Source organism: Peromyscus californicus, unplaced genomic scaffold (genome assembly GCF_007827085.1).
Source record: "Peromyscus californicus insignis strain IS unplaced genomic scaffold, ASM782708v3 Scaffold_8__1_contigs__length_139910024, whole genome shotgun sequence".
In the NCBI taxonomy this organism is placed as follows: Eukaryota; Metazoa; Chordata; class Mammalia; order Rodentia; family Cricetidae; genus Peromyscus; species Peromyscus californicus.
The window spans coordinates 116,242,423-116,310,770 of NW_026294606.1; the positions used below are offsets into that span (position 1 = coordinate 116,242,423).

Sequence of the window (68,348 nt, forward strand, 5' to 3'; positions counted from 1 at the left end):
TAAAGCAATGGTTCCTTTCATGAGGACCGATGCTCCATGGGACCTGACCCTCAGCCTTTAAGGGGGTTCACAGAGAAGAGCAGACCTTTTAAAAAGTGATGTGGTAGCCAGGTATGGTAGCACCAACGAAATCCCAGCATTCAGGAAGCTGAGGCAGGACTATTGCTGGTTCTAGGCAGCCTGGCTATGTAGCATGACCCTGTAGAAAAAACAACCGAAGCACAAAAGGATTACATGGAAAACAACGTTAAAGTGAACCTGGAGAAAATGGCGGCTGATCTGTTGCCTATCAACTGCAACTTGCGTTTCGATACCGCTCGTCCTGTGCAAGGATGGCCTAAGGTGCTTCTCGCTCACATTTCTATTCCACAACACCTCATTGGGTCGGTATAATAGCCTTATGCTCAGAAGAAACTGAGCCAGGGAGGAAGAGGAGCCCTAAGCTGGGCTTCGCATCTACATGCTCCTGGCCCCTGAGCCCACTTTTCACCACTGTCTCCGTCTCCTCTGACTGTGGATTGATACCTGCTCACAGCCCATTGCCAGGAAGGAAATCTAGAACAACAGTCTAAGTAAAGGGTAGTGGGATTTGGCGGCTTTTCCAAGCTCTGTCAGCCTCTGTAATAATTATACATTTTTAAAAAAAATTAGTCTTTTGCACATGCCTGCAAATCCCAAGCATTTGGAGCTGGTGGCACAAGGATTTCTTGAACCCAGGGTTTTGAGACTAGCCTGGGCAAGGGGGCAACATAGCAAGTTGCTATCTTAAGATAAAAACTTTATTTACATTTTTTCCTTTGTTGTGTGTGTGTGTGTGTGTGTGTGTGTGTGTGTGTGTGTGTGTGTGTGTTGCCTGCATGTATGCCTGTGTGTCACATGCATGTAGTGCCCACAGCAGCCAGAAGAGGGCGTCAGATGCCCTAGAATTGGAGTTACGGAGGATTATGAACCACATGTGGGTGCTGGGAACTGAACTCTGGTCTTCTACAAGAGCAACAAGTACTTAGCTGTCACCCATTTCTCTAGCCCCCTCCCATTCAAAAACTCATTTATTTCTTGTGTGTGGGGGAGCATCTGTATGCTATGGCACACTGGGGAGGTCGAGGACAGTTTATGGGAGTCAGTTCTTTCCTTCCATTATGGGTGCTAGGGTTTGAATTTAGGGTTGGTGGCAAGTGCCTTTATCTAATAAGCCTCTTGAAGTCCCTCTAAGTAAAAGCTTTCAAAACAGTAGGACCTGCTCAGGGGTAACGGACCATTCTCAAAAAAAACCCAAAAGCCCAACCAAACACCAAAACTTCAAACAGCAAGAAGTGAAAATGGGATCACTGAGGCACAGATGGAGAAGATGAAGGATGGAGGCACAGGAAACAGGAAGTGAAGCCAAAGAGTCTGGGGAGGAGCTAGGCTAGGCTTTGTGCTTGGCTGAGAAGACAGTCTGGGAGGTGTTGTGGGGGTGGGCAGGGCTTGTCCACTGTGCCTGTCCCAGGGCCACTCCTCTTTGCTTTTATTTAATTATTTGTTTGTTTGTTTGTTTGTTTTTGATGCAGGGTCTCTCTGTAGCTCTGGCTGGCTTGGAACTCAGTTATCCACCTGCCTCTGCCTCCAGAGTGCTGGGATTAAAGGTGAACACACACACACACACACACACACACCACACACACACACACACACACACACACACACACACACACACACACACACACACATACACACCCCTTCTCTGGGTCATTCTTGCTAAATCTTTTTATTACCTGGCATTTATGGGATTAAAGGTGAACACACACACACACACACACACACACACACACACACACACACACACCTCTGGGTCATTCTTGCTAAATCTTTTTATTACCTGGCACTTAAGTACATCATCACCCCAGTGTTTGCATTCCTCTCATTTTTTAGACTACAAGAGATGATAAGGATGAGGAAGCCTCTATTTGAATGCCAAATTCCTCAGCAGGGCAGAGGTAGATTTTTAGCTGCCTTCCTGGGAGTTGGGGAGTGCCAATTTAATGAGGCCTCTGGGCAAAGGGTGAAAGGCCATGAGGTCTGAGAATTTCGAAGTTAGGTTTGGAAGGGGCAAGGGCTGTGAGAATTGTTTCATCCTGTTAATGTGGCTTTTAGAACGTGGGGACACAAAAGGATCAGGTAGGGGGTGCAGGAGACTGGTGGGAGGTACTTATTCTTTCAGGAATCCCCGGTGACTGTGGGCACGGAGTCCACAGCCAACAAGGGCTGGAGGAATGTATAGCCTGGCCAAGAGTGGTCCAAGCCCCTTGTCCCTTTGTGCTTCTAATGTGCTCAGGCTGAACACACTGTGGGACTGGGTGCAGACTGCTGTCACCTTCCCATGGTCCCCTCCAGCTCCTTCCATGTTCATGATGGACAGCTTCAGGAGTATTGGAAGATGTGAGTTTCATTCAACAGGACCACTTCATTTGAGAGTCAACTCTAGAATGTTCTCGTCCTTCAAGGCTCTGTTACCTGGGTACAGAGGCACGTGCTTGTAGTTACAGCTCCTTGGAAAGCTGAGGCAGGAGGATTACTTCTGCCTAGGAGTTTGAGGATAGTCTGGGCAACATAGCAATCCCTCCCTGCCCCCCTATGTCAAAGTAAAACCCAAATAAACTACAGTTTCTCCAGCATGAAGATAGTAACCTTCCCCAGATGCAGGGACTTCTTTCTGACCATATTGAAATAGCTGTCTAAGGATCCTTCTGTCTGCTAGGAATGACCCTTCATCTGCATGAGAGGAAGTCTATTTGGGTGTGTTTCCTGCATCCTGCTCTCAGAATCCTACTATACACTAACTGTATACTCAGTCATGTATGTGATGCCAGGCACCAGGCTGAAGTTTTTGAGGTTGTGAAGTCTGGAAAGGTCCCTGTCCTCCAGGAGGGAGTAGCAGTGACAGGACAGGCCACAGTGGTGGCCCTGGTGGTGGTCTGGAGTGTGTGTGCACTGCAAGGGATGGGGATCTTCTGCTGCCTGCCGGGACCTGTGAGTGAAAGGGAAGGTAGCCTGCTGGACTTGCAGAACTCGAAGGTTATCTAGAACTGATGAGATAAAGGTGTGTGTGTGTGTGTGTTGTGGGGGGGGTTGTAAAGGAATGAGGCCTCCCTGGGGCATTTGCGAAAGCTGGAGGTGACTGGCCAATGGACTTTCAGAGGCTGAAAAATCTTGTCTGCTTATCAGTGATGGACTTTGGACACTAGGAGAAAGAGAAAAAAAATCACAGAAGGGTTTTCTCAATTCTCCTTTCTGCCTCCCTCTGGGGAAGAGTTCTTGGGCCCTTGGCTACTTCAGATAGAAGTGAGGGTTACGGCTCTCATGCCCTTTGAGCACCTAGAAGCCCCTGCGGACCCCCTGCCCTCAGATGTGGGTGTAGCTTTTCAGTGTTCTCGCCACTGCCTTTTATCTGGCCCTAGACAGCGTCATCTCTAAAGCGGGCAGGAAGCATCAAGGCCAAGGCTGTGACAGCCTGACCTGGTTAGCGTGGCCAGGAGTCTGGGAGATCTTTCACGTTTCCCATGGTTAGGAGAGAGCTGGCAGCCTCTGTTGAAACCTCCCGGGAAAGGGAGTTGGTATGCAATTCCTGGTAACCAGCAGACTTTGAACTTAAATCCTCTCATTAGCCTCCCCAGTGACTAGGATGACAGGCCTGTGCCACCAAGACCAGCAGAGTGTGAATTCTTAAATTCTTCATAATCAGTCGAACAATTCATTTTTACATTTTTAAGCTAGAGCCTTGCTGGAATTTTAAGAATGCTTCCTCCTAATCAGAAACCGAAAACACCAAATCAAGGGGTGAGGGCTCCTGAGATCCCACCAGCCCTTGAGTACCTGTAGGCAGTTAATGGTCCCTGGGGCAAGAGCATTTTCTTCAGGGCTGTAACTGCTAGTTAGTTAGTTAATAATCCCTCACCCAGGATCTTATAAGAAACCCTAAAAGCTGGACAGTGGTGGCGCACGCCTTTAATCCCAGCACTCTGGAGGCAGAGGCAAGTGGATCTCTGTGAGTTCGAGGCCAGCCTGGTCTACAAAGCGAGTTCCAGGACAGCCAAAGCTGTTACACAGAGAAACCCTGTCTCGAAAAAACAAAAACAAAAAAAAAAAAAAAAAAAAGAAACCCTAAAATCCTTAATGAGAAATGAATAAGATAAGAGTATATATATGAGTGAAAATGTTACAACGTAGCCCATTATTATGTGTAATTAACAGGTGTGAATAAAAATCAAATAAAAACAGGAAAAAAAAGGATGTTTCCTCCTAATCCTCAGTCTTTGTTTTCCCCTGGCTGGTGCTTCCTGTGTTCACACGGAGGCCCTCCATGTACGGACATATGCACACATCTCTACTGGACTCGGAGCCTCTGCTCCGACACGTTCTGAGTTTGCCAGAGAACCTTTCCTCCCGTGAACAAGTGGACACAGGATGTGCCCGCCTCCTGGGCTGCGCAGGATCCAACAGGGGCTTGTGGCTAAAGAGCCCAGCACAGTGCCTGGCACTAAGTTCACTCTGAATAAATGGTGTCTGTTATGTGCACAGGGAAAGGCTGTGCTAAGTGAAGTGTTGGCAGCACTTATTCCCAGTGGGCGGGATCATGCTTACAATGAACATCCATTACTTTTGTAATCGGAGAAAAGGGAACAATAAATGTTTTTATTAATTTAAAAAAAACAACTGACTTTGGCTTTGCTAGGAGGAAGTTGAGGTTAATGTCAGTGTCCCAACCCTTAGGCAAGACAAGGCTTTTGCTTTTATACTCAAACTTTAATGATAGGCAACCCCCTGCCCCACGAATGGAGCCTCCAATAAAGGAGATGGTGCATGCTTCCAGCTGTGGGCTTATTGTCCTGTTCTGGTACCAGGCACTCTGTGGGGCCGACGCCGGTGTCCCGGTCTTGGTCCAGATTCTGTCTCAGCAGCAGCAGCAGCAGCAGCAGCAGCAGCAGCAGCAGCAGCAGCAGCAGGAATCAGGCCCATCTGAGGCTGCAGGCCCTCTGGAGTTCCCTCCTAGGCCATCCTCGCCAAGCCTGCAGGGGCAGACCCCCCGCCCTTCTCAGGTTATCTGGGGACCATCAGCCTCTGCTGGATGGTCTCCTGCGCCACTTCTCCTTCCGCACCCTCGAGTGGGCATACTGCGGCTGAAATAAATGCTTCTCTGTGTGGGAGACAAAGAACAAGAGTGGCCCCTCTGGGTCAGCTGTCTCTCTTGGCTGGCTAGGCCTGCTCTCTCCCAGGCCTCTTCTGAGGCTCCCAGGCGCCCCAGGAGGAGCTTTGAAAGACAGATTGGGGGCTGTTATACTCTGAGCTGTTTGGCTGGAGCTTATGAGAATGTGTTACCTTAACAAACCCCAACCAAGCTGCTCAAGATGCTCATTGGCTGGGGAGCAGGGGCGCAGCTGGAGAGGCAGTATGGCAGGCAGGTCGAAGAGTGTGTGTGTGTGTGTGTGTGTGTGTGTGTGTGTGTGTGTGTGTGTGTGTGTGTGCATGCCTGCCTGGCAGAGCAGGTGAACGTGTGTGTATATGCTTGATCTCGTGTGCAAGAGCATGTGTGAGTGTACTAGAATGGGAAAATGTATTCTTAAGATGTGAGTCTGTGTGCCGGGATGTGTGTGACTCTTAGCTGGAGTGCGTGAAACTTGTGCCCCTGGGTTAGGGGCGGAGTGCAAACCGTTTGAGGGTGAGTGTAACCGTTTCTCAATGTTAACACCTGGGTGTGAGTGAGAGGCCGGCCGGCCGGCGTTCCTGCGGGCCAGGCAAAGGGCGAGTGTGCAGGCACGCAGTGTGTGCAGTGGAGGGTGTGCGCCTGCTCCGAAGGCGCAGGCAGGTGTGCCAGGGCGCGTGCACCAGAGGGTGTCCACATAAATTGTACCAGCCCGTGCTGGGGGTGGGAGGAGAGGGGGCATGCGCCCGGGGCAGGCGCGTGCGCGAGAGCGCGCGTGCCCCCCTCCCGAGCCCGTTGCCATGGGAACGCGCCGCGGCCTGAGTTAATCATTTCCTGTGGAAAGTGCGGGAGGGGCGGGCGCGGGGCGGGCCGAGGAGGCGGCGGCGGCGACGGCGGCGGCGTGGAGCTGCCTCGCGCGGGCGGGCCGGAGCGGGCCGAGCCCTGGGCTCTGCGGCGACGCTGGGATCCTGTCTCCGCTAGGCCGGTGAGTCGGGGTCCGGGCAGGCTCGGACGGGCTGGGACTGGTTCCTCCAGGCGCGCCCGGTGGGCGCCGCGCCCACCCTGCCCGGGGACCCCTCCGTCCCGATCCACCGCAGACGCGGCGACCGGGCCCCAGAGAGCCGGCTGTGCTTGGGGGTCCCACGGCGTCGTCCAGTCGGAGATCCTCGCTGGGACCTGGGCTTGAGGGTGGCACGGCCTCTGGGGTCGCGCCGCCTAGACCCGCTTCGGATTTCATTGGTGGGGAATGTGCAGAGCCTACCTGGGAGCTGCCTGTCAACCAGCGCGCCCCCTTCCCCAGCACGGGTCCCTCCCAGGAAGGCTGCAGTTGGGGCCCACCCTCTGTGTCCCCGGGTAGTTGCTTTCTCTGGCCAGGCCCGAGGTGGGGTGCGCCAGCCCCTAGGTTAGGAGGAAGGGCCTCAGAGATAACCCTCACAAGCCCAGACGAATCAAGTCATTGACAGCTGCAGCTGAGGAATCCCTGCGGGGAGGGGGAGCCCAGAAGCTGTCTGTCCTTTCTACTCCAAGGAACAGCGGAACTCTGGCTGATACAGTGAAAGGCCCGGTCCAGAGACAGTTTAAAGAGGAAGCTGGGTTCAAATTCTTAAGTACATTTGTCACCTCCCACCCTTGAATGCATGTCTCAAGCTTGGGCATTGGGACTACCCCAAGCTTCACCTTCCTTTAGTGTCCTTCTGCCCCAGACTGGGTGAGTGCCCTTCCCAGCCTGGTAGGATTTTTCCCTGTGCCCTTGGCCAGAGAGAGTCATTTGCTAGGAATGCAGCCCCGGAACGGTTCTGTGTGTTTGTGTGGCTGGACTTCAGGGCCCGAGGGAGTGAGTTCTGCTCGCTGTATGGGCACCAGGGAGCAGAGAATTTGACATCTGGATTCCCCCAGAACATGTTCTGTGTGCCAGGGAAAACCTAGCCCAGTCTAGCCACCCCCAAAATGCTCACCCAGGAGAACCAAGCCGTCTTCCAGCAGTGGTGTATAGGTGACTATGAAGTCTACTCCCCGGTCTTTGCACCGTCTCTGGTCTAGACAGGAGGAGAGCAGCTCTACCAGGCTGGCTTAAACCCAGAGAGGCAAGTGCCCCTCCCCCACCCGGCCTCGGCATTCACCCACCCCTGGGACAGTACACCAAAAGATAGCATCTCGGGCTCTTTGTACATGCCAACGCTTCATACGTGCACTGTCTGCTGCTTATGCCAGTCCTGTGAAGGGCATCTCTCACCACTTTACACATGGAGATAAGACCAAGATTGGGTGATTCATTCTCCTAGGTGGCGGGGCTAAGGCCTGAGCCACGCTCATAACTCTACCCCATGAGTTCCAGATGAGTAGAGGTCCCAGGACCCTAAAATCAAACACTTTCTGTATGAGAGTATGTGCTTCTCTCACAGTCTAGAACCCTGGGCTTGTTTGAGATTCCTTGAGATTCCTTGAGATTCCTGACCTCACGTCAGGGTTTCCAGCTGCTAAATTCAGCTGCCTTTTCCTCTTGGGAATCTAGCACACACCCTTCCTCTTTCTTCAGGCCGCCTTTCCAACTTCCCTTCCTGATAGCACAGAAATAATGGTCTCCTACCTCTTGCCCCCCCACCCCCAGACTGAGCTGATGTCCCCTGGAACTCTCTGTCCTACATGGTCTCACCTGCAGAGGACGGTCCTCCCATCTTTCCCCGTTGGCCTGCAGGGTTGGCTTTATGCCCAGCTCTGTGCCAGGCTGCCTGGGGAGGGCGTTTGTATCTGCTCCTCCTGCTTCTTCACCTTCCACGCATCTCAGAGCATCAGCGGTGTGGGGCGACTTATAAGGATCAGCATCTTCCTGACCCTTTGTTCCACATCCCTGCCCCCTTCCCGGTGGGTACCCCACACTGTTGTCAGTCAAGGAAGGAAGAGACCAGGACCCTACTGTCTTCAGTATGTGGCCCTGTGAGCATCAGATCTCAAGTCTTCGGTCTCCGACCCCAGATCCTTGCTTACTTTTCTGCCTCTAGATGCATTGTTCCTGCCCCTCTGTCTGACCTCACATGCCACCTCTCCCCTGTCTCAGCTCATCTCCTTCCCATCCTAGCTAAACTTCCCCCAAAGAAGGAAACAGCTGCCTCCTCGGCCCTCTCCAATTCCTTGAGCCTCTTTGAACTTGCTTTGCAGTTTAGACTGGTCTGGAACTTGCAACCTCTGAGTGCTGGGATGGTAGGTGTGAGCCCCTGCCCCGCTCTCTCTAGGGCTTTCTCTTACTTCGCCATGGCCACCTGACTGTCCTACTTGCTGCTCTCCAGCCACTTCTGAGGACCTCCCTCCTTCAGTCATGGGTTTCCACCCCCACCCCCAGCCCAGCCCTGTCCTTACTTAATACTGCCTTGGTCGGTCTTGCCGATTTCATCCTCACCTTTAGCAGTGGTGGCCTTTAGTACTGAGTCTTGGTGGCTAGCCGCTCCTCCTTCCCAGGCTTTGGTTCGTGTGTGCGTGTGCATGCTCGCGCACTTCAGGATACTCATGTAGTAAGGTATCGTGGAGCATGTGGGCACAGCTCTGTGAGCCCCTCACCCTCAGGGAGGTGGGGGGGGGGGAGACAGACCCTGTTCCACACGTGTTCTCGCTGCCTGGCAGGGGGTGGGGGTGAGGGGTGTGGAAATGGAAAGTGGTCCACAGTCCAGGGAGCTCTGTAGCAAGTCCCTTGGGTGCCCAGTCTGCATCCCAAACTCCGTGGTGCCTCTTTAGGTTTTTTGGGGTTTCTTTTTTTGTTTTTTTTTTTGTTTTTGGTTTTTCGAGACAGGGTTTCTCTGTGTAGTTTTGGAGCCTGTCCTGGACTAGCTCTGTAGACCAGGCTGACCCCGAACTCACAGAGATCCGCCTGGCTCTGCCTCCCTAGTGCTGGGATCAAAGGCGAGCGCCACCACCGCCCAGCCGTGGTGCCTCTTTAAACTGGCTTTGCTTCCGCAACTGGCCTCGACGAAAGTCTGGTCAGCTTAAGTGTTCCCGAGGCTGCTCTGCACACAGGAGGTACTCAAGACAGACTTTTGAGTGAGGAGCGTGGTGGGTCAAGGACAGCCTGGGCTACATGCTGAGACGCTGTCTCAAATAACCAAACTCAAAACAAAAACTCCAAATCCAGAAATCTGTGCTTGAACTCTCTCCGTTTGTCCACTTCCTATCCTGGACCCGTGCTCCTAGCGAACCTCCCTAACCTCCCCTAACCTGTTTGTACTGTGTATGTTTGTTTGTGCTTGAGAGAGGGTTTCACTATGTAGCCCTGGCCGGCCTTGAACTTGCTGTGTACACCAGACTGGCCTTGAACTCTGCCTGCCTCTGGAGTGCTGGGATTAAAGGCATGCACCACCACTTCAATAAACCTTTACCTAACGCTGTGAAGGTTTATTGAAGGTTTGTTCTCTTCTGACTGGATGTTTGAGGATCCATTCTTTCCTAATCAGATGACTTCTGCTAGTGCCCAGCACATAGTAGGCACTCAATAAATGATTATGAAAGAACTGAATGAATGCCTGGCAGGGTGCCTGCCACACCCTCAATACTGAGTTACTTGAATGTGTGAATGAACTGGCTCTGAGAATTTGCTGAATGTAAACCCAGCTTGCCCCTGGCCCTGAGCCAGCCTCTTCTGAGCCCCTCCTCAGTGAGATGCTAATACTCAGGAGTATTCGCTGCTGGGCCACTGGTTTGGGACACAGCCCGAAGGCTGAGACTTAAGCAAGCAGCTGGGTGCAATTAGAAAATGAGATGTCATGGAGGAAAAGGATTAAACTTACCACTGCTTGGAAGCATAGGTTTGGAGCTTCCTCCACACGGGGCAGCTACCCAGTGTGCCCCCTCGAAGATCTTCACAGTGGGTGGCAGACATTGACTCGCTCCTGGCCCATTTGGAAATGCCGTAGTCGGTACCGAGCCCCCTCCTGTGAGTCCAGGGTCCTTAGGGGTTGCTACTCTTTTTTTTTTTTTTTTTTTTTTTTTTTTTTTTTTGGGTTGCTACTCTTGGGGCTGCTATCCTAGGTAGCAGGGGGCCCTTGTTTACAGACCCTTCCAGACGGCACAGCTTATGGGCTACCCACGCCTCTTCAACGCCTTTCCCCTTGTTCTCGCCACAGGCTGCCCGGCACCCAGAAGAGGTTGCTGAGCCCCGGGCCATGGTCCCCTCTCGCAGGACGTGGAACTTGGGAGCCACGCCTTCACTGCGGGGCCTGTGGAGAGTGGGCCGGGTCCAGGAGCCCAAGCCTGGGATGGCTCGCCCCGCCCCAGCCAGCCCAGCCGCCCGCCCTTTCCCACACACCGGCCAGGGGAGATTGAGAACTGGTGAGTCCGCATTTTTAGAATGCCTCTTCTTTTCCCTTCCTTCCTCCAGATCCCAGAGATGAGACTGAGGTTTCTCGCGGTTCCTAAACTCAGTCAGAGCTGTCAGGTAATTACAGGGTAGCCAGCAGCTCAGAGCCGGCTGGGCGTGGAGCGCAGCGCAGTTCAGCGTCACCGGGTGCTCCTTCCCCGCGTCCAGCCGGGGAGGAGGAGAAGGCTGGGGCCGGTTAAACTTTAACAGTCCGTAGCACCGCGGCATCAGCTTCATTCCTGCCAGCCGAACCAGGTCAGGGACTCTGAGATCTCATTTGGGTGCTCTCTGATATCAGCTGGAGGTCGGTAAACAAGGTAGGTGAAGCGGCTGACCTCCTGGGTGCCCTGCTCAGCGCCGACACCTGATTCTGCCAGGCTGCCCTGGACAGGAGTGAGGAGTGAAGGCAGGCTGCTCGGTGTTGCCCAGCCGACTTTGGGTGCCAGGCCCTGGGTTTTCGGTGTCAGCCAGCCAACGCTGCTTTCAAAGCGATCCTACCAGCAGGTCTATATAGGGAGAGGGTCCTGGAGCCTGGGCCACGTCTGTACCCTAGGGAGCTGTCAGCGGTCAGCTTTCTGGGTCATGTCCCAGGTGCTGAGACTGTCAAGGAGCCAGCGGCTCCTCTGTTCTGGGTAGGGGCTGGGTGTGGGGTTGAGGAGCTGCCTTGACCCTTTCCCCAGCTCTGTGTGGGCAGGTAGGCAGGGTGCCCTGGTTGTGTGGGAAGGCAGGGTTGTCCAGGAGAACTGACTTCAGGGGCTTGCTACCTTTTGCTCATGACCTACCTGGAGGAGTGTTCAGATTACCAGCCTGGCCCCCTGGGCCATGAGACCGTGGGGCCTAAGCCCCTCAGTACACAGAAGAGGGGGTACACGAAGGCTCAGAGAAGGCCGGTAACAGATTCCTGCCGTCTCCCTTTCTAACTGTAACCTGTTCACTCTGCCAATGGTAGCCAGGCAGTGCTTTGAGGCTCTGCAAGCTGCTTCTGTGATTGCCCGGTACCGGCCACCCCCTTATACCCTGGGAGCCTTCAGGCTAAGCAGGGGCTCTGTGGGTCAGTCAGAGCTGGTGGTTTGAAAAGAGCCAGGGATGGTCTCTACAAGCTTGTCCCCAGGGTCCCAATGTAATAGAGTTGAGTATGACTTTTCCGGTAAAACAAAACATTTCACCTTGGAAAACTAAGTTTTTCATCTACTTTGTGTGTGTGTGTGTGTGTGTGTGTGTGTGTGTGTGTGTGTGTGTGTATGAATGAAATGAATACAGTGACTTTAGAGACTTCTAGCCAATTTATAAACTTAAGATACAGGTCCAGTGAAACCCGAGTGTGACAGACAGGCACAGGCTTGGCACCTGTGAGTCTCAGTCACCAAGGGCACCTCAGCCCCCCCCATATGTCCCCCCTAGTCTTACTGTCATCGTGAGAGGGATAGACAAGCAGGGCTGGTTGGCACATGGGGTTTGAATATAAGCCCCGGGTGACACTGGCATAGTGTTAACTATTCAGGGTCTCTGGTTTTCTGCCTGCCCAACAAGGGGAGTGTCCTCCACCTCCCTGGGTGGGTGTGATGCAGTTGCTATCCTAATGCTAATATCTGTGGGTCCTTGCTGTGCCTAAATTCTCTTTGATCCTCCCCTTGGGGTTATGCCCCCAGGATATTAGCTTACCCCAGGGTCATGGCTGTGCTTTTTTTTTAACGGGGTCTTACTATGGCTGCCTGGAACTTGCTTTGTAGACCAGGCTAGCTTTGAACTTACAGAAATCTGCCTGCCTCTGCCTTCTCAGTACTAGGATTAAAAGCATGTGCCTGGTGAAAAAAAAAAAAAAAAGCTTCCATTTATTGATTTTTTAAAAAAGATATTATTTTATTTTTAATTTTGTTATGTGTTTTTGTCTGTGTGTCGTTAAATGCACGTGAGAGCAGGTACCTACAGAGTTCAGAAGTATCCGATCCCTTGGAGCTGGACTCATAGGCAGTTGTAAACTACCCAGTGTGGGTGCTGGAACAAAACAGCCTTTTGCAAGAGCTCTGTGTGCTCTGTGACTGAGCCATCTCTCCAGTTGTCTCCACCTTGGCCAGGCTGGAGGGGAGGGGAGGGTGTCCTGCCCCAGTAGAGAGGCCCCAGAAGATGTGCTTTAGCTGTCTCTGGGTACACTTCTGGAAACAGCAGGGACCAGGCCACCCAGTGTGGGTTTGGTCTTAATGAAGGCCAGGGAGAAATTGCCACCTAGAGGCAGCCTGGGTAATAAAGCTGTGTTCCTGTGTACAGTTCACTCAGTGTCTCAGCTGCTTCTTGCTGCTCTCTGCAGAGGAGCTGATGAGCAAGTGTGGACCCCACAAGCCACTGTGGCAACTAGAGAGCCCCAGTAGGGTCTTGGGTACCCTTCAGAGAAGAATCTCAGGGTCCCTTTTGGTAAGAAAATCAGGTAGCCCCAACCTGTCCCTACCCGTGTTTCTGTGTGGAGAGAGCCTGTGAGGCCACATGAAGCCCTGCTGGTCACACCTGGGCAGGTTGGAGGGGGCAAAAACTGAGCTCAGGTCCCTTTGGCCAGTGGTCTTTGGCCAGCAGCCAAGTATGTCCTCTCGCCTGTCTGTCTGTCCTGGAACAGGGCGTGGAAAGGACACCCTAGCTGGTAGTGAGGAAGACTCCAGCACCCGAACTGCAGCTCGCCCGTCCCTGGCACAGTGTCGGGCCCTCAGTGTGGACTGGCCTGGCCCGAGGAGTCCGCATAGACTCTACCTGACAGTTCAGGTAAGCGTGGGCCGTCAGATGCAGGGCGAGGGTGCGTGTGGCCAGTGTGCTGGGTCCTCTGAGCTCAGGCAGTTGGGTCTGGCAGGGAGAAGCACTGGGGACCTGCCAGGCACCTGCTGGCTAGCTAGGCCCTTTGCAATCCACAGCTGAGAGCCTGCATGAATGCAAGAGGTTTCATTTCAGCTTATCTCAGGGAAGATCTCTTAGGAGGTGACAGGAGCTTTTCAGCCACACCCTGGCTGAGGTGGGAAGTGAGGCCTTTGCTAAGATGTGCGGGAACTGGAGGAGATATTGGGAAAACAGGCCGGTTTGGGGGAGCTGTTTATTTCTACATGGACAATGCCTGTGTTCCCTTGTTTGAAGAATCAAAGCAAAGGCCAGGCTGGGCATGGTGCATGCCTTTAATCCTTTAAGGAGGCAGAGGCAGGCAGATATCTTCTGGGAGCTTGAGCCCAGCCTGGTCTACAAAGCAAGTTTAAGGTTAGCCAGGGATACAGAGAGACTGTTTCACAAAAGTGGGGGGTGGGGGGGGGAAGGACTCCAAAGGAAGATGGTGGGGAGATGGGGAGGTTCTTTTCCTCTGCAGATGTCATTGACTTTCAAAAGGCATACTTACTGTATATGGGGGAGGCTTTGATTGTAGAAATAGCACAAAGAGATAGCAGTTTTTATTCACTGCTGTTTTGGAACACAAGCATTAGATCTCACGTCTCAACAGAAAGAAACTGTTTCATATGGATTTTATAGACGAGGCCATGGAGGCTCAGAGCTCAGAGAGGTTGACTCACTTGCTGCTGGTCACACAGTAGGCTGAGATCTGAACTATTGAACACAATTAGCTTGATTTCAATGGTGTAAAGAGGTGTTAATGATGGTGTTGTTGGTGGTGGTGCACGCCTTTGATCCCAGCACTCAGGAGGCAGAGGCAGGTGGAGCTCTGTGAGTTCAAGGACAGCCTGGTCTACAGAGCCAGTTCCAGGACAGCCAGGGCTACAACCCCCCACTCCCACCCCCCAAAACCATCCAGATGGTGTAAAGAACTCACAGTATAATCCCTAGAAGCTGTGTGCCCCTCATGGCCCTTCGACAAGTCCACCATGAAAGGTTCATCTTCACTCACTTTCTTACTTGTGCTCCCACCAGTTACATGGTTTTTATATTCACTCTTGCACATTATTCTGCGACATGCTGTTTCCCTCAGTCATCCTGGAGATTTCTTCCTACATGTCAGTCACAGAGCACCACCTCCATTCCCTTAACCCTGCATAACACCCCACTTGAGAATTTACCATAGACTACCATTGGGCTGTGTGTATGGTTTAGCATTGGAGCCCTTGCCTGACATGCACGAAGCCTTAGGTTCCCATCAACACCAAATATCGATGGTGGTCGATGGTAAAATCCTGCATCTGCCCTGGGTGTTATCTGATTACAGGGAGCTCCTTTGACGTTCAAGCAGTTGTGACGTTACTATTTTACATTCATTGTGTATATGTGTGTGTGTGGGGGGGTGCTTGGGGTGGGGTGGGTGCAGCACAGTGGGCCTGTGGAGGTTAGAGAACAGCTTGTAGGAGTAGGCTCCCCTTCCGCTGTATAGGTTCTGGGGACGGGAACTCAGGGCATCTGGTGCCTTCATCCAGTGAGCCGTCTGGCGGGCCCACGTTAGTTTGTTGTTTGCTTTGTTCTGAGACAGGCTCTCACTATTTAGCCCTGTCTGGCTTTAAACTCACAGAGATCTGCCAACTCAATCTCCTAAGTGCTGGGAATAAAGGCATGTGCCACCATACCCAGCTGTACTAGCTTGGTATGGCATTTGTTGGTTTTTAGATTTATTTCCATGTGTTTGAATGTTTGCCTATGTATATGTACCATGTGCATACCTGCTGCCTGAGGATGCCAGAGGGAATCAGATGTCTGTAACTACCATGTGGATGGTGGGAACCAAATCTAGGTTCTCTACAGCTCTTCAGTAGATCTGCTGATACTCCATGTCTAGAACTAATTAACGTGAATTCCCACATGGGTGCTAGGAACAGAACCTAGGCTCTCTACAAAAGCAGCAAGTGCTCTTAATTGCTGAGCCATCTCTCTGGTGCCACTGGCTTAGTTCGGGTTTCTATTATGCAACAAAACACCATGACCAAAAGCAAGTTGGAGAGGAAAGGGTTTATTTGGCTTACAGCATTGCTGTTCATTTCTGAAGGGAGTCAGGACAGGAACTCAAACAGGGCAGGGTCCCGAAGGCAGGAGCTCATGCAGAGGCCATGGAGGGGAGCTTTTTACTGGATTGCTTCCCATGGCTTGCTCAACCCATCTTCTTATAGAACCCAGGACCAGCAGTCCAGGATGGCACCACCCACCGTGGGCTGGGCCCTCCTCCATTGATCACTAAATGAGAAAATGCCTTACAGCTGGATCTCAAGGAGGCATTTCCTCAGCTGAGGCTCTTTCCTCTGATGACTCTAACTTGTGTCAAGTTGACACACAAAACCAGTACAGCCTACATTAGTATATGGTTTTCAAGATTTTTATTTTTATGTATATGTGTTTGGTCACATATATGTCTGCTGCCTGTGGAGGCCAGAAGAGGGTATTGGATCTTCTCAGACTGGAGTTACTAATGGTCATGAGTCACCATGTGGGTATTGGGAATTGAACCTGGGTCCTCTGGAAGAGCAGCCAGTGCTCTTACCTGCTGAGTGTCTCCAGCCCTCCTGCATTAATATTTTAGTATGTGCATTTGCTGAACAGATATTTATGGACTGGCTGCCTTCCGCCAGTGCATCTTAGCACAGGTGCTGGGATGCTGAGGAGGGAAATAAGGAAGATAGCCCAGTAGAGGCTCCAGAGAGTCACTAATGACCTCAGATGCATGAATACAAATGGGAACCCAGGAACACAACTTCAGAGGATGAAGTGCCAGAGTTGTCTGGGGGTGCTGCCCAGATTCCCCTCCTGGTCTTCTTTCTTTCTGTTTGTTAGACAAGGACCCCCTCTGTAGCCTGGGCTGGTGTGGAACCCAATGGCAGATACTCCTGCCTCGTGGTGACAGGCATAAGCCACCATGCCTGGCTTTTCCTCACATCTTCTATGGCCTCATGCACACATCCTGCCCTTCTCGTAGCCACCGTGCAGAGCTGGGATGAAGCAAGTGGAGATGATAGTCCGCCTGGGTGCTGGGGAAACACACACCTTTGAGCCACCCTCGCTCCGGCAGCTGCAGCCCTGGGCTGCTGCTCTGGACGGGACCCCAGGGATGATGGTGCTTCAGACACCGCTGCTTCACTATGTTTCTCGGTTCTTGTGAGATTCTCCCGGGGGCTGAACCGCCCGTACTTCTTTCCTTTGTGAGGTCTGCGAGGAGAGCGGCTCTGGTGAGACAATAAATAGTTAAGAGTACCAGAGGGAAGTTAAATCGGGAGGCTGTGGTCAGGAGCTGCAGCTCAGCTGGGTGGTGGCCCTGTTCTTGAACTTTGATTATGGGGTGCTAGGCTGTGGCTGCTGTGGAGGCCTGGGCTCAGCGGTTCTGCTGACGCTCCATTCAGAAGCCTATAGTGACTGGCTCCCACGTTCATGTCCTTCCGGCCCCTGCCGAGCCCTGCCATGTTTATGGATGTGGATGTGTGCTGGAGTGTGTCCCAAGCACGGTGACTCGACCTGCAGGTCACAGATTCAGTCACTCCAGCCTTGCTCCAGAAACTACAGCATGAGCTGTACCCACAGAGGCAGTGCAGAAATTCCCAGCCCCTGGGGACGTCTGTCCTTCCTGTGCTTCGGCCAGCAGCCCAGAAATAGTGTAACCTTTGCTCCTGTCTGAAGGCAAGTGGAAACTTCCAGCTGCTGCCGTCCCCGCCACCCCACCTCCCCCAACCTGCTCGAGATGGTGTGGCAGTTGGTTGGAGGGTGGGGACAAAATGAAGCGGAGGAGAGTTTTCCTAAATACGAAGATGAGGGAGCAAGAGGCCAAGGGCGTGGCTGACCAGGCACCTGCCCCGGCTGCTTTTCACTCTTGCAGTTCTTTTGTTTGGCGTTTGATGCTCAAAGTGAAAGAGTGGAGACTAGAGAAATAACCGATCACAGCTATCTACGTGGTGCTTATTGTATGCCAGGCACTTCAAGTGTGCTTCACTTGCGGCTGCCACTGATTTGCCCACTGGCACTAGAGGGCAGAGGTTAGGGGTTCTCATTGATACGATGGTGAGGAACAGCCACTGGGAGGATGCAGAATCTGTCCACAGCCACACGGCACGCAGGTGACATACTGTCTCACTGGGCTTTGCCCTCCCTGTACTGAGCGTTAAAAAAATATATGTAGCAGCTGGCCTGGGATGTTGGCATGCACCTTAAATTCCAGTAGTGAGGAGGCAGAGGTGGACGGATCTGTAAGTTCCAGGCCACCCAGGGCTACAGAGTGAGACCCCGTAAATAGATAGAATAACACTTGACTTGAGAGGGCATGAAGACATAAAAGCCTCTTCCCAGATCCCTCCATGGACAGAAACAAACCAAACCAAACTATGTTGATAAGGTGAAAAATTCAAACCCCAGACGTCTCCAGAATGACCGGGAAGTCCCTGTCTGCTCCTTGTCTTGCCTTTTCTCCTGTTATGAAATTTATTTCCGTGCCCCAGGTTTAAATTGCTTTTGTTTCTATCTCAGTGGGTCTCTGTGTGCACGCCCCACACCAAGCACACACAGCTGCTTGTGGGCTCCCCAGTTCATTTTCATCTATACCTTGTGTATGACCCTCACATGGGATCACACTTCCCACACTGTTCTGCCCCTTGCTTGGTGTCTTTCTCTATGAGCTGTAGGGGTTGTCTCTGAATGAAGCACCCCTTTCTGGCCTCTCCACTCGTCTGCTCCAACCCGGCTACCTTTGCCTCAGTCCCTTGACCAGGACATGGGGTCACATTGCCCCTGGATAGCCCCATGGGACAGAGCATGAAGGAGGCAGGTTGGTCATTGTCCTGGTCAGATGAACTCATGTGTAGCCTCCCAGTCCTGGGAGTGCCATCGTTAGGTGAGAGGCCGTCTGCCAAGGTGTTGGTGCAGGTAACACTACAGGGGAGTTGCCCCAAGTCTGCTGTGTGGATAGCGGGACTGGATAGTCGCCTGGGATGGTGTGAACCAGCTGCTCACATGCTGGTTGGTGACTCCTGCCCCACAGAGCCTGCAGGGATAGCGCCAGCGTCATCCAGGGACCCTAGGTTCTTCGAACCTTTTTTACTGGTGCGGAGGCTGGCTACTGTGGGTCCCGAGAGTAAATCACCTCCATCTTCCTGTGGGATGTTAGTCTGGCTTCCCGGGATCCCAGGCAGGCCTCTTTGTCCACATCTCCCTGGTGGAGACAACCTGCTGGGCCCGGGGACCAGATGCTCACCATCCCAGGGCGAGGGTCCCTCCTCAGCACAGTCCCCTTCACGAGAGGATTCTGGTTGTGTCTTGGCAGCAGGCCCTGCAGGACAAGGGGTACGAGAGCAAGAGTCAGGGGACGAAAGAAGACCAGCTCCTGAAGAGGCAGGCACCGGCCCCCAGGCGGGACCGGGAGGCCCCCGAAGCTGGTGGCGCCATGAATGTAGAAAACACAGGTAAAGGAGGTCAGCCCTACCATCGGCACACCTGGCTGAGCTGGTGCAGGATGGAGGCTCCTGGGGGTCCCAGCTGTCCCGCACTCCGCCCCACAGCTGGAGGTGGCTCAGCCAGTCTGGCCACCTGACGTGAACTTGAGACCCTGGACAGCCTCCTCCAGATTCAGGGACAGCCATGTGTCTGTCCTCTTTCTCGTCCCGTCCCTTGTCCCAGGGCCACCAGGGCTCCACCCAGATAAGAGACCTTGGCCACTGGAGGCTGGGGTTGGATTTCCTTTCTTTTTGTCTTTTCCAAGCACCCATCTAAAGCAGGGCCCAGGAGCAGCCTCCCAGACGCCACTGGTGCCCGCCGCAGGGGCCTGGCTGTGTTCTGGTCAGAGGATCTAGAGGGCAGGATTTGTTCCCCTCCCTTCAGGCTGAGAAAACAGCCTGTGGTTCCATTATCCTCAGTCCACTGTGGCACCTAGAGCTGACTGGTTTTAGAAGGTTCTCCGGGCTCATTTGCAGTCCTCTGGGTTTTCTGTAGTAAGTACAGGCCAGTGATCACAGAGAAAGAGCCTCCCAAGCAGCCTCAGGGCAAGGCCAGGAGTGTGGGGGAAAGGTGTCGATATCCCAGAGTCTGTGTGTCTGAACTTGCTGTGGTTCTTGGAGGAGGTCACTCCCTCCTCCAAGTCTGGGCCAGTGCCTATTCTGGGTGAGCCCTGGTCCACCTAGATTCAGGGCTGGTATAGGGTCTGGCTGAGCAATGGGCAGCCAGGGTTTCAAAATGGCCAGCATTTAGCCAGCTAGGTAGGATAGGCCCAGAGGAGGAAGGCTAGGTCCTCCTAGCAATGAAGACTGGCACAGTAGCTGAGCCCTGGGCCCTGTGGTGGGTGTGCTTCTAGAAACTGACCTGTCAGGTGGTAGCTTCCTCAGCACAGGGCTTGTTCTGTTCAAGCGCCCTTGGGCCTCACCTCCCCTGACTTCTTCCCATTTCAGACCTCCTTTAGGTTCTTCAAGAGTGTTTCTTCCACTACCCATGATTCTGCAGCTTCCGCTTAACTCCTGGCCCCCGACACAGGGTGCCATGCTGAGGTCTGGGCCTCAGGGCCTCCCAGGACAAGAGCCTTGTCATGGATGACAGGCCTGCCGAGGCCTGTGATAGTCACCCACACCTGTGTTACCTATGGGATCCCAGCTTCTTTCCCAGGGCTGCTTTTGGGCTTGGCACATCGTAACTGTTTCGCATAGGAAGAGCCTGCAGGGTCCCTCCCATGTGACTCAAGAGGCAAGACCAGCTCTCAGCAGCCGAGCCCAGCACATTCTGTCCTGCACCAATGCCGTCTGTGGCCATGCTGATCACATGCCACCCGTGGCAACCCCGTGTGCTGGCCTAGAAGCATCGGGCTGCCCTTACTGCCTCTAGAATAGATCACAGAGGCCGGGCCAGCTCTGTGTGACTTTGGTGCTGTGTCACATGCAGAGCCACACAGCCGAGGCCACTGGCCCAGCATGGATTATTCAGCCCCAGCTCCCTGGGAGGAGGGGACACCAGCCCCAGCTCCCTGGGAGGAGCAGAACCCCCATTAGCTACTGCTTCCCATTCCCCTGTGCTGCCCTGGGGCTTTGCAGAACTGTAGTCAAGGGTGCTATTGGTAGGCGTCAGACCCAGGGAGGCCCCTCGCCTCATCGAAGTGGGAGGCTCACCAGCTGGCACCAGCCTTCGGCACTCCCAGACACATTGCAGGGCTCCGCTTGGGCTGCTGAGGGGAGAGGGCAAATCCTTCTCTTGTTCCCCCGCGCCCCCCGGACTGCTGCTGACTCCTCAGTGCACAGGCCATGCTCATCTGTGGAGCGAGCACTGGCCCTCGATGCTTGTCCTGTGTCTCCCATTCCGATGACAGAACGGCAGGTATGGGACAGGAAGGACTTAGGCTGAGGCCCTGCCTGACTTGGTATTTGTCCCTTTCTCGCGCATGTGTGGCCCCACATGCAGGCACCAACCTGTGAGTGCGCCTGGTTGCCCCTGTCGCATGCGCTGGTCTGTCAGTGCCCTGATGGGTTGCGCTTGCACATCTCCCCTTGCCCCTCCTCCATGCACAGGCGACCACTGCCCACAGAGCAGCTGGGAAAGCCCCGTCCCCGTCCCCTCAGCTGTGCTCTTGAGAGGGCGTGACTTAGCACGAAGAGCCCAGAGAGGCCCTAGCCCTTTAGACTGGAAAACACCGCTTTGGAGGGAGTCAGTAAAAACTGCTTTCCTAAGTCTTGGTTTAGGCAGTTTTGTCCCCAGAAGCTGCTGCTGAAGTGACCTCTTCAAGGCAGACCTGGAGGTCCCCTTCAACCCCATTTTGCCGTAGCCTTCAGGCCTCGTCCTAGCCCACCTGCTTGCATCTCTTCCCACTGATGGTGTGCTCTGTTGTGATGGCCGTATCCCTCCTCCAGGCAGCCCTCCACTGCCGTGCTCATCAGCCACTACTTTGCTTGTAGGTGGGCGGCTCTTTGGCATCGGGAGGTGCTCAAGCCTGTCGGGGTCACCAGGCCCAGACCCCGTGGTACATAGGACGGTGGAGGCCATGTCCCAGCTTCAGGAGGAGCTGGTGGTCCTTCGGGAAAGGCTGGCCCTCCACGACAGTGACCGGCAAGCCACAACTACCCAACTGCAGAACCAGGTACCTGGGGAGGCAGGGACAAGCAGAGGCCACTGCCCACTGTGGAGCAGGTCAGAGGACATTGTTAGGGTGCCTGGACCCCACCGAAAGTCAGGTGGTGACATTCTTCTGGTTTGGGAAGATGCTACAGGGTGAGGAGGTTCAAACTCAGGTTGTTGTACTTGGCAACAAGTGTCTTTAACACCTGAGCATCTTCCCAGACAAAACATTTCCCCTTTAATTGATGAAATCTACTTGCTTATTAAGAGGGGAAGTTGAAAGTGAAGTACCCAGCCTTTCTGGTGTCCCTAGCCCCGCTCTGGTGTCCCTAAATCCCCACTTTGGGATCCTCAACCCAACCTCAGGTCTCAGATAACTTGGGAGTTCAAAATGGTACCTAGCCTTTGCTCAGGTTTTCTGTGAACTTTTTGATTGCATGTTTATAACAGTGTTCTCCAGAGATGGTTCCTGAAGCTCCGTACCTATGAGCTGCTCTCTGTAGGGTCCAGTCCCGTGGAGACATGGTCAAACTCCTGGGCCTGGAGTCGGGAGCAAACCCTGACTCTGGCAGTACTCCTTAGCCCCGTGGCCCTGGGCTAGGTAACTGCCAGTCTGCACCTCGTTTCCTTAACCTGATTACAGAACCTAGATGTGCTGTTCCCTGTCACTCTGTGCTGTACCACGTCATAGGGGCAGGTTGGAACCACAGAAGTAGATCTGTCTGAGGCTATCTTGGCTGTAGGAGCATTGTCTGTCCTCTGAACTCCATCTTCTGATTTCTAGCCAGCTGATGAGTGTGGCTTTGTTGTTATCAGATGGGTCGGTCATAAGTGTGGACAAGAAGTTGATTATGAACTATAAAGTGTAGGGTTCCTGTGGCCTCTTGTCTCCCTGAGCCTCACAGTGGGTTTTATTGTTGTTTTGTGTTGTTGGCTGTTGGTTTTGGTTTTGGTTTTTCTGAGAGAGGCTCCCGATCTAGCCCAGGGTGCCGTGGAACTCCCTAGCGGGTAGCGCCCACCTTCTGGCCACTGTGAATAAGACTGCTACAGTAACTACGTACAGCTGTGCCTTCAAGTGCCCGCTTTCGGGTCTTTGGAGTGTATGCCCGAATCGGAGTTGCCGAGTCATGCAGGGTTTCATTGCTTACTTTTGTTTATTTATTGTTCAGACAGGGCTTTCTTTTCCTCTTTTTCAGACAGGATCTCACTATGTAGCTCTGGTTGGCCTGGAACTCCCTGTGTAGACTAGGTCGGCCCCAAACTCTGAAACTCGTAGAGATCCGCTATTCTCTCTCTCTCTCTCTCTCTCTCTCTCTCTCTCTCTCTCTCTCTCTCTCTCTCTCTCTCTCTCTCTCTCTCTCTGCCTTGCAAGTGCTGGGATTAAAGTTGTGTGCGGCTGTGCCCCACTGCGACAGGATCTTGATATTGACTGCTGTTGACCTTGAGATGACCTCCTGCTTCCTGCCCCCTGTACACTGGTATTGCAGGTGTAAACCACGCACCTGATTCCATTTGTTATAATTATTATACTTTTTTTTTCTTGCTGTGTAGCCCTGGCTGGCCTGGAACTCACTACTTAGACCATTGTGACCTTGAACTCACAGGCAATAATCCTGTCTCTGTCTCCTGAGGGCTGGGGCTACAGGTGTTCACCCCCCAGGCCTAACTCAGTTTTTGGTTTTTGAGTTTTCCCACGGTGGCTTCACTGTGTCCCGTGTCCACCAACGGTGCCCGGGGGTCTGGTGTCTCTGTGTCCTCACTGGCACTTACTGAGCAGCCATTCCAGCGGGCGTGCAGTGGTGTCTCATTGTGGGTTTTAAGTTCTTCGTTTTTCAGTCCAGGTGATTTGATTTCTGTTATATCCTTTACTTCATCTGGATAGTAATCCTTCCTCAGGCGATTGGTTTGCACATTTCCCTCCCACTCAGTGGTTACCTTTCACTCTGCTTGGTGTCTTTTGTTTCAGGGATGAAAATCTGAAGCTTTATACCTGTGATTTTTTTAATGTTTTATTTTTACTTTTTTTATGTGTATGTGTGATTTGCCTGCACACGTGTCTGTGTACCACATGCATGCAGTACCTGCAGGAGCCAGAAGAGGGCATCAGATTCCCTGGGACTGGCGTTGTACACAGCTGCTTTGCAGTCTCTGGGAGTCAAACCTGGGTCTCTGGAAGGAAGAGTAGCCAGTGCTTTAATTCTGCATCATCTCTCCAGCCCTTATACTAGTGGTTTTGGTTGACTTGTAGAAGTATGAAAGCTAATTTTTGTAAAGGCCACATAACTATTTTTTTTTCCTTTTACTCTTCATGTTTTGGGGACTGTATCAAAAAATCACTGCCACATTGAGTGTTACAGAGTTTTTCTTCTGTATTTTCTCCTGAGAGTTTTATCGTGTAATTTCTTTGACCCATTTTGTATATTACCCTATGGTGTGTGGGTAAGGGCCCAGCTTTGTTATTTGACACTCGGAGAACCAGTTTGCCACCCCCAGCTGTCAAAAAGATTGTTCTTCGCCGTTGCATGGCCTTGGCACACTTGTCAAAAATCACTAGAACGTGTATGTGAGGTTTGTTCTGGACTCCTTCGTCCTTCCTGTTGTCTTCATGTCTGTCTGTCTGTCTGCCAGAGCCACACTGCTTTGACTGCTACAGTACGGAAGTCAAGACAGACTTCCACCTCCATTTTTCTTGTACAAGACTTGTCTGTTGACATAGGAATTTTTGGATGGATTTTTTTTTTTTAATGCCTTTAGAAAAGGCTGTTAGGGTTTTGGCAGGAATTGTCTTGGCTCTCTAAATTTCTCTGCACATTGTTAAAACCCTTATATTTTTATTATGTATACAGCATATATGACAGCAGGCCAGAAGAGGGCACCAGATCTCATTACAGATGGTTGTGAGCCACCATGTGGTTGCTGGGAATTGAACTCAGGACCTCTGGAAGAGCAGTCAGTGCTCTTAACCTCTGAGCCATCTCTCCAGCCCTATTGATTGAGTCTTTAACCCATGACTATAAGACACTTTCCCTTTATGCCGTCTTTAATGTTCTTAGCAACCTTTGTAGCCTCCATTCCATGTTCTTACCTTTCTGGTGTGTGTGCACACGCATGTACACACCAGTTGCATGCATGGGTAGAGGCTGACATGGAGTGTTTTCCTCTATTACCCTCCACCTTATGTTTTGAGATACGGTCTCTCACTGAACCCGAGCTCACCATTTCAGCTAGACTAGCTAGACTGGGAGGCTAACGAGCCCTTGGGATCTGTCTGCCTGTCTGTCCTTCCTTCCTTCCAGCACTCCAGTTACAGGTGTGTGCTGCCATGCCTAGGTTTAGAAAATATATTCTTAAATCTTATTTTTATGTGGAAGGGTGTTCTGCCTACATGTGTGTCTCTGCACCACAGTGCTCTTGGAAGCCAGAAATGGCTGTTGGATCTCTCATGACTGCAGTTACAGATGGCTGTGAGCTGCCATGTGGGTGCTGGGATTTGAACTCAGATCCTCTGGATGAGCAGTCAGTGCTCTTAACCAGTGAGCCATCTCTCCAGCCCCAGCCATGCCTAGCTTTTTACATGGATGATGGCGACCTGAACTAAGATCCATTCGTTTCAGCAGCAAGCACTTTACCTAGGAGCCATCTGCCCAGCTCCTCTTGTTTAAATGTATTCTGATTTTATTCTTTCTGGCTGCTACTGTAAGTGGAATGATTTTATTTTCTACTTTGAATAGTCTGTTGTTATAGCAACACAACTGATTTTTTCGTTGATTTCATATCCTGCGACTTTGCTAAAGTTAATAGTTCTTACTGGCCAGATTTTAAAATCAAATTACTTGCCAGTTTTAAATCTCAATTTGCATGAAAATCTGCCCCCCTCTCCCCCAGTACTGGAGATTGAACCCAAAGCTTGTGTGTGCTAGACCAGTGCTCAGCCACACCCAGCCCTGGCCTTCTCTTCTGTTCCTGACATTGGAAGATATAGCTCATTTGACATTCCCACACTGGCAGCCTCTGCATGAAGTCATGTGGCAGTTCTGGTCTTTAGCGGAGTGGTCATCCGTCTGCCCACCGTAGCCCAATATCATGCTTGATGGCTTCATGCTCTGTGCCAACCTCAGCACCCACTGTGTCTTTAAGGGCACTCCTGCACTCCGGCATTCACCTACATTTACTAAGAACCAGCCTAGGGCAAGGCACTAGGAATGCAGTTCTGAGGGTCACTACAGATCTCTTATGCTAGCCCAGGGTGAGCATCCTTAATGCCCAAATCCTAAATGCTCCAAAATCCAAAACCCTATATCAAACATGATACCCCAACTCTGACAGCTAAGCCTGAACAATGTTTATTTCATGCACAAAAATGTTAATTAAAAATACTGTAAAAATTACCTCAGACTATATGTATAAAGTGCATATGATACATGGGTGAACTCTGCTTAGACGTGGGCCCCATGCCCAAGATGTTTCATTGTGTATATGCGAAAATTTAATAATCTGAACTACAGAAAACTTCTGGTCCTGAAATTCAGGTGCCTGCTGCCCAGTGTGTAGTGGAATGTGTGATGTGCCGGCCTTGGCAAGCACATTGCACAGATTTCCTCATGTAGTCTTGAAGGCCTTGATGAGGTCGCCTCGTAGTGCAGATGGGGAAGTGGAGAGGCACGGGGAGGTGAAGGGACTTGTCTGTGGTTGCTCTCACGAGCTGAGGTCTGGTCGGTGTTCTCAAATGCTGCTCCTGCTCCTCACGGGTGGAGGACTCGGGAGCCTCTCGGCACGGATACAGCTGTGTCCACCAGGCCGGGCCAGCCTCCTGGCTGGGGAGTATGCGAGGCAGAGTGGGTGAGTTGGTTGTGGGAGGGGTACTGCCTTGATCCCCGGGGGCTCCAGGTGAAATGCCAGCTCAGCAAGGCTCTGCAGTACTCTTGGCAGGGCCTCTTTTTTGCCTAGAAATAGCTGCTGACCAGGCTGCCCAGGCATGGTGGGAGGTATAGAGGTAATCACTGGGTTGGGAGCAGACAGCTGAGAAAATGCAGACCTGACTGGGTACCCCACCTCTACCCAGCTGCTTCTGCCATGGTAAATGCGGGTTTGTGTCAGGTAAGTAGACAGACAGGCCCCAGTCACTCTGCCCCCTGCCTCAGTTTCTCTAGCTCAGTGGTTCTCAATTTTCCTAGTACTGCAACCCTTTAATACAGTTTCTCATGTCGTAGCGACTCCCAAAAATAAAATTATTTTTGTTGCTACTTCATAACTGAATTGTGTTACTGTGATGACTTGTGAAGAAAGTGTTTTTGGAGATAGAGGATTGCCAAAGGGGTCAGGATGCACAGGTGGAGAACGCTCCTCTAGCTGATAGCCTCAGTGCGGGGGGGGGGGGGGGGGGGGGGGGGGGGGGGGGGGGGGGGGGGGGGGGGGGGATGTTGCCCAAGGCCAGGCCAGTGCTCCCTTCACCTCTGGGAGACTCAGGAGTTACGAACATTGCCCTCTGCTGTTGAACTGCTCTGAGCACCCGCTGCCTGCTTGGCCTTTGTAGACCTTTGCAGCACCCCCCCCCCCCAAGCTCCCAGCGGCAGGCCAGCTGTGAGTGCCCCCCCCCAGGCTTGCAGGGTGTGGTACCTTGCTCTCTGCTCTTCCTGTTCCTGTCTTCCATCCAGTTCTCTGGGCATTCCATCTGTTTCAGGCACCTGCTTATTCTGCCCCCCAAGCCCTCTCAAAACAGAGCCACCCTCCCAAGTACAGGCCGGGACCTTCTCCTGGCAGCGGGATCTAACTGCCCTGCCCAGCCAGGTGCAGCTGGTCCTCAGGGGCCATGAAGGAGTTAGAGGTTATGCCTGGGGGTGGGGGGCGATGGCCACCCCTAATAGGGTGCCCTTCAGACAAATAGAGTTAGATTCCCCTGCTCTGCCTCCTGAGATGAGCTCACAGGTAACTTAGTGTCTGAAGTCTCAGGTCAAAACGGTCTTTTATGGTCCCTCCCTCCTGGTCAACAAGTCTGTCCCATCATATCCATCTCCTGCATCTCCTTGTTTACCCCAGCAGAAGCAGCAACACTTGAGCTGCCATTATGATGCAAGAAGGAGCTAGGCTGTAGACAGGCCAGAGGTCCTCACTCCCAGGAAGCATTGCCAGCCCCACGTTCCCTACAGCAGGGCTGAGAGCCCAGCATCAGCCAGCATTGGAAACAGCCAAGGTCAGAACTTTAGCCTTGGTGAGGCAATATGGAGAGGTAGAAAGTGGATCCTCTTCTTCTAGGGTGAGGGAAATGCAAGAGAAGGTCATACACTTAACCGCGGCCTGTGATTCTACAGCCTGGAGGCTCCGCTCCTTTGTATTAGCCACACAGGGTTTTCTTTGATAAACTGCCATGAGGCAGGCTGCAGGGGCTGGGCAGAGTTGTCAAAAAGGACTGGAAAGAGCCCTCTGGTCAGAAATGCCACGCACCGAGGGCACTCTGAGCTTGTTGGGGGCTGAAGGCAGTACATGTGGGCAGCACAGCTTCGAGCTGGCACTTCAGACTTCAGACTTTGCCCTCAGAGCACCAGCGATCAAGGGCTAGCTTTGCAGCTGCCCTGCAGACAAATCCCACAGTCGGCCTAGCTGCTTCCCCGATGGTAGGACTTAGGGCAGCTCGGCTTTCTGGTGCCTAACTCTGCTTGTGGCCAGAGGGCACACTTGCCCGTGCGCTGGGTTCTCAGCCCCGTGTGGGTAGTGGTAATGAGTGGAGAACTGGCGTGGGCCTTGCTTTCCTGCCAGGCCCGTGGCTGGGAGTGCCCCTAGGAAGGACCTTACTGGAGGTGGGCACAGAGGGGAGTAAGTTTTCTCAAGTCTTAGCTTTTAGGTCACCTGCTTATCTCCTGGAGGTATGGGCAGCCTGGCTGGGCCTTACAGTCCCTCAGTGGGGTTTCGGGCCACCGAGAGTTGACCTGCACTGGCCTGCGGGGTCTACAGTGAGGTGGAGAAGGATCTCATGGACCTTTCCTCTTGACCAGAGAAGCTAGCTTGCCCAGCTAGCCACTCAGTTCAGGCCTAGGGAACAGTGACCTTTGAGGCTACATGCTACCCAGAGCCTTGGCTCACCTGAGATTTTACATATCCAAACATCCAGACCCCACCCCACCCATCTGTGAGACAGTTTCTTCCTATGTAGCCTTGCTTGGCCTGGAACTCTCTATGTATGTAGACCAGACTGGCCTCAAACTCACAAAGAGTTCCCCCTGCCTCTGCTGGAATTAAAAGTGTGCACTACCACACCCAGTATTAGCCTCTCTTGTGAGATAAGTTTTGAGGTACTGGGTATGAGTTCCCATCAGACTGTGGCCCATGGGGACCACATTATAGATGCTTCTCTCTCTCTCTCTCTCTCTCTCTCTCTCTCTCTCTCTCTCTCTGTGTGTGTGTGTGTGCCTCATCTGCCTGGTGCCTATAGGCAACATCCCCCTTCACCTCATTAATCAGAGCCTAATACTTTTGTGGCCAAGATACATAAACCTCCTAACCCACTAGACTCCACCTGACTCTCTCCACCTCCACACCTTTTCCAAGGTGACACAGTCATCCAGAATGTTCTGAGGAGAAACCCAACATGCTCTGGCAAATTCTGCTGCTGGGGCTCTTGTCTGTGAAGCCTGTTCCCTGAGGAGGGGTCCTAGGGCAGACTAATGTGGGCTCAGGGTCACTGTCCTAGGAGCTTTACTCAAGGTGTTGTCACCACAGACGCTCCCACTCACTGACTATCTTGCTTGCCCATGTTCACGTCCACCTTCCTGGTCACAATTCTTCAAGGTCCTGGACTTGGCCTGGCCACAGAAAACACAGTTCCGTAGGCTGATTCAGTAGAAACTCCCCAAAGGTGGAAAATTCTGGGGGCCGGGCAAGGCTGAGCCCAGGGACCATAACTGTTCATGTAACTTCAGAGTCCTCTTAAAGCAGGAGAACGTTGTTATTATTTTTACAGATAAGTAGGCAGACCCAGGGCTTCTGAAGGGGCCTGTGCCCGTGAGGGGTCCTGAGTTTCCCAAGAGTACCTCTCCAGGCCTCATGCAGAACCATGGCTGGCACCTTCTTGCAGGGAGTGGGCACTGCCTGCAGGCCACTGAAAACGGGTAGCTTACCAGAGTTCCAGGCATAGCCTGGTGCTTGAACATAGGAAACCTGAGGCCCTGGGGCCAGAGGGGCACACTGGCTATCGCTGGAACTGGGCAAGAGGCCTGGGTGTGGGCTGGTGGTGAGGACCTGGGCTCACGGTGCTCTTGGCTTTGGGCCCACAGGTGGAACATCTAAAGGAAAAGCTCATTAGCCAGGCCCAGGAAGTGAGCCGACTTCGATCCGAACTGGTGAGGCCCCCAGTGCCATCTTGAGGAGGGTTTGGTGGAGGCCAAGCTGAGGACCCCACCTCGGGGTGTGGCTGTCTGAATCCCCCCCCCAACCCCATGCCCTACCTGAACTTTATGCTGCCTTGTCTCAAAGACTTGTCACTTCTCACCACAGAGCAGGGGCCTGGATCTCATTTGCTGACGTAAAATAGGAGTGTGAACTCTGCATTAATGTGACTTTGTGTTACTTTCACACTCAGGGAAATAGACTGAGCGGAGCAGGGGCAGCAGGGAGCATGCCTGCCTTGCCTTGCTGGCCTCCTTTTCTGTCTTTCCCTTGACTTCCTTCTGAGCCCCTGGCCTCTCCCCTCCCCTGCCCCTTTCTTTCCTCTCTTTCTCTTCTCCTCTGCTCTCCTAGCTTCATCTCACCTCTCCTGGTATGCCCTGGCTCATGCCTCCTCTGGGCCCCGGCTCTCCACAGGGAGGCACCGACGCGGAGAAGCACCGTGACAGGCTGATGGTGGAGAACGAGCAGCTGAGGCAGGAGCTGAGGCGCTGCGAGGTAGAGCTGCAGGAGCTTCGGGCACAGCCGGTGGTGCCCTGCGAGGGCTGTGAGCACAGCCAGGTAAGCTGGCAGGCCACCTTCACCCTGGGCCTGTGGGCTCAGCGGCTTGACATGACCCCCGTCCCTGTCCCGGCTGCCTTGACTCCCCGCAGGAGAGCACCCAGCTCCGTGACAAACTGTCCCAGCTGCAGCTGGAAGTGGCTGAGAACAAAGGCATGCTGTCGGAGCTGAACCTGGAGGTGCAGCAGAAGACTGACCGGCTGGCAGAGGTGGAGCTTCGGCTCAAGGACTGCTTGGCCGAGAAGGCGCAGGAGGAGGAGCGGCTCAGCCGGCGCCTGCGGGACAGCCACGAGACCATCGCCAGCCTGAGGGCCCAGTCCCCGCCCGTTAAGGTGAGTGGCCGGCTAGGCTGCACTGCCTTGAAGGAATGAATCCTGGGCCCGGGGCAGGGCTTGCCCCTTAAGAGAGTCTTGTCCCCGTGACTGGGCAGGTAGGTGTGCATGCTGAAGCGCTCTCCCAGCCTCGTGCTCTAGTGTGCTCCCTCCTGACTCACTGCCAGGGCAGGCTCCGTGAAGGTGCTCGGTGTTTCCTGTTGTCTCTGTTCTTCCTGGCAGTTTGGGCCCTGCCTGGGCTCAGCAGGCTTCCCGCAGGCTCCCCTTAGGAAGATGCCTGCAGGCCCTGCAGCGTTCTGCAGAACCAGAACCGTTCAGCTCCTGGAGGTTCTGCTTTACCAGCAGCTGTGGTTGGGAGGACCTTCCGTGGGCCAGCCGCATCTCACGATGCTCCGCCTGTCCTTCCCGCTCTCTGCAGTACGTCATCAAGACAGTGGAGGTGGAGTCATCCAAGACCAAGCAGGCCCTCAGCGAGTCCCAGACCCGAAACCAGCACCTGCAGGAGCAGGTGGCTATGCAGCGGCAGGTGCTGAAAGAGATGGAGCAGCAGCTGCAGAACTCACATCAGCTGACAGTACAGCTGCGGGCTCAGGTGGGCAGGTCACGAGGACTGGAGTGGGGACGCCACACTCCGGTCTTGGGATTCGGTTTCTCCTTTCTCCTGGCCACGCGGTCAAGCTCTGTTTCCTCGTCTATAACGTGAGCTGGTCACAGAAGCCCCTTCACAGTGGGGACACAGGAAAATGATCGTAAGGGGCTGTCCCTGGCAGCCCACAGGTGTGCTCAGTAGGTCCTCAGCTGCTCATGTCAACTCCTGAGCACATGTGCCTCGGGGACACGTGGCCCATCACCTGTCGTGTGCACAGACCAGCCGGAGCTGGAGCTAATACAGGGAGGTGATGTCTGTACAGACTGACAGCCCTGTGGGGGAAAGCGGGCCATCCCATCCCTCCACACCATCCAGGCATATGTCCAAGCCGCCTCACACCTTCCCTTTCTCACACCCCCTACTGAGCCTTCTCCTGGCTTGGCCATCAGATCGCCATGTATGAGGCAGAGCTGGAGCGCGCCCACGGGCAGATGCTGGAGGACATGCAGTCCCTGGAGGAAGACAAGAACCGGGCCATCGAGGAGGCCTTCGCGCGGGCCCAGGTGGAGATGAAGGCAGTCCACGAGAACCTGGCAGGTGAGCCTGAAGTCGCCTCTGCCCGCCCCCATGCCTCTGCCCCGCCCCCACGCCCCCGCCCGCCCTCACGCCCCCGCCTGCCCCCATGCCCCTGCCCACCCGCCCCCATGCCCCTGCCCCTGCCCGTCCCCACCCGCCTGCATGCCTCCGCCCCGGAGCCCACATGTCTAACGCCTTTGCCCCATAGGTGTGAGGACTAACCTGCTAACGCTGCAGCCTGCACTGAGGACCCTCACCAATGACTATAATGGGCTCAAGCGGCAGGTTCGGGGCTTCCCGTTGCTGCTGCAGGAGGCGCTCAGGAGTGTCAAAGCTGAGGTGGGCAAGCCTAGTGGGAGTTAGCGGGAGAGGCCAGCCATCTTTGTTCAGAGCCCCACGCAACAGCTTCTTGCCTTGTTCCCAGAAGACATTCCTCTCACAGCTCTCCTCCATGCTACAGTACCCTTATATCTATTAGGTTTGTTTGTCTATTTAGTTTTTATTCGAGACAGGGTCTTGCTACCTAGCCCAGGCTGACTTTGACTCCGTGGTTTCCTGTCTCAGCCCCCTGAGTGTTGTACTCATTGGCTTCTGCCACCATGCCTGGACCACTGTGTTTATTTACTTTGTCATGCCATGCTGAGATTGAGCCCAGGGCTTCACACCTGGTAGGCAAATGCCCTACCACCAAGCTTCATCCCTCGGTGCTCCTTTTGTTTTCTAAAGCCATCCTCACACAGTGTGAGAACAGCCGGTATCTCTTAGGTGTCTCCCACGTGACTGAGCCTTTTATAGCCGTTGGCTTCTCAAGTTCATATGACAGCTCTGCAGAGACAGATATGTTCTGGGAAAAGGAAAGGAGTTATTTAAATAATGATGTTAGTGATACACGGATGTGGTGAGAACCAAGCCCAGGGTACTCTGAGCATCATCAATCTCATCAACGTCCTAGCTCCTGGGGAAGGAAGGGTTCAGGGTGAGTGTAGCTGCATCTCGCAGTAGCCAGGTCCTCCAGTTCCAGGGCTTGGCTTATGCTTCGCCTAGAACTCAATTTTTTTCTTGTCTATAAGATGGGTGCTGGCTCTACCTCCTTAGAGGGATTATTGGGAAAGGTTGGTCTGCTGTGACAGTGTGTGTTGGGTACTCAGCCTGGGCAGGTGAGGGTGACGTCATCAGGACAGGTGGCCAGTGAAGGGAAGCTAAGGGAGCCAGGCCTCTGACGGCAGTGTGCATGCTCCCCAGATTGGCCAGGCCATTGAGGAGGTTAATAGCAACAACCAGGAGCTGCTGCGTAAGTACCGCCGGGAACTGCAGCTGCGCAAGAAATGCCACAACGAGCTGGTGCGGCTGAAGGGTGAGTATCCTGGGCTGCATGGCCGTTACTCCGAGAACTGTACTCCACGCCGATGAGGATTCAGGGGCCCAGAAAGGTCAGGAGACTTGCTTAAAGACACGCACCTAGTAAATGGTCCACCTTGGATTTGAACTCTTATCTTTAAGCTCCTTGCCCATGGCAGGTTCCTCCCAGGTCTGGGGGATGTGGTAGGACACAGTAGTGCAGTAGAGGCACTTGTTCCAAGTTGGGGCTTCACTGATCTCTGCCCTGAGCTCTAGGGAGCAGCTGCTGTGTCAACTCCTGTCGCAGACCCTGGGGAACCCGCTGTGGCCCCAGATCACAGCTCTCACCATGCTCATGTTGACTGGGAGAAGAGACCGTGGTTACCAGTCACCCAGAGAACCCTGCAGTGTCCCATCCCCAGGGCTGGGAGCCCGTGGCCACTGGAAACACTGCCAGCCACCTTTCTCTTGCCTTGTCCTTTCCTCCTATCTGGTACCCAAGTCCTGCCGAGCAGTCCCTGTGCCCCTTTAGATTAAACAGAATAAATCCCTTGATTTATGGAGTCCAGGCTCCTCCTTGAATAGATGAGGAAACCCAAATCCGTGGGGAGTGTTAACTAAGACTGGCTGCAATGCCAGAGGTAAAGCACCCTGAATTTGCCTGCTCAGGAAGAAAATGTACTAAGTACATTCATACAATAGTCTGAGTGATTAATAAGAAGTTGCTCCTGGGACTTTGCCTAAAAGATGGAACTCTCGGGCCACTGGTCCGCCTGGGATTACAGTCTCACAATGATCCACTCCATCTCTCCATCTTCAACCTAGGAAACATCCGGGTGATTGCACGAGTCCGGCCAATCACCAAGGAGGATGGGGAGGGGCCGGAGGCAACCAACGCTGTGACCTTTGACCCGGATGATGACTCCATCATCCACCTGCTGCACAAGGGCAAGCCTGTGTCCTTCGAGCTGGACAAGGTCTTCTCCCCGTGGGCCTCACAGCAGGATGTGAGTGTGGCTCCGTGGGCAGGGCGTTCGCAGGGATGTGGAAGGAACAGCAGAGGGAAGGGCAGAACCACAAGGACAGGGTCACGGCTAGGTGAAAAAGACAACCTAAGAGTGGAGGAGCATGGTCACTCTTCTTCCATCTGGAAGGAAGAGGGTGGAAAGGTACCACTGGAGGCCTTAGGGAGAGAGATCCACACGGAACCTGCCTTACCCAGGGACCATGGCTCTGCCCATCCCTATGGCTCCTTCCACCTCCAAGGCCTCATTAGCCAATAGACCTGGGGTAGCCTCCCCTGCCCTGAGTTCCTTTCTTGTAGCAGTACCATGGGACTTACCATGAGATCCATAGGGTTCACAGCTTCACACTCCTCGCTGCTCCAAGATGGCCTTCTAGGCTTGTGTGGCTCACATCTGCTCTTTCCTGCTGGGCTCAGGCAGGCCCAAGCCAGAGCATGTGCTCGGCACATGCTATCCTCTGCCTTGGTTTGATCAAGTCTTCCCTGAGAGTGAACAAGCTGGGATTGGGCCCCAAACCCTGTGCTGGTGATCGTGGTTAAATCCTCTACCGTGATCTGGTTCTCACTGGTGGAGGCATTAGCTGGGGGGTGACTGAAGTCGGGGCTGTGGGGCCCCACATGCCAGCAGCACTGGAAGCCCTTTGGCCTCTGCCCCGTGTCCCCCCAGGTGTTCCAAGAGGTGCAGGCCCTCATTACCTCCTGTATTGATGGCTTCAACGTCTGCATCTTTGCTTATGGCCAGACGGGTGCTGGCAAGACATATACGATGGAGGTAGGTGTTTGCCCCGTGGGGAGGGGCCTAGGGACCTAGCTTCCTTACGTCGTCTTTGGGTTTTGCACAGTGTATGCTTTGTTTTATTCTCATAACCACTTGAAGCGGCCCTCACACAGGAATGGGCTGAGGGAGGTGCCTTTGAAGGAGAGGAGAGGCCTCTAGGGCCCAGGTGGGGCTCCAGATAGTTTCTGAAAGGTGGCCACTTCATCCAGCCTTATGTACTTCACCCACAGAGCTGGCTTCTGGCCTCCCCGACAGAGAGCCTCCCTGTGGGCAATGGTTGACAGTTGGCTCATTTTGACTGCCCCTTCTGGAGGCCCAGTGACAAGCCCTGGTGCTCAGCGGGGTCGGCAGTCCAGGCCCTTCACCCCACTGAACTTCTTTCATTCTCACTTCCTCCCTGGTAGCAGGGAAGCGAAGGGAGTGAGAAACTCACTTAATCCTAGTCGAGTACCCAGGTATTCTGAGAGCAGACCGGCATGCAGTAGGCAGCTGCACAGGGAGGCTCACCTGTGAGGGTACCGGGGCCCGGGGTGGCAGACCCTGTGTGAGCATCTGTAGGGCCACTGGGCCTTTCCTTCTGCCATCAGGGGACTCCTGAGAATCCAGGCATTAATCAGCGGGCCCTGCAGCTGCTCTTCTCTGAGGTGCAGGAGAAGGCGTCTGACTGGCAGTATGACATCACCGTCAGCGCAGCTGAGATTTACAATGAGGTCCTCAGGTGGGCCTGGGACGGAGTTCTGAGGGGCTCGTGTGGGGTGTGGGGGGCTTCCTGGTCTCTGGGTCTAGCCTCCAGATAGAGCTGGCTTGACCAAACCTAGGAGGTGGGGCCTCCTCTCATATCTGGGCTCCTTTTCCTGTTGTGGGCTGCACTGTGCTGGGTAGGGATGGGGGTGGGGACCCCTGCCCAATCGCGGTGTGTGCCCCCCCAGTACAGGGGAGAAACACAATGAAGAGGAAAGGCCCCCCAACTCCATGGCCCAAGATCGATTGTGGGGGCAGAGTCCAGGCTAGGGATTGGGTGCCGTGCGAGCAGAGGCCTGAAGGGGAGGGGAGAAGTAATGTCCTGCTTGCCCCTCCAGAGACCTGCTGGGAAAAGAGCCTCAGGAGAAGCTGGAGATCCGACTGTGCCCAGATGGCAGTGGGCAACTCTATGTGCCGGGGCTGACGGAGTTCCGGGTGCAGGGTGTGGATGACATCAACAAGGTAAGGGGAACTGGGGAAGCGCTGGGAGACCCTGGCCACCAACAGCTGCTCTGGAGGACAGAACTGGGCTCAAGCGTGGCCTCTGTCACCACCTGACTAGGCAGCTTGAGTCCCCAGGCCTCTTGAAGCCTGAAAGGAAAAGGCGGGAGGATTATGAATCTGAAACCAGTCTGCTACCTAGCGAGACCCTGTCTCAAAGAAATTTCAAGTGGCCAGTTGTACACGCTTTTAATCTTCGAACTCGGGCTCTCTGTGGGTTTGAGATCAGTCTGGTTTACATAGGGAGTTCCAGGCCAGCCAAGGCTACATAGTGAGACCTTGTCTCAAAACAAAGAATTAAAAAGTAGCCAGATGATGATTTATCCCAGTATTTGAGAGGAAAAGGCAGACAGATCTCTGTGAGCTAGAGGGCAGCTTGACGTACATAGTAAGAACTTGTTCCCCCCAAACCAAACAACAAAAACCCCAAATAAACTTCAGTGTATAAATAATACAGGAGGCATTACCCTTCCCAAAGGAGCCCATTGCCTTTGCCCCCCAGGTGTTTGAGTTTGGCTATAACAACCGTACCACGGAGTTCACCAACCTGAACGAACACAGCTCCCGCTCACACGCTCTGCTCATTGTGACAGTGCGTGGTGTGGACTGCAGCACAGGCCTCCGCACCACGGGTAAGAGACACACAGTGGGCATCCGGGTCAAGCGCTCCGTGGGTACCCTCTGAGCGGTGCTGACCTGCCCTTTGCCCTGCCCGGCATCCCAGTCAAGCACTCTGTGGGTACCCTCTGAGCGGTGCCCTTTGCCCTGCCTGGCATCCCGGTCAAGCACTCTGTGGGTACCCTCTGAGCGGTGCCCTTTGCCCTGCCTGGCATCCCGGTCAAGCACTCTGTGGGTACCCTCTGAGCGGTGCTGACCTGCCCTTTGCCCTACCCGCAGGGAAGCTGAACCTGGTGGACCTGGCTGGTTCGGAGCGTGTGGGCAAGTCAGGGGCTGAAGGCAACCGTCTTCGAGAGGCACAGCACATCAACAGGTCACTGTCTGCCCTGGGGGATGTCATTGCTGCCCTGCGTTCCCGACAGGGCCACGTGCCCTTCCGAAACTCCAAGCTCACCTACCTGCTGCAGGACTCTCTCAGTGGTGACAGCAAGACTCTCATGGTGGTGCAGGTGAGGGCCTGGGGTTCAGGAAGGGCCTCCCCAGGCTGCCAGCTGCCCCCCCACCCCAATTCCCACATGGACCCTACCAACACTCTTATGCAGTGCATAAATCTCTCCCCATGCCTCTGGCCTTCTGCCATTTTCATTGTCCCTGATGATCTCCTGAGCAGAACACCCTCTAGTGACCATGCTGCCCACTCCTGTGCCATGGGGGCAGACAGCTGGCATGGGTTGGACCTGAAATCTCTGCCCCCCAGGTGTCCCCCGTGGAGAAGAACACCAGTGAGACCCTGTACTCCCTCAAGTTTGCTGAAAGGGTTCGCTCCGTGGAGTTGGGACCTGGGTCCCGCCGCACAGAGCTGGGTTCCTGGTCAAGCCAGGAGCATCTGGAGGTGCGGGGGAGGAGGGAAGGGTCCCCTGTGGGCCTGGCTCAGGCCGGTACTGAGTAGGGCGGGGGTGGACAGGCTCGTGTGGTGGGGGAAGCTGGAACCCAGTGGTGCTTTTGGTTTTTGAGGCAGGCTCTCATCATGTAGCACTGACTGTCCTAGAACTTGCTTTGTAGACTAGAAAGCCTCAAACTCTGAGATCTGCCAGCCTCCGTTTTCTGATTGCTAAGATTAAAGGCATGTGCCAACTATACCCAGCTCCAGTGGCCCCTTTAGGCCATCTTTATTTGGGGGTGGGGAGGGAGGGCAGAAGTGGCCCACTGTAGGTGTACAATACAAATTAATTTCCTCCTTCCTGGATATTCCTGTGCTGACTTCTCAAGGCAGGAGTATCATTAGTCCCCTTTGTAGGTGAGGGAACATTGTCAGGAAAGAAGGGAAACAGTGTATGGAGGGGAGGAGCCAGGGCAGCCGTGGCCCCCACAGCTCAGGGCCTTCTCTGCTCACAGTGGGAGCCAGCTTGCCAGACCCCACAGCCAACAGCACGAGCCCACTCTGCCCCTGGCTCTGGGACCAACAGCCGCCCGGGCTCCATCCGAAGGAAGCTGCAGCCATCGGGTAAGCCTGTCTGGGAGTGGACTGGGTGGGAGGCAGGAGGGCAGCAAGCCTTCCCCACGTCAGTAGTCACAGTGCCAGCTGCCCTTTCCTAGATAAGGCTAAACTGTTTTTTAAAAGGGGAGAAAAAGCCTGTGAGCCAGGCCCAGTGGCCCCCAGCTGTAATTTCAACTCCTTGGGAGGCTGAAACGAGGACTGAAGTTTGAGGCCAGTCTGGCCAACGTAGTCTCAAAACAGAATTTTTAAAAAGAGGTAGTCATGGTAGCTTGTGCCTGAGCCTTCAGCATTGGGAGGCAGAGGCAGGACTTCAAGTTCTGGGCTAGCATGGTTTACACAGTGAGTTCCAGACCAGTGAAGGTTATAGAGTGACACTGGACCCCCAAAAGGGAGGCTGCTTGCCTAGCACACAAAGCCATGGTTAGAACTAGTCTCCCTCCCTTGCCTGCCCTGGACAGGAGTCAGAAGGCAGAACTGACTTACTGAGTCCCGGGCCCCTGGAGAGGGTGACAAAGAGAATCTGGTCCTACCCGCTCCTAGGACGTCCTGACTCAAGGCCCATGCTGTGCATACAGGAGCCCTCACTCCGCAGGGCAGGGCACCTCTCGTCCCTGCCTCTACCCCCCACCTCCCACCCAGCAGCCCAGCCATCCCCAGTGGAAAAGAGGCCTCATCACAGGGCTGTGACGTGGGGTTCCTGACTCATTTGGAGGCCAGGCCCCCTCACTGGGTCCAAAAGGGGTGGTAGCAGCTGGGCCCAAACCCTGCTAAGTGAGATGTCTATCACTTTGATTTCAGCCTGACGGCTGGGGCTGCGGTCTCCAGGTGAGTGTGGGCCAGCGGCCTGGGGCTGCCTGCCTGCTGTCCGCTGTTGGTTGCGGGCTCGCTCTGCCAGGGTTCAGTTGTACAGAGCTGGGCCTGCCCTCTGCTGCCTGCTGTCCATGTGCTTCTGCTGGCTTCTTGCTCTGCATCTGCTGTGGGCACACCGGCCGAGGCAGGAGGCTGAGAGCTCCCTTCTTTTTCAGGGAAGTTGAGGCCAGTGCCTGTGTGAGGATGTGTCATGCTGCCAGGCCTGGAGCCCGGGCTGGCTCCTGCTGTAACACCTACCATGAATGCAGGAGACGGAGGCCCGTGTGGAGGCCCTCCTGCCCTGCCTATCCTCAGAGAAGAGAAACATGTTCAGAAGGAAGCGAGTCTCTGTGTGGCTCTAGGCACCCAGGCATGGGCTTCTGGAAGGGCAGGGATGGCCCTCTGCCTGGGAGGCCGAGGCCATGGAAGTCCATCCCTTGCAGGGGAGGGTGGCCCCTACTAGTGGGCATGGCTGAGGAACCAGCTGGGGGTTGGGGAGAGCAAGAGCATCTCTGCTCACCCTCCTGAGGAGGGGACCCCTCACTGGAGCGTGTATATAATATTCCTAGGTGTATATAGGAGCCCTCACCCTGTGGGGTCTGGGCTGTATTTATGGCTGGCAGAGGCCAGTGGACGGGGCTGGGTCCTGCTCACCTGCCTGACACGAGGCACTCTCCCTGCCCACTGATTCTCAACATGTTCCTCTCCCCGAATCCTATTTAAGAACTTTTGGAAGCTTAGCCATTTTTACTTATTAAAGTTAATGTCTTTTTACACAAGCATAGTCTGAGTCATTGGTATTGGGAGACCCTGTGTGGGTCATGGAGAGGAGACATCACATGCCCTCTTGCCCCCATTGCTCCCTGACCACACACTCTAGAAGCTGCCACTCAAGACCACGTGTTCCCCAGGAGTCTCACTGTCCCCATGCCTTTTCTACCATTTTGGTTATGATCTAACTGAATACCCATTGTGTGCCTGGAACCACTGTCCCATCGTCCCCACAATGATGCCTTCTCCATGTCACAGATGGAGAACTGAGGCTTCCGGGAGCTTCAAAGACCTGTCTGTCAGGTGTACTAGCCACTGCTCACCCTGTGCGGGCCCTTCTCCCAGTCTTTGGAACTGTGGCCACTAAAAATGGCCCCACTCCCCACCTCTACATATCCGTGCCTGGCCCCAGCCTTCTGCCCTCTTGCTGGCCACATTAAAAGCTGTCCTGGAGGGCAAACTCTCAGGATGCCACTAAGGCCGAGGCTGGCTCTCATCCAGCCAGGAAGCACAGAGATTCCTGTGGGCTGTATAAGCCACTCGAGTCTTCCAGGGTCGTCTACCATCCTGGTCTAGTCCCTCAGGGCAGCCAGAGGGAGGGCTGATGGCTCTTAGCCAACCGAGTGGTAGCTAGCCATGAGGCTGGGGTCCTGCCATCTGGCTATACAGTCACTGGACTGGGCATCCACTGGCCTCACCTGTTCCACCTCCCCTTCTCCAGAGTAAAGCTGACCGGGCAGCCCTTTCCTGTGTACCTGGCACTCTGCTGCCCCCTGCTGGCCACATCCTGAAGCTGCACTGGGACTTGGAGGAGGATAGTCTCAACCTCCAGAGACCTCTGGGCCAGTGCAGGGAGGGAGAGCCAGAGGATACCTCCGATAAGGAAGTCAGGAACAGTTATACATTTAATAAATCTGCCTGATAAGTTACAGCAGCAGCTCCAAGGCTGGAGTTGCCCTGAGAAGCAAGACTGTGCAGCTGCTGCCGGAGAGGAAGTTAGGAGTCCACAACTGGGAAGGTGGTCTGTGGGCTGGCACGCTGCCTCCAGGATGGCCGTCAGGGCAAGAGTGGAGGCCACGCTGAGGCTCATGGGCCCTGGGCATACAGTGACTAGAGTGTGAGACCAAGCCAGTGAGGGCTGCTGGTGCTCCACCCACGAGGTCCTCAGTCCAAACTGGCCATGAGTAGGTGCAGCTCACGGAAGGCACTGCCATGGCGGCCACTGAGACCTGACTTGCTCTTGACGAGGCCACTGATGCTCTTGAGTTGTTTGAAGCAGAGTCGGCACTTGTGCAGCCTGCAGGACAAGAGGCAGCCCCTGAGGACGGAGGCCACCCCACCTGGCCATCATGCCTGACAGTGGTTGCTCCCCTAACCACTCCAGTCCCTTCTAAGAGCACAAAAGGTCCCCTAAGCCATGCCAGTGTGTAGGGACAAGCAAGACCATGGAGGAACCCATGCTTTGGCCATACCCATCCATCCCGAGCCACTTCCCAGACAGAGTTCTCTGCGAGCTGTCTGGGCACAGCCACCCACAAGGGAGGATGCACCCCGCTCCTCACCTCTCCTCTCGGCTGATGTCTACGCCCACAGAAGGCGGGGCTGCCAAAATGTCAGTGATGAGGGGCAGGAACCTCTGGAGGATCAGCTTCAGGGAGGTGCACCCAGTCTGGACATAGCTTCAGGAGCAAGGTAGATGGAGTCATACACAGACGGGCCCAGAGCCAGAGAGAAGACAGAGATAGAGGGATCCTCCACAGATGGGCATATGCACACACATGCCCACTGCCACTCTGATGGCTCCAGGGTATGGAGGGCTCCCTACCTCTCATACTTGCTTTGCAGAAGTTTCTCAATCTGTGGCAGCACTGTGGTGCACAGGTCCAGCTTCCACAGGGAGCTAGAGAGAGAGCTGGGTGTGATGCCATCGGGCAGCCCTGACCACCCCATTCTTCTCTTCCTGAGGCACTTACGCTTTCTGGTTGACAATGTTCAGGAGGTCCACCACCACAGACAGGTCATTGATGGCCACTGCAGAGTCCACTGATGTCTGCAGACAAGCTCCATTAAGAGGGCAGCACAGGATGGGAGCAGACAGGGTTGGAGGCATGTTAACAGACTGCACCAGCCGGGATGGCAGGGCACAGCCTGACGTCAGGACTCAACTGATGGAAGCTGCGTACAGACGGTGACACCACCAGGCTGCCGTACCCAGGGCCCCCGTGTGCCTCTTCTCTGTTCAGCCTGAAGCCCACACAACAGGTGGTAAGAGGTCACCCTTACCTTGATATCTCCTGTGGTCCACACAGCCCGTACAGTGTCCAGGTTCTTGTGGCGGCTGGTGAGCACCACACACATGGTGTCGTGGCCCTTGCGTATCTGTGACATGGCATCTTCATCCACCAGCTCTGCCTGCTGAGGGACCTTCACGGCCTAGGAGGACGGTAGCCAGATGCTGGCACGGGAGCAGATGGCACACTCCAGTCTCCTTTCAGCCCTCAACCCCACCTCTTGGGTAGGTCCCACTCACGGGCAGGAAGTCCGAGGCCTTTAGGCCAATGGGCTCATTCCGTGTGGCGGGGATGATGACAGGCTCGCCCTTGGGGGCAGGAGTGGAAGTCGAGACTGGAGGCCGGGCTGGGACCTCGAGCTGCAGAGAACAGAGGCTCAGTTAGAGCTGCCTGAGTCCTCCCTCCCTCAGCTCCTGACAGGAAGCTCCCGACCCTGGCTCAGACCCACAGGATGCCCTCTCTGCTCGGACATACATCTGGCACTGGCACATCCATGGCTGGGCTGGGTTTTGAGGCCTCCTTTGCTGTGGCTGTGTCTAGGAGTAGAAAGAAAAGCTCGCTGTCAGACGGGAAGGACCTGATGGGAAGAGGCCAGAGGTCAGGATGGGATTCTGACATCTGTGACTGGGAAGGAGCAGGTGCCAGCAGATGGACAGAGGGAACCAGGGAGCTAGGCGCAGGGAGCTCATCAGCAGGTGGAGGGTCCTGGGGAGCTGAGGCAGGGGCTGTCCTTGGGTGTGTGTAGATGGGACCCAGTAGCTTCAGGGCAACCCTGCCATTAGGAGTGGAGTATGTGAAGAGGGCAACAGGAGTCAGGGGTGAGCAGGAAACGGGGAGAGGGTCTCAGCAAACAGTCTCACTAAGATAAAGCAATGGAAGCCAGAGGACAGAGATGCTATGGGTGGTCCCTTTCTTCAGTCCCAAACTCCTGGCAAGGGCTCTCTGGCTCCTGCTCCAGGTCTGGGTCCTGATGATGCCCTGGTTCTCCCCACCCCGGCCCTTCCTGCCCCCTGCCCGCTCAGAGCCTTGCTTCCCCCATACCTGCAGTAGACCCAGTCCCCAGTAGCACACACCCCAGGGGCAGGCCCACCTATGCTTGTTTCTCTCCAAGCAGTCAGGCATGGGTTTGAAGGAGGCACGGTCTGTCTTGCTTAAGTTGCCCCAGGACCTTCCCTGGGGCCAGACACACGGTAGGCACTTTTAGGTAGGTACAGGGACAAGATCTAATTGGGCAGGCTAGAGGTCGCACCAAGACAGGTAAGGCCTGGTCCTCAGGCCAGCTCTGCCCAACTCACCATCCTCTGGGGGTGCTGGGAAGGGCTCACTTCTCCGGGGCGGTGTCCGACCTGCCAAGGCAAAGGAGGCTGATATCGGGTTCCCATAAGCTCTCTGGGAACAGGCCCTGTGTGTGGCCAAGGTCTTCATCGACAGACACATGGCTGGAAGTGATCCCCAAGCACACGGTTCTGGCCCCGAGAACCCATCTGCACCCATAGGCCCTCTTTACTTAGAACAGGGCGGAGGGCTGGGCAGGGGCCACCAACGAGTAGCTGCAGGACCTCTGCTGCGAGTGTCCAGGCTCCTGCTTTTAGAAACCAGCCCGGTATAAAACCGCGGAGACCAGGTAAAGTTTAGGGAAAACAGCCACAGCAAGGTGCTGGGCTGTGAGGCGGGAGGGAGGGTGGCCTCACTGATGCTGTTCTTGGGCTGGAAGATCTCATTGTAGTCCTCGGCATTCTGAATCTCGGCCCGGGACTCACGCTCGTCCCTGTCGTCTTCGCTGCTGGGGCTGCGCCGCTCACTCTCTGAATTGCGCTTTACCCTGGTGTGGGCAGTCAAGCAGAAGAGGCCAGGATCCTCAGTGAGGCCCAGGGCTGAGGGCTCAGGGGCCTTCTTGGGACATGCACCCTGCCAGGGCCATGAGCACCCACCTCTGAGCCTTGCTACAGGTTGTGCTGGGCCGCTCGTAAATGCGGCGGAGGGAGACACCGGGGGTGGGGGTCTGCTGTGTCAGAGGCTGGCTGGCCTGCACTGGGTCCTGGGTCACAGTGCCTGTCCTGGTGACTCTCGTCAGGTCCACCACGTAAGAGGAGACATTACTCTGGGAGAAGGCCACACCTATCTGCAGGACACGGCAGGGCTGGTGTGGAGTGGGGCCAGACCCCAGGAGGCCCAGTAGGTGGGAGCATGAGGGGAGGGGTGGGGGGTGGGCGACTGAACCCTCACCAGCTGGTCATTGCAGATGGCCAGGTCAGCCACCTTGCCCCAGTTGACAAGGACCACATCAAAGCAGCGCTCAGGCTCCCAGCCATAGACACGCAGCGAGTCCTGGCAGCCGCTGTACAAGCAGCAGCCATCAGGGTTGAAGAGGACGCTCCTAGGCCAGGTGAGAGGTGGCTGTCAGTCCTAGGACACCCAGCTGGAACCCGACACCGGGAAAGCGGGTGAGCCCAGGACACAGGAGGAGCGGAGGCAGGCAAGATCACCCTGACCAACATCCCACTACTCGGTTGAGGGCAGAGAATCCATGAACTCTGGGTACCTGACAGGCCCTGGCTCCCCTTCAATACAGCTCACCACCTGGAACTTCTCCAGGTCCCAGAAGCGGATTGTCCTGCAAAGATGGCCACAGGAAGCCAGTCCCTCATGCTGCCCAGGGCCTCTCCAGGCCCCTCCCTGTGGGGGCACTAGGAGCGATGTCTGGGGCAGGGATGGCCCTGTGCACGCAGAGGGCGAAGATGACCTAGGCTGTGCCTGATAGCCCTGCCCCAGAGCTAACCCCAACTGCCAGGGGCCTCCCTGCACTGTGCCCCAGCACGGGGTGTGGGTCCTCACAGGCCAGGAAGTACAGCACCAGGACACTAGCTAGGGAGGAATGGGACCAGGAACCAATCCTGGCTTCAATTTAGCCTACATAGGCTTTCAGGCATATGACAGGGTAAGAGAAGGAGGGGACAGCTGTCAGGCAATGTGCCTTATTCCTCCTCACCTGTCAGAGCTGCCAGAAGCTAGGAGATACTCATTGGGGTGAAACTCCACCACATTGACAGGCCCTGTGTGACCAGGGAACTCAGACATCATCTTGCCAGCCGTCAGATCCCAGAGCTGGAGCAGGGTGGGAGGAGGTAAGGGCCAGGCTGAGCCTTTGGCTGCCTGAGGGTCTGAGCTCCCTCTATCCTCCCAGTTAACAGGGCGGTGAGGTATGAGCAGCATCAGACCGCTGGGCCCAGCCTGCACGCCCGGGTCAGGAGTTACCTTTACTGTGTGGTCATCTGCTGCTGATGCCAGCCACTTCCCATCAGGGCTGAACCGAAGACACCGCACAGCCTGGCTGTGCCCCTGCGGAAGAAAAGAACCAAGCTCTTTGGAGGAGCCTGGGTCCCACAGCACCTCCCCATCCCCAATGCCTGCCCTGAAACACAGGGCCTTCCTAAGGACCAGCCACAGAAAGGATGGATGGTCACTACTGGGAGACAGGAGGGATCCTTCTATGTGGCCAGACTCCCAGGCCTCCAAGAAATCACAACTGTGCAGTCCATTACATGCTAAAAGTGTTTTATGGCCTCTTCCAAAAGCCCTTGAGAAGGATTCTGTTAGTCACAGTACTGCCACATACCTATGAACAGGAAGCCCCGCACCCAGAGACACCAGCTACCTGACCGCAAAAGCAAAGCATGGAATAGTTTAATAGCTATGGCTCTGGGGATTGGTGGAAAGCTGGGGGTCCAGATGACCACCTAAGGCACTCCCATTTCTACTCCAGGTCTGTTTTGAGGTTTAACCTGCAATGGACTGCAGCCCCCAGCCCCACTGTGGTGTGGACCCATGCTGTGACTGATGTCATATAAGGTCATAGGTAACCAACACAGGTCATGCTTACCCTATATCGGAAGACACAGCCTTTCCTCCTGATGTCCCAGAGCTGTAGGGAAGAGAAGCAGGGGAGGTGTTAGGGAGGGTGGATCATGAGAGGTTGTGATGGCCCTAGAGACGAGGCCAGAGGGTACAGTGCAGCTCTGAGCAGAGAGGACTCTGGATACCTCTAGGTCATGTCAGGCCCAAAGAGAAAGGCTGGAAGGTTTGCCCAAGCTGGGCATCCCAAGTTGAAGTGTCTGGCCAGAGTCCACGGGTCCTCTGTCCCAAGGATGCTGCCATGGAGGAAGGATGCCCTGACACGGGTCCTCTGTCCCAAGGATGCTGCCATGGAGGAAGGATGCCCTGACACTTGACATAGGCAGAGTGGTACCTTACCTTGATATTTGTGTCCTGGGAACCTGAGGCCACAAATTCGCCATAGGGGTGGAAATCCAGGCTGCAGATGTTGGCTTTGTGCCCCATGAGTGTGCGAAGAACTAATGAAGCAAGATAAAGCAGAAGCACCATGTAAACGTTAGCTGGCCAGCAGCAGCCTGCCAAGGCCAGCTGTGTGTTCCCTTTGGCACAGAAACTGGGATGCCAATATGAAAATAGGGGAGATGAGCCAGTGCCCTGCCACCCTAACAGTTCTACAGCCATTTCTGTCACTACTCAAGTCCCCAGAAAATGCATGGCATTACCCATAGCTTGTGTGTGCCAAGGCCCCTGGACAGTAGCAGTCACAACAGTGCTTGGCCCAGGCCATATGGCCATGGGGCTATTATGCAGGGCAAATAACCCCCAGGACAGTACCAAGGATTGAGCAGAGAGCCTGCAATAGGGGGAGCTGCTTGGCTAAAGAATCCAGGAAGATGAGGGACACGTGGATAGCAGCCATGGGCAAGAAGAGGATACGGCTGGGACTCACACTGCCCAATGGGATGGCACCCATGCAAGTGACCTTGAGAACGGCCCTAAAGCAAGTACGAATGGAGGACACAGGGGAGGTGCAGCCAGGAGCAGACTAATCATCTGTTGGTGACACAGCTAATCCATTAAGGCTCGACAGGCCAGTGGCAAACTTTTGTCTCCGAGGATTACAGGCAGCTTTTTGGAAGACTTGTATTTCCACTGCCCAAAGAAAGCTTACCAGCCCATGAGTGGTAGGCCAAGGGGTACAGAGGCCAGCTATCCTTAGGTCGTACCAAGATTTAACAGGCAGTGAGCTCTCGTGTTAGGGGCACGTACCTAAAGGTTCAAGCACAGCTGAACTGAGTGACTACTGTAGAATCCTCCCGTCCACACTAGGCCACCCACAAAACTAGGATCAGTTCTGACTCTGCTTCTTAACTGCTGTGTGACTCTAGGCCGGCCCCCAACCCCCTGACCTTCAGGTCGGTTTACAGTGAGAACTAAGAAAAGGAACACCAAGGACTTAAGAGTGGGGCTGTGCGGGTTTCATTGACCCCCATTATAGCTTCCTCCTGGAGGCCTGCCTGCCTTCACTTCTTCCAGTCTCTCCTCTGGACCTCCACTCTCCTCCTCAGACTTCACAGCGTGTGTCTTCTCCCTCTTCTGGTCTCAGTGAGGATGCACTACGCAGAGCTATGGCTAGCTACTACTTCCCGTCACGGCACATCTGCTGAGCATTTCCGGTGTTCTGCGAGCTGACTCTATACATTAGCTCAGAGTCCCTCTGACAAAGCCAGAGGTGGGTGGGTGCTGAGGCATCCTGCCTGAGGCTGAACTGCAGTGGATGGACCCCAGTTCGATCAGGTGCTGCCTCCGAAGCGCCACCTGAGCCTCAGGAGTGAACTGGAGCCAGAGCTGTCCAGGCAGGAACAGCACAAAGGAACGGCTGCCCTAGCCAGTATCCGCCCTGAGGACCAGGCCCGCTGCCCATCTCACCTCTCTGCTTGGTTTCTGACGGGCACTACAGCTGGGACGACACCTCCTTCCCGTGCCTGAGGACTTTGCCAAGGCCCCTGACTCATCCTTGGTGTGGATGTCCAACTCCAGAACACCCACACTGAGCTCTTGGCGTTCCCTGCTCCTCGGCTGTCTTGAATCGCTAGAAGTTCGGGAAGCCTGGGGAACAAGCTGCCCTAGCCACCTCTTGCCTTGTTGCCACAGCAAGGGAAATTGAGACACAAGAGACTGTGGTGGGGCCTGCCCAACCCAGGCCAGCTTCTTGAGGTAGGGGTGCCTTCCTGTGGGCCCCCCAGGCCGGTGCTCCTACCTCCCAGCTGCACTGTGGAAAGCTGGGAGGACCACATTCTTCTGCCATGACTTCTGCCCTTGCTTGTCTCTCCCAGAGATGTCTAGCCTTGGTCACAAGCTCTAGGGACTGCAGAGTGGAGGAGACTTGGACTTGTCTGCACATGTGGGGACCTCCAAGGTCTGTAGTGGGTAGCCATTCCAGCTTTGATCTGGAAGTTCCAACCCCCATTGAGACTTCGGCAATGTCACGCCTACAAGGCGGGGCCAAGGGAGGCGCCTGGGGACCCGAGAGCTAGATCGGCGGGCGCTCTCTCTGTTGCGGGACCCTGGACTGGAGAGGTGGACCGAGCAGAGCTCCAGAGAACACCGCTGGACTGCGATACACCTTCCCCAGACTCCGTGACCTACCTATTCCTTAATTTGTAAGTTACACCATTAAATAAATCTCCTTTTAACTACGTGGAGTGGCCTTAATAATTTCACCAATAAAGGTCTCCCAGTGGAGTGGTTGTTCAGTCTCTGCCCAAATCCTCCAGTGTTAACTGTGGCTCTCTCAGAAGCCCCTGTGTCCTTCAAGTTTCTCTGGGTTCTCACCCCTGATGCCCACATCTGGGGTAGTAGTAGCCCCTGAGACCTTAGCTCTCCCTCCTGAGGGCAAGCTTGAGAATCACCAACCAGAGGTAGATGGACAGCAGAGAGTACTGGGGCAAGGTTCTGACACCAAGACTCAAGTTCTAGCTTCTGCCACCTACAGCCTCAGGGTTTTCACTAAGCCCCGAGCCTTTGACGGTCTCAGCCTGCCCATCTGTCAAAACGGGGAGCCCTGCCAACCAGGCTTTACTGTCCATTTCCGCCTCGCTGTTTGAAGGTATCATTCTCATCCCCCAGGTGGAGCACAGTGACTGGGGACGCCAGGGGTGGGTTGTGTCTTTGTAGCTTTTCCCTTTGGCCCGTGGCTCTTCGGTGAATCATGAAGAGTGGTGATCTTCACTGGGAATCAGTTCGAGGCAGAGGTTTCCTGGAGACTGACTGCCTTCTCCGTCAGAGCCTGGCAGCGTGGCATGGTCCTCCCTGCCCCTCACATCCAGTGATAAGCACAGCATGCTCTGAGGCCTGATGTGGCCTGGCCAAAGAACCTCTGCTGAGACACAGTGCAATGCCCTGTTTGTCATAAGGTGTTCTGGGGCTCTTTGTTCAATGCCATCAACATGTATAGTTCACCCCCGAGGACCAAGGGATGCCATCTTTCCTGGGCCACAATACAAAACCACCAATGTTCCTGAGTGAAGTTACGCTCACTGCCAGGCACACACGCCAATGACCTGCGTTCTGCAGCAGAGGCTGTACCAGAAGGGCCTTTTAGGCTCAGCCAAGCTCAGGGAGCTCTCACTGGACAAGGAAAGCTGGAGCCTCTGAGCTGCAGCAGGTGGCCCCAGAGACCAGCAAACCAACTCTGCTCAGATCTCCTGAGGCTGGCCTGAACAATGGATGGTAAAAATGCGCTGAGTTAGCTGTCAATACTACAGAGTAGGGAGGAGGTGTTCCACATCAAATTCCAGAATTTTCTGACAAATCTGTGGGGCTGTTGGGGATGGTGGCATCCACAGAGAAGGCAGGACTCTGTGTGGCCACACCCCAGGGTGAGAGTTTCTAGACCAAAAGGAATCTGTGAGGCCTAAGCTCAGATGTGAGAACACACCCATAGAAGGGCGTGTAGCCACGAGGCCGGAACGCATCCTACACGCTGAGGGAGGAAGAAGGGAGAAAAGCAGATCCCTCGTAAAGGGCCCGCAGAGAAAGAGCACCGGATTCTGCAGCAGCTCTGGACGCTAAAAGCAGTTGTGACGCCTTCAAATCCCATTAGTAAATATTTCCAAGAGAATCCTACACTTGAACTTCAAAGAACAGAGAGAATAAAGTCGCTTTCAGCCAGAGGGCCCGTAACACTGTGCCTGCCATTCGCCCTTAGTGCCAGGGATCAAACCAGGGCCTCACACATGCCAAGCAAGGGTTCTACCACTGAGCTATGTCCCTTGTGCCTGCACTGTGAGACAGGGTGGGCTTGAACATGCAATCTTCCTGCTCTGTCTCCTGAGAGCTCGGACTCCAGGACACCCAGCTCCCTTCACCCCTTCATAGCAGATCACGGAAGAAAGTACTCCATCTGAGAGGAGGGAGCCACAGAAGGACACGGGAGGTCTCAGGACAGCAACGACAGAGACAAGGAGGCCAGGAGTGATGGCCCCAGGCCCTGGGCTTGAGGAAGAGAGAGCTGGATCACAGGAGAGGCTCAAAGCTGACTCCTCTAGTGGTGCACTTGTGATGATGGTTAACGATGATCAATAATGATTTTAACAAGGATGCGGAAAACGCACATGGGAAAAGAGCAGTTGTTCACTCCAGGAAACCAAGTCACAAGAAAACCACGCGGGGTCCTTACAGCACCAACACTGACCACGTAAATGGTGACACTTCAGGGACAGGAAATGGGGGCCTGGGGAGCTGCTGGGAGCCAAGTCCTGCTTCTCGTTGCAGGGGCTGGGGGTACCTTTTCTTATTTGGGGCTTGTTTGTTTGTTTGTTTGTCTGTCTGAGGTGGGCTAATACACCATAGGCTAGGCTGGCCTTCAATTTTATACCAGTTCTCTTGCCTCAGTTTCCCGAACGCTGGCATTTTAGGCAGGCACCATTATGAAGGGCCAACTTGTTTTTGTTTTGTTGTTTTAAAGACAAAAGGGAAATGCAAAGCCCTAGCTGTAAGAAAGGGGTGGTGCTGGTGGGCACCGTAGTGGGGAAGGGAGGAGAGCAGAGGCCACCGTAGTGGGGAAGGGAGAGCAGAGGCCACCGTAGTGGGGAAGGGAGAGCAGAGGCCACCGTGGTGGAGAAGGGAGAGCAGAGGCCCTTAGAACAGGGGAAGGATGGGGCAAAGACTTCCTCCTGCCATCGGGGTTCATGCCGAAACAGACTTGTCAAAGCAGGTGTTATTCTTGTCAAAGTGAAAATTAAATAAAGGCAGCGGGAAGGGAGGCAGAGAGAAGACCCAGCCACCCAACCCCTACCCTGAGGTGGGTGCTCCCCAGGATCTTAATGGCTCTTCCCACATGGCCATCTACTTATTCACATGCCTGCAGGGTATCCCCTCACATTTGATGTCCTTCCAGGTTCCAAATACACATACGCACATGGACACACACACCTTACTGTTGGGCACCTCCTCATATTAGCACTTGGGTGATGGCAGTGCCCATTGTCGCTGGACTGATGGAGTGGTATGGACGACATGCCACCCACTCTGGTCAGTGCTTGAGAACAAAGCACTCAGACCTCCTGGAGGCGGCAGTCTGAAGGAATGCCCCAAGCCTGAAGCGGGGCCCCCACACATGAAGGAACAGTAAGCAGGGAGGCCTACTTTTGGCAGCTTCCAGGTCCCAGACGCGGATGGAGCCCGACTGGGAACCGGCTACGATGAGCTCTTCAGGGGTGTTGAGGCGGACACTCTCCACAGGGGACGTGTGACCTGTCAGGCTCTGCAGAGAGAGGGTGGCAGCTCCAACGAACTGCAAGGGTAACCCCCACCCCAAGCTACTGCCCCAAACTTAGGGTCCCTGAGAATAGTTTCGGTCAGAAGTAATACGTGGTGAGCTGTTCCCGGGGTCCCCAGCTCTGCCCCAACTCAGCTGAGCATGGCAGCTCATCAGCACAATGGACAAAACGACCCTTCAAACACCTGTGGCCCCAGCCCTGGGGGTGGGGGGTGGGGCGCAGAGGCAGGAGGATGATGAGTTCCAGACCAGTCTGACCCACATCGTGAGATCCCAGCCAGCCTTGATTACATACTGAGACCCTGACTGGAAAAAAATCCCCAGGCATCCTTCAACTAATCCTTCTCCCTTCTACAGAGCCTCTGGCTCCTGGCATGGGCAGCACCCAGAGAAATGGCTCTGGGTCACTGGAAGGGAACAGGGGATCAAGATAAGGAGATGTGGAACCTTTGCCCCCAGTCTGAATGATCCCATCCAGGCCATCCCCATCTCTATCTCCTCTGTCTGATCACAGAGGCCATAGCAAGTTATGAACACATTTTCACTGCCCCTGGGTGCCTGACTCCCTGAGGCTGCCTGCTCCATGCTTCCAGGGGCCTGGGAAGGTCTGCTGGAGAACATGGAGGTTCTTGCACATCCAGAGCACCCAGAGCAGCGAGAGATGGGTCAGGTAAGGTGCTGTCATCTTCAGCTTTTAGGAGAGAAGGCCAGAACCCAAGTCCATGGTGTCTTCACTCTCTGCTCAATGCTGGCCCCTCAAAGCACAGTGGCCATTTCACCAGTGTTTACTAAGGCAACATTCCTGATGAGGACATGTGGGAAACAGGGGCGTTCCTCAGCACCAGTGTCTGAAGCCTCGTAGTTACTGTAGCCTGTCTGACTCCTGCTGGACAATGGCAGGGGGTCTAAATGGGCCCAGGCTTCCAGGATCATTCCAGAACTGGGCAAAAACAGCCCCCATTCAAGGGAGGTGTGATGACGCACATCTTAATCCAAGCAGTATGGATCATCTCTGCTCTGAGGCAGGAGAATCTCCAAGCTCAAGGCCAGCCTGGGCTACACAGTAAGACCCTGTCTCAGAAAAAGAATAGCACCACAACTCTTCAGGGAACTTATTCTCTGCAAGTACAAACTCAATGTTATTCATGGCAAGAGACTGTAGGCCATGTGAACCCATCACAGTAATCCTTCAAACATGAGGAAGACTGAGTTCCATGAGGCTAGGGTGTGTACACAGAATGAGACCACTAGAGGGAAACATGTATTTGCTTGTCCGTGGACCGAATAATTCTAGGACACAGAAGGAATTTGGAGGCCTCGTCATCTCCAGGGAGACAGAGGTCACTGCAGAGAGAACTATTCAGCATTCACTTCTTTTCTTTGGGGTGACTTTTTATTTTTTTAACTATGTAGGCAAGCACTCTACCACTGAGCTACATCTCTAGCCTATGCTGATCATTTTTCAACTTAGGGATATTCCTTTGACATTTTATGGGGAATGAAAACATTTGAGTCTTACAAATAAAACATAACAGGGGGTGGGGAAATGTCTCAGTGGTTAAAAGCACTGGCTGCTCGTCCAGAGGACCTGGAGTCAATGCTCAGCACAAACATGGCAGCTACCAACCATCTGTTACTCCAGTTCCAGGAGATTCAATGCCACCTCCTAGCTTCTACAGACACTGCGCACACACAGTGCATAGACATACATGCAGGCAAAACACCCATACATACAAAAATACAACTAAGATAAATACAGCTAAGGAAAAGATACAAACGAAGCAATTCCTTTCCTGAACCTGACGTACGGGCCACGATCTGAGTGGGTCTCAGTTTCGCCCAATCTTACGAAATCTCTGAAATAACCGAGTTTTCACTAACGGTTATCACCTTCCCCCATTTTTTGTTTACTTGGTCAAAAGTTAAAAAAAAAAAAAAAAAAGACAACTGCCTAAGGTGGCAGGACGCAGGGCACAGCCACACTGCCACGCCGTGGGTGGGACGGAAAGTGGCTTCTGGAGCCCACTGTGACAACTCCCCAGAACTGCATACTAGGGACAGTTTGAACAAATGAGAATGTTTGATATATTGTGGGTTAGCAGAACCTAAAAGCTGGAGCCAGCAGCCCTGCTGATGCCAGGGTATGGCTAAGCTAATTACAGCTCATCCCTGCGATGGATACCAAGAAGCCATTTAAAAGCATGCTGTAAAACAGTATTTGTTGACATGGGAAAATCCTCATGACACTGTCATTCTAAAGAACCAGGTCACTCATAAGTAAGGTACTCAGAGACACATGTGTGCACATGTATGTACCTCTCTCTATTCCACAGACACAGACTTAAAACCTGGTCCTCTCTGGCCACAGCACTGCCTGAAATGACTCCCTTCCCTATTTGCGCTGTCCTGCCTTGGAAAGCAGCCTGCATCCCTGTATGATGTGTGACCAGGAAAAGTGCTTCAAGAATGGCCTCCAACTGAGTCCCCTCTGATCCTTTCCTTAGACAAAGACACACCCCCACACAGCTGGCAGGTGGACAGTGGGGCTTATTTAAACCTTCCCATGAGTACTCTGGAGTTCTGTCCCACACCTGTGTTATCCCCTCTTCCTGAGGGCTGGCCACCACCCCAGCTGTCCTGGGCTATCCTGGCCCTTACTGAGCAGATAACTGGAGTAGCACTAATGGTGTGCTGGGCCACTCTGGTGACCTGGGATCACCAGTGCTGCCAAGGAGCCCCCACCAGGAGGCACTCTGGTTCATCACTCACCATGATGCAGTTAGGCTTGTTGATGGACCACAGGTTGACACGGCAGTCATCCCCACCAGTGGCCAATAGCCGCCCTGAGGCCTTGCCCAGCACCAACGAGGACACATTGCTGGCATGGGCGACGATCTCTTCTACATAGGAAAGGAGGAGAAGAAGGTGCTCAGGGGACTTTGACAGGCCATATGGAGGAGGTGGCCCTCCTTAGCCACCAACTCTGAACACAACATTCAGATAATCCCCACCAGCTTCAGGATCAGCCACACAGCAAAGTGTGGGCCAGAGGCTGAGATCACTGTCTTCACCTCAGCTCCCCAACCCCCTCTCAGGCCTCCTTTCTGAGTTCCTTTCTCTTCACATCAGCTGGTAACACAGACTACACGGTACACCCTCCCTACACACACTCAACCAGCTGCTGAGGGGGCATACTTGGGACAGGTGCAGCTGTAATGCTGGGCACATGGTGCACACTCGCGAACTCAGAACCTGGGAGGCTGAGGCCGAAGGATCATGAGTTCCAGGCCAGCTTGGGCTACAATGCAAGACCCTGTCACGAAGCCAAACAAGAACCTGTGCTTATCAGTAAGAGTGGACTTCTCCTTGTTGCTAGTCCATAAACAACATAATGCAAGAACTATTTAAACAACATTACACTGTACTGAGTATCACAAGGAAGAGCGCTGAGTCAAGGTACCCAGAGGAAGTGCAGGTTTCTACTCAGACACCACACCACTCTAGGAAGGACTGAGTACAGGGAGACATGGCTGTCTGTGTGGAGGGGTCCTGGAACCAACTACCACAGATACTGTGGGGAGACTAAGTTTACTTTTAGTAAAAACTAGCTTCCTATTTTTATCTACTGTGTCTTAAGCACTAGTATCCAGAGATAGTGCTTTTTCTGATAAACAAAAAAAAAAAATTAAAATAAAATAAAAATAAATGTTTAGATGGCCCATGCATTACCCAAGCACCTTCAACCGCTCAGATACCACCTCTACAGACAAAGCCCCCTTGGGACACACCTTCCAAAGAAGTCAAGTTCTGTCTAGACAGCTGTCCCTAGATCCCAATTCAGACTTCTGAATCGAGTGCTGATCTGAGCTCTGCCAACTGCATGGCCTTGGACAAGTCACTCTTCCTCTGTGAGAGGGTCCTTGTCTGGAGGACAGGATGACCCCAGGGCCAGCTCATTGGGAATGGGCTGAGAGGGAGCCTGAAGACTGTCCACCAGGGACCCAGGTAGGCAGGGAGTGGGTTCCATAAGGGTAATGGCAGATAACAGCAGATACAGCAGGAGCTGGTGGGGAAAAGCTGGCCCTGAGAATGAGAGATAAGGCCTAAGGACAGTCCACCAGAGCCCCTGGCCTGGACCGTGGTGGGAGGGCTGAAGTGGAGAACATAGGCCGGGACTGTGGGCCTTCTCATTGCCCAGAAAGAACAAACTCAGCGGAGAATCAAGAGACAGACTAGGCCTGCAAGCCGGTCCCTGTCCCCAGCTTCCTCTGGGAACAAGGAGAAAGGAGAGGGTGAGTCTCTCACACAGGCAAGAGGAAACCCCAATATGTGGGTGCCCTAAAGCAGCTGGAGACTGGCTTGGGCGACATGGAGAAGGGTGTCATGGCTGTTAGTGAAGGGCCCTTCCCTCACCCTAGGTCCTACTCTACCCAGTCTGGGTAGCTCTTGTGTGAGCTGCAGACCATAATGATACTGGAAAATAGACCCAGGGAAGCCCTGACAGTTTGGGTTTCTAAAGACACCTAGGGTCCCAGCCAAGACGAACTTCTGAAATGACTCCTCCCTTCAGGGCCTGGCAGGGCACAGCTGGTACAGGAAGCGGCTGACCAAACCAGGGTGACAGTTCCTTGTAAGCCCAGACACTTCCAATCTAGGTACTGCAAGACCGGCCGTCTGGACCCAAGGGAGTTGGGTCTTGCTGTAGTCACCATCTCAACCACAGTCCTGTCCTCTGCACACTTCGGGGCAGCTGCTCACAAGCGTGAGCCACAAACCCTCTAGATCTGTCCAACCGGCAGGAGGGCAGCGCAGCTGTTCCCAAGCACTCAGCTCTGTCTCTGCAGCCACACCCTGAATTTGTCAGAGACACCCCTGGGCATCTGCCCTGGTTCTCACCTTCCCCAGGCAAAGTGAGAAAGGACAGGCTGAGTCCCACCTCAGCAAGCCTCGGGATCACCCCCAGAGCCAGCCATGAATGTGAAACAGAAGGACTTCCAGGCATCTGCTCTAGGCCTGGCACTGGGAGGCTGTGGAAGGAGCGCTTATTGCCTTCAGGCTCCAGGGGGATCAGACGGATCCCGTGCAGCACCTGGAGCTGGAAGTCACAGGCAGGGGGTGGGTGTATGATGATTCCCTTTTAAGCAGGGGCTGATGGAAACCTGTGCAGACAGGAAGACAGCACAGTCCTCACAGCGGGCTCCCTCTCTGGCTTGGCTTGGAGAGCACCAGCATCAATGGCCCGCACATGGGTGCTGTGTTTCCACACAAACATCAGACTCTTCAGTATCTCTCTCCCGTGACAGCTACTGCTCTCCCTCCAGCATAAGTCATCAGGACCTCCCCAAGCCCCAGGACTATAGCCTGGCAAATCTCAGCAAAAGCTGGGGATCACTCTTGGTCTGCCCAGAGGTGCTAAGGACCTACATCCTGGGAGGACAATACAAAGGACAGGGGGGTTCAGCAACCCCCCACTGGCAAAGATTCTTCTTATCCTCCCCACACCCTGCAGCCCCAAGAAGCCCCAGCCTGTGTGGTCTCAGGCTATATACCCATAAACCTCTGTGCATAAGAAACTGTCAGCTCCTCAACATACCTGATCACATTTCTGTCTGCTGCTTCAATACTTGGATGCTTGGGGTCTTAGATGGCAAGGGTCTCGTGGACATGTGCCCTGCAGAACTCACTAGGTTTATCTGGCATCACTCTGTCCTTGCTGAATGCAACAGCCCCATGGTTTCCTGTAAGTCCTTCCAACATGCAAAGCTTTCTGCCTCAGGGCCTTCGCACTTGCTGCTCATGCACCCTCTACCCACATCAGTTAGTTAACTGAGTCAGAGCACACACACCAGTTCAGAACTAGAGCAGGACGAGAAACGGATGTAATTCTGGTTCTTGCCTATTGCCCTCCCAAGCTGAGCTCCTTGGATATGGCGGCCCTCACTTGCCCCTAGCATCTGCTTCTACCTTCAGGTAGGGTAAGCCATCAAAGAGCTGGACACATAACGCCAGTAAGTACAAAGCCACCCTACGCAAAGGACACCTTTCCTGAGTGCCATTGAGAGGGTTCTCCCAGAGCCCTCGAGCTTTAGAGGACAACTTGAAAATGGTCCCAACCTCTCACTTTACAAATGAGGAAACTGAGACCCAGAAAACAGCTCTGCCCAAAGTCTCCTTGTCCACTCATGAAAACAGCCCAGGGGTGGTACAGCAGAGTGGGACCTGGGACGGCTAACCTGTGACAACCAGCTGCAGCTGGGAAGAAACCCACAGAAGTGAGATGCAGGTCCTCCAAACACATGTAGCGCTCATGAGCCTTTCAGAGGGTCCAAAAGAACAAAACTGTTATCTTAAACACTAGGATGGTACTGGCCTTTGGGACTCTCATTTGCTCCAGAGGTGGAGTCTTCGGGAAGACACCCAGCATGCGATGACATCACTGTCAGATGTGAGTACATATATGTCGCAGTACTGTTTTCTAGTACAGTACGTATGGATAAGTATAACTTTCATAAACAAGAGCCCTTCAGGGTCCTCAATAACTTTTAGGAATATGTAAGAGCCAGGTGTGGTGGCACAAGTCTTTATTCCCAGCACACAGGAGACAGAAGCACATGTCCCAGACCAGCCAAGGCTGTAGGGACACCCTATCTCAAAAAAGGAAATGAGTATAAATGGGTTTAGACTAAAGAACTCAAAACTATTTTTGTTGGATGACACTCAGAGCCCGGCCAGCATCTTTGGGCACCTCCCTCCACCCCATCCCTAGACTTTCATCTGATGGAGGAAAACTGACTTGGAACAGAGCTGAAAATCCTAGAACACCTTCCAGCCTTTCTCAAAACACTCTGCCCATCAGCCTGCCTGGAAATCCTTTACAAAGTGCTTTACTAAGTTCACGATCTTACTGGAATCTCAGCACGTAGGAGCGACTCCTTTGCTGTACAGATAAGGCAACTCGGGCTCAGCAGGATTAAGCCACCTGCGCAGTGTGATTTGCATCTGTCTACCTTAAAACAAGGGCTGTGCCAAGGACAGGAGGCAGACCTGAAGGTCCAGACTACCCAGCAACGAGCAGCTCACCAAACCACAGTGTGATAAAGAAACATGAAAAGTACTTACGCAACTTCCAGGCAGTCTTGGTGACCACAGGGGTGGCCATGCTTCAGAGGGCGGCACCTGAGACCCCACCCACAAAATGGATTGTGCTTTCCCTGTGGGGTGGGGGTGGATCCCCCCCAGATCCGACAATCAAGTTGGCAGGGAGTTCCCACACATCCAGGCAGAGAGACCTCCTCTCCTGGCCCAGAACTGCCTTGTAGTTTAGATCATCCACCACCAAGCAGCAGCCTGTACACATAGGTCAGGATCCCAGGTCATGGAACGTCAGGCTTGGGTCATCTCAGCTCAACACTGGGCTAGAATACAAGCAGAGGTGATGGAGTGTTAGCAAGTACTTGAGATGAGTTGCAGCTCCCTGGGTCACCAAGGCCACTTGATACAGACCCACCAAAGCCCCCAGGGCCTGGAGCTGCAGTGCACACTGGGCCGGAAAACCTGACCAGGAACACCTCTGTGTCTTGGAACCCAAAGACCTTAGAGACAAAAGACCTTCCCTAAGTAGCTGGTGGTGCCAGACTTTAACCCCGGCACTCAGGAGCACAGGCAGAGGCAGGCGGATCTTCGTCAGTCCGAAAGAAAGACTGACTGACTTCCCAGCAGCCTAAAGCAGTGCTCCAGGATGCTGGCTGTCTTAAGACAGTGGGGAGGAGAGGCCCACGTGTCTGCAGTTCACACAGATTTGCACCTCATGTGCTGGATGGGGCACTGGAGTCTGAGGCTCTGTTTAGAGGCCCACGAGAGGCACCCGAAAGGCAGACAGACAGACACACACACACACACACACACAGAGGGAGAGTGTGAAAGTGTGAGAACGAAGAGACTGACAGTGAAGGCCTTCGGGGAGGAGTGATTCTCAAGAGGACTCTGAGGGTCCGATCCTCTAGCTCCCTCCTTCCCCAGCTCCTGGTAAGGGGACCACGCCCACCTCTTGTTAGTCTCAAGGACACAGCCGGGAATTGGGTCTCCAGTCCAGGCGTGAGTCGGAATGACTCCTCAATTCTAAGAGGCCACAGCATGGACGGAGCCTTCCACAGCCACGGCTCTTCCACTCTCACCACATCGCTTCCTCCTGTCACCCGTGCTCCTCATTCCGGCACACCCTGAGCTCCCTAAGTTGGCCACGCTTCGCCGGACCCTCTTCACTCCCCTTTCCCTGCTGCTATCGGAGTCCCCCATTCATTCGCTCCCCTGTTCCTGGAGCCCCAGCTCAATACGGTCCTCCGCACATCCTCTGCTCTGCTTCCGGCCCACTAGCTTTCCCTCTCCGGCCTCCGCACCCGTCCCGCTCGCTCATCCAAATCTGCTACTGGTCTCAGCCTCGCCTGACCCTCCGCCCCTCTGTCTTGAGGGGCACCGGCTCCAGCCTTCCCTGGCCCAGAGCCCTCCGCCGGCGACGCGACTGTCCCCTCCAGGCTCGGCAAAGACCGGGGCCAACTTCCCCTTGCCTCCAGGACCCCGAGGGCCACTCTACCTGCAGCTGTAGCTCGGGAGGCCAAGGCTTCCCTCCAGGCGCGACCCCCACTTGCCTCCATCCTCTGTCCTGATTGGTCGCTGCTTGACAACCGACCCTCACAACAAAACCTCCGGTCTAGAGTCCCACCCACTTCACTTCTTGCACCAATCAGCCGCCTCGGACGCTCCGCCTTCCTCTGAGATTGACCAATAGAAGCAAGCGCTTCTGCCGATTTGCGTAACTACCTGCCTCCTTTTCCCGACTCGGACTAATCACGAGAAAGAAGCGTTTACGGGCCTCCCTGCGGTCTTGAAAGAACCAATGTGGGTGTCTGTATCCTTAGTCCCGCCCCAACTCGGGCTAGCTTTTTCCGCCCTTTTCCTTCACTTCCTGGAACCTGGTTAGATTTGAAAAATCCGCGAGCCGCACACGAGGGCGGCTGCACCAATCACTTCGGCAACAGCCCTAGCTCCACCAATCAACGTCAGTATTACTGGAGAACCAATTCCAAGACATCCAATGGGAAGGGAACTTCTGGAGCAGCGTGAAGTCGCACATCTTCCATCTTTGAACAGGGCCGCCTGGACCCCGCCCTCAGCCTGTGGGTGTTGCCCGCGTGGTCTGATTTGGGTTCTGCTTGAATCCACCTACTGGCTTGAGTTCTCTGATGGAGGCCTCAAGAGAAACAGACCCTGATTACAGGTGGAGTCGGTGGAGAACCCAGGAGTGCGTCCCTAGAGTCACGGTGGGAGATGGATGAGTAAGCTTGTGGCTGCTCGCGGGCGGAAACCACCTCACTGGGGAACCGGAGAAAGGCAGATGATGTGTGACGCGTCAGGCAGGTTGAGAGCAGGAGTGGGTAAGGCTATATAACCCACCATGAGGGTGTGCCCCTCACTGAGGAGGAACTCGGTCCCTGCCCATTGCAGTAAGATCCTCCAGCCTTGGTCTTTCCTTCACTCGCTCGCCTCTCATCAGGCCGCAGCATCTGGTGTTCTGCTCCACACAGCCCTAAGCCGTAGGATTTCCCCATTTATGGATGAGGAAACCGAAGCTGTGGTGAAAAGACCGAACTTCTGGAAGATGGCCCCAGGATTTGAACCTTTAAAGTCAAGGCGTGCCAAGTCTCTACTAAATGCGAAACTTCTGCAGGGACAAAAGACATCCATCAGCCGTCAGTACTCTGGGAAGTCGGCCCTGAGTAGAATTTGGGGATTACTAAGAGACCTGGATTCGGAGAATAACGTTCAATCAAAACTTTGTAGCTTGCTGTTCTTCTCAACTTTTTATTATTAGAAACAAAAGTCAAAGTCTTGATTTTGACACGTTTTGCCTAGTTCACCTTGTCTGTGTACAAGTATTCGAACATTACCGATCCCAAGACATTTCAGTCAGGACAACACTGAGCATGGGGCTCTTTAAGGGTCCTTAGTCACATGACCAATATCACCACCCCTAAAATAACTTCATCCTCTAACATGTAGACTATATTAAAATGACCTTGATCATCCCCAATACACACAATAACTTCTAAGTAGGAACAAGACTGAGAATGTAGCTCGGGTGGCAGAGAGCTTTGACTAGTATGGAGGAGGCACCAGGTTCAACCACAGCACTGAAAATCAAAACTTACTAGAAACAAGAGAAATAGGTCAGTCTTAGGAGCGATTGCAATGCCAAGAATGAGGGCCTGAGTTCAAATCCTCAGCACCCACATAAAAATCTGGCATGGCTGCATGTGTAACCCAGTACGGAGGATTGCTAGGGACTGCTGAGGAGGAACCTGACTCATCATCATCCTGACTCAAAGGAATTAGGCAAAGAATGACATGGCAGGATGCATGGTGATAGTGTAGGGGATGGACAGACAGACAGACAGACACACACACACACACACACACACACACACACACACACACACACACACACACAGGCTTGGGGGGCGGGGGCAGGGAACGTATCTTAACTAAGAACCAGGCAAGATTTGGCTTACTTGCCTCTTTCAAGTTCATCCTATTTCTGTCCGAATCTCTCTCCTCTCTCTGGATCAGGCTCTCACTATGTAGACCAGGCTGGCCTTGAACTGGGATTAAGGGCATGTGCCACCACATGTAGCTTGAGCCTCTGGTTTTAACCATGGGTTTGGAATTATGCACTGAAATCTGGTGGGCTCACCTTTGAGTGAAGACAGTGACTACCCCTCCACCAGAATTCATCAGTAACCAGTAGTTCAACAGGGAGGAACGGCCCCCATGCCTGCCCTGAGCCATGATTGTTTATTGACCGGCCCAGGCTTGTGCAGGCAACCACAGCTGCTGTGAGATCATTTGCAATGTCTGTGTCATGCCCTGGAGATTATAGGCCAGGTCTTCTCTACTTTGTTTTTGCTTTTTAAGACAGAGTCTCATGTAGCCCAGGCTGTCCTCAAATTCCCTACATAGTCAAGGGAGACCTTGAGCCCAGATCCTTCTGCCTCCAACTCCTGCTGGGATTACAGGCATGCACTGCTAGACCCAGCTTTCTCTCCTCTTTAACACTTATTTCAGCAAACAATGCCAGCCCCGTTTCACAGGTGGTAAAGGGAAGAGGAACTTGGATTCAGTCCCTTGTCCTCTAACATCAAGCCAACCGGTCCTGGGTTGTGCTCCTTGGCCAGGCCATTCCCATTTTATGAGCTGGCCCACCATCACCACATTGAGCTCTAAGCAGATGGCTGTGGAACCGTCTGGAGACGTGTAAACACTTGATAGTCCAGCAGAGAAGATGGCAGGGAAAGACTGAGGGTGGAGGGGACTGGAGTTGTGAGTACTGGAGTATAAGTGGTAAATAGGAAGTGTGTTTATTTGAGGGAGACTATGAGGGACAGGGAGGTGGTGTGGCAGTGAGGCTGGTAGGGGATTACGGTGGCTGGGGAGAAGGGAGGGACTCCATTCTCCCGCAGCTTCTGCCATGGTCCCGTGAGGGGCATCAAACAAAGCCTTTCACGAAGTCTACCAAGCGTGGGTCCTTGTAGAGCTTTTCCTCCAGCGCCAGGTACTTCAGCGGAGCCAGCTCTTTGTGCCTGAGCAGAGGGAGGAAGGAGAAGGTGAGGGATGTCCGAACTCTCAGAGCGCTCCCAGGAGTCCTCCTGGCTCTGCCCCTTACCGATTGAGTCGCTGTTCCAAGATGCGGATACGGAACATGGCCTGAGAACAGTAGCTCAGGTATAGGTCTTCGTCCTCAGACGTCAGGGTCACCTGGTTCTCCTGGTACCACTGCTGCTTCTTCTGCAGTTCCTGAGTCTCCTGGGGGCGTAGGGAGATGAGCAGGGGAAGGTGTGAACTGATCCTCAGCCAGGGTGTAGGCCCATAGATTACCAGGCAGCCCCAAGAGGATTACACGCCCCCATCCGCACCTCCCAAGGAGAGGGGCAGAGTTAGAGGATCACAAAACATCTTGGGTGGGGACTACTGGAGCCATGATTCGAAGGACAGCATGTGGCATAAACTCAGAACAGGAACAAAGCAGTTAGTCAGGGCTAGGTCTGTGGCTTAGTGTGTGGCCCTGGGTTCCACCCCTAGCACCTCATATACAAAGTCAAAACATCTGGGTGTGGTGGTGCACATCCCAGTACTCATTAGGCAGAGGCAGAGGGATCACTGTGAATTTAAGGCCTGTCTGGTCTCCACATCAAGTTCTAGACCAGTGGGGGCTACAGAGTGAGACACTGTCTCTAAAAAACAAAACAAGGACACTGACTGCTCTCCAGAGGACTGGGGTTCGATTTCCAAAGCTCACATGGAGGCTCACAATCATCTGAAACTCCAGTCCCAGGGGATTGATGCCCCATTCTGGCTTCTGAGGGCACAGGTGTGCACATGGTGCACATACACATGTGCAGACAAAACACCCATACACACAAAATAGCTACACGATCTAGACAAGTTACTGACATGCTCAGAGCCCCCAAAAGCTCATCTCCGAAAGTTAGAATTATTGTGTCCAGTTCCACCCAACTCTGCTCTGTGCACTCTGTGAAAACCAAGGTACTGCATGGAGACCGAATGGTACACACCTCACCTATCTCACATAAATGGGCCAAGGACTAGGAGCTGTTAGAATGTTCCACCCATCCGTCCATATATCCAGAAATGCACCCATCCATTCCTTTATCCCTTGTCTGCCAAATCTTATCTACCCATCTGCCTACTCATTCATCAATCCATCCACCTACTCATCATCCATCCATCCATCCATCCATCCATCCATCCATCCCTATCCCACCTCTAATCCTTACCCACATCCATCTACCCACATATCCAACTGCACCCACCCATCCACTTCATCCATTTACCCATCTACCTGCCTATCCACACATATTCACCTACCATCCATGTATCAACTCATCCATCCAGTAACGAAGTGGGTGTTTGGAAGCCCCAATTACAGACATATTCATCCACCCATCTGTCTCACAGATCTGTGAGGCACTGGGCAAAGACTTCAGGACCCATTTTCTGGCCGAGGACAGTGAGGTCACCTCCCCTGCCTTGGGCCCTGGCCATACCTTCTCAAAGCGCGCCTGGATGAGGTTAGCCTTGTCGATGAGGCGCTGCTTGAAGTCACTGAGACACTCGTCCTTGAGGCGCACAGCCTGCCAGCGTGTTAGCTTCTCGCCCGGAGGGAGCTGTGCCAGGAATGGGGCCAGGTAGTCCAGCTGGGCCTCCACTTGCCGCAGGTGCTCCTCATGCAGGACACGCTCCTGTGGGCCAGGGAACCAGCTGAAAGCAGGATGTCCAGGAGACCTCCCGAGCAGCCGAGTCCATGGTGCAGTAGCACAAATCCAGGTCCCAGATGGGGTTCCTGTGCAACCTAAGTTCCTAAGGATCGCCTCTTGGCCCACATTTAAGGGTGACATGTAGTTCCTGTTTCTGACATGAATTCATCTCTCAGTCTGAGCCTCAGTTTCCTCCTCTGAAAACAGAGCAGCTTAGGTCTGGAAAGCACATAGCCTGGGCCTGACAATCCACAGCAGGTACTTACAGTGAATGGTCGTGGTTAGCCATGATGCTAAACTATCATTTTTCTCTTTTGCCCAGAAAGCCCTACATGGGGCACACAGGAGCCAGAGAAACTGGAGAGATGGGCCATTGTTTCCCTATGGATTCAGGAACAATCCAAAGCCCAGCCTTGGCAGGTCAACTGCAAACTACTTCAGAGACCTGCACTACCTGGGGAAGAGGATGGGAACCCAAACAGGTCCCACCTGGGGGACAGGGTAAAGCCAAAGCCCCGTCCGTGCTGCTGAGGCCTGGTGCTCAACTGTGCCTGAATCAGTTGGCTGGACTCCCAGTTCAGGTCACAGCCTTGGTGGAAGCCCTGGCAGAGGTAGACATGTAGTTTTCATTCTTTCTCCATGCCAGGCAGGCTTTGGTTTGGCCACAGTCCTGGATAAGGGCACTTAGCCTGGATCCTAAGTGCTCTTTGGGGTGACCCATCAACACAGTCAGTGTGGCTGGTAGTAGTCAACAGGAATACTCATATGACATTACCAGTGACATCATCCCTTACAAAGGGCTCCCGTGCTCTCCCGACCTGGAGACTGGGCTCCAGGGAAGGAGACCCGGGGAGAGTGGGGAGGCTCACCATGGCCTCCCGATACTCTTTGCTCTTCTCGTTGCGCTTGGTGTCATAGATGGAGACGGTCAGCGTGTGTGCCTCCTCCTCCTCTTCCCTAAGCTTCAGGATCTCCAGCACCTTGATCGCACGTAATGGAGGATATGCACATCTAAGACCCTTCCCCCTCCCTGCCACATCCACCTTCTGGGAGGACCTTACCTCCAGCTCTGACTCCCAGGCCTGATGTCGGGACAGCTTTTCTTCATTCTTCAGGTGAATCATGGTCTCATACTGGTAGAGAAGTTTCTTGGTGTGCTCCATTGGCTCCACCTGGGACCAGAACCACCACGGTGACAGAGAGGCTGCAACTGGTCAGGTCTAGGGACCACTAGGTTTAAATCTACTACTACCTTTTTCTAGCTGGGGGACCTCAAGCAAGGTGACTAATCTCTCCAGACCTCAGCATCCTTGTCTACAAAGACATAGTTACAAAGAGGGACCACAGGAAGATGCAGAGGGGCTGAGGGCTAGGGGGTGTGCCGGAGAGCGCTAACTAGACTAGGAAGGTGAGACCATCTAGGAAGATAAGAGTACCCTGCCACCTCCAGAATGGGTCCCTGGGATCTGGGGTCTGGGTTCCCCAGAGGTGCAGGCAGGGACCATGAGGACGCCTCAGCTTGCTGGGTTCTCATTAAAAAAAAAAAAAAATCAATATTTTGGGCTTTTCTTTCTTTTTTTAATTAATTAATTAATTAATTATTTTTAATGCTGAATGCTGTTTATTGAAGGAGAGAAGAGGTCTTAAATATAGGCTTACAGCACAATGGGAGAACCCCAGAGGGCAGAAGTTCGCTACCGATGTTTTACAATCTTGCATCTAAGCTGTTAACACCCATTATGCAGGATACACAGACAAGGAACTTCCCTTAAGCATTCAGGAGGGTGGAACCTGGCAGGGGATTAGCATAGGGAGGATATCAAAGTAAAGGTCAACAAGCAAGGCAACAGTTACCCAAAACGAGGGCCAGGACCCTACAGGTCCCCCTTTTACTAAAAAATGAGCTTCTGACTTAGGTTGCATGGGACATCAGCAGGTCACCTTACCCGTCATGGAGATGCCTGCCCAGGCCCCACAGGCGCTCTGTCTTAGGTTGGTGAGCTCCCCCCAGGCATTACCCGTCTCTGAATACTCATTATCATACAGGCTCAATCGTGTGTGAGCTGCAGAGTTAACTGCTGCCAAAGATCTCAAAGTGGCACTGGGCTTGCAATCTGTGTGTTCATTAAATTAATTTTGTTTTTGTTTTTGTTTTGGAGCTGAGGATTGAACCCAGGGCCTTGGCTCTACCACTGAGCTAAATCCCCAACCTGGGTTCTCATTTTGATGGAAATGGGATGATCTTCCAGAGGAGCTGCAAGGGAAATGCCCTCAGATGGAAGCTATACATGTTCCTAGGGACAGAGATGGGCTTCCCAGTGGCCCCTTCACGGGGGAGGAGGGGGAAGTCTACCTGGGGTTTCCCAAGTTGCCAGAAGACGCTGCAGGCACAGTTTCCAGAGTGTGCCCCCACCTCCCCTGCCCCGTGCAGTTGCCAACCCACCTCGAAGCTGATGCACATGTCCGGTGTCATGATGATCTTGTTGCCTTTGCTGTCGACCTCCGTGCGCCGCAGGAACTCACGCTTGGATGAGGTGATGTAGTCATCACGGCAGTGGTAGCGAAGCTGAATGCGCTCCTCCAGGATCAGAAACACACGCTCTGCCACATCCTCATCTGCAGGCTTCGCTGGGTTGCGGAAGAACCGCTCTGTGATTTTCTGTGTGGCCAGAACATGTAGAGGAGGGAGGTGGATTTCTGTGCATGCTCCGTGGGTAGGAGCAAAGGACTGTCAGGATCCAGGAGTCTGGGGGTGGGGGTTGTTAATCAGTCCTTCCTAGCCAGACAATAGGTTCTGTGACTCCCTTAAGTTCTCAAGGCCCAGCCATGTCAGCTTCAGTTCTCTCCACAAGACTCTGCTTGCCGGCTCCTAGAGATGGGGAGTTCTCTCCAGGAAGCCTATCTCATTACCAGATATCCCTCACAATGGAAAGGAGCACCTTTGGCGTGTGGCCAGGAAGCTCAGTGGCCAAGAACTCTGTAGAGAATGGGTTCTCCGATCGCAATAAAATTAAAAAGACTCTCAAGAACAAATTGTGTGTGTGAGCCTTGGTGTGCATACACACACTTGTGTGGT

At 53.9% G+C, this 68,348-nt stretch overlaps 3 protein-coding genes across 12 annotated transcripts in view; 1 reads left to right on the forward strand and 2 right to left on the reverse strand.

The window, feature by feature from the left end:
• Positions 1–5,314: 5,314 nt before the first annotated feature.
• On the forward strand, positions 5,315–40,045 carry Kifc3 (kinesin family member C3). Of its 8 annotated transcripts, none has more exons than XM_052729589.1 (22): positions 5,315–5,434; positions 10,288–10,492; positions 13,126–13,268; positions 18,721–18,859; positions 21,326–21,507; positions 29,753–29,818; positions 30,279–30,422; positions 30,515–30,754; positions 31,173–31,346; positions 31,793–31,940; positions 32,128–32,258; positions 33,162–33,273; positions 34,083–34,264; positions 34,949–35,053; positions 35,647–35,777; positions 36,139–36,262; positions 36,804–36,933; positions 37,199–37,428; positions 37,677–37,811; positions 38,315–38,423; positions 39,216–39,242; positions 39,443–40,045. In XM_052729589.1, exons 2-21 carry the CDS (start codon positions 10,327–10,329, stop codon positions 39,218–39,220), a joined length of 2,796 nt encoding a protein of 931 aa, XP_052585549.1. In that variant the 5' UTR covers positions 5,315–5,434; positions 10,288–10,326; the 3' UTR covers positions 39,221–39,242; positions 39,443–40,045. The 8 variants fall into 8 exon arrangements, with proteins under 8 accessions (XP_052585549.1, XP_052585548.1, XP_052585552.1 ...); XM_052729588.1 differs by lacking the exon at positions 5,315–5,434 and adding an exon at positions 5,486–5,695; XM_052729592.1 differs by lacking the exon at positions 5,315–5,434 and adding an exon at positions 6,034–6,164.
• An 879-nt stretch (positions 40,046–40,924) lies between these two features.
• Positions 40,925–60,666, reverse strand: Katnb1 (katanin regulatory subunit B1). Of its 2 annotated transcripts, none has more exons than XM_052729596.1 (20): positions 60,535–60,666; positions 59,064–59,359; positions 54,714–54,844; positions 51,812–51,929; positions 46,580–46,680; positions 46,209–46,250; positions 45,584–45,667; positions 45,318–45,433; positions 44,871–44,942; positions 44,555–44,705; positions 44,260–44,450; positions 44,020–44,150; positions 43,624–43,674; positions 42,803–42,864; positions 42,568–42,687; positions 42,321–42,470; positions 42,011–42,087; positions 41,863–41,937; positions 41,600–41,716; positions 40,925–41,334 (listed from the first exon to the last, which is right to left on the reverse strand). In XM_052729596.1, the coding sequence occupies exons 2-20, from the start codon at positions 59,101–59,103 to the stop codon at positions 41,202–41,204; spliced, it is 1,962 nt and encodes a 653-aa protein (XP_052585556.1). In that variant the 5' UTR covers positions 59,104–59,359; positions 60,535–60,666; the 3' UTR covers positions 40,925–41,201. The 2 variants fall into 2 exon arrangements, with proteins under 2 accessions (XP_052585556.1, XP_052585557.1); XM_052729597.1 differs by lacking the exon at positions 60,535–60,666 and adding an exon at positions 59,989–60,304.
• A 2,664-nt stretch (positions 60,667–63,330) lies between these two features.
• Drc7 (dynein regulatory complex subunit 7) overlaps positions 63,331–68,348 on the reverse strand; it is a 25,530-nt gene continuing 20,512 nt past the window's right edge. The window contains exons 13-18 of one of the 2 annotated variants that reach the window (XM_052729204.1): positions 67,716–67,931; positions 66,334–66,444; positions 66,142–66,252; positions 65,063–65,257; positions 63,661–63,800; positions 63,331–63,577 (exon numbers count right to left, since the gene is read on the reverse strand). In XM_052729204.1, the coding sequence (XP_052585164.1) occupies positions 63,484–63,577; positions 63,661–63,800; positions 65,063–65,257; positions 66,142–66,252; positions 66,334–66,444; positions 67,716–67,931 (867 nt within the window). In that variant the 3' untranslated portion in view covers positions 63,331–63,483. Of the gene's footprint in view, positions 63,578–63,660; positions 63,801–65,062; positions 65,258–66,141; positions 66,445–67,715; positions 67,932–68,348 lie in introns of both variants that reach the window. The other variant, XM_052729203.1, reaches the window with a different exon arrangement.

What these genes read in the sequence shown, in the direction of transcription:
- Kifc3 (XM_052729589.1), top strand. Translation starts at nt 10,327, where the DNA reads ATGGTCCCCTCTCGCAGGACGTGGAACTTGGGAGCCACGCCTTCACTG. An exon ending in CCAGGGGAGATTGAGAACTG is followed by an intron (nt 10,493 to 13,125) that starts GTGAGTCCGCAT and finishes GTCCTGGAACAG; the next exon opens with GGCGTGGAAAGGACACCCTA. An exon ending in AGGGCTGTGAGCACAGCCAG is followed by an intron (nt 30,423 to 30,514) that starts GTAAGCTGGCAG and finishes GACTCCCCGCAG; the next exon opens with GAGAGCACCCAGCTCCGTGA.
- Katnb1 (XM_052729596.1), bottom strand. Translation starts at nt 59,103, where the DNA reads ATGGCCACCCCTGTGGTCACCAAGACTGCCTGGAAGTTGC. An exon ending in AGGCCTCGGACTTCCTGCCC is followed by an intron (nt 42,471 to 42,567) that starts GTGAGTGGGACC and finishes CCGTCCTCCTAG; the next exon opens with GCCGTGAAGGTCCCTCAGCA. An exon ending in GGACCACAGGAGATATCAAG is followed by an intron (nt 42,088 to 42,320) that starts GTAAGGGTGACC and finishes GCTTGTCTGCAG; the next exon opens with ACATCAGTGGACTCTGCAGT.